General features: G+C 39.1%; 2 protein-coding genes across 4 annotated transcripts in view; both read left to right on the top strand.

Moving 5' to 3' along the window:
• The window catches only part of ZNF831 (zinc finger protein 831), a 15,699-nt gene extending 4,812 nt beyond the window's left edge, over positions 1-10,887 (top strand). For both annotated transcript variants that reach the window (XM_065754568.1, XM_065754569.1), the window contains exons 2-6: positions 2,483-6,731; positions 7,586-7,728; positions 7,854-8,023; positions 8,179-8,330; positions 9,134-10,887. In XM_065754568.1, coding sequence (XP_065610640.1) covers positions 2,514-6,731; positions 7,586-7,728; positions 7,854-8,023; positions 8,179-8,330; positions 9,134-9,982 — 5,532 coding nt within the window. In that variant the 5' untranslated portion in view covers positions 2,483-2,513 and the 3' untranslated portion in view covers positions 9,983-10,887. The remainder of the gene's footprint in view (positions 1-2,482; positions 6,732-7,585; positions 7,729-7,853; positions 8,024-8,178; positions 8,331-9,133) is intronic.
• A 25,264-nt stretch (positions 10,888-36,151) lies between these two features.
• Positions 36,152-51,018, top strand: EDN3 (endothelin 3). 2 transcript variants are annotated; one of them, XM_065754170.1, is made up of 5 exons: positions 36,152-36,528; positions 36,874-37,111; positions 49,770-49,934; positions 50,036-50,136; positions 50,972-51,018. In XM_065754170.1, exons 1-4 carry the CDS (start codon positions 36,477-36,479, stop codon positions 50,106-50,108), a joined length of 528 nt encoding a protein of 175 aa, XP_065610242.1. In that variant the 5' UTR covers positions 36,152-36,476; the 3' UTR covers positions 50,109-50,136; positions 50,972-51,018. The 2 variants fall into 2 exon arrangements, with proteins under 2 accessions (XP_065610242.1, XP_065610241.1); XM_065754169.1 differs by having other exon boundaries at positions 50,021-50,136.
• The last annotated feature ends 7,452 nt before the right edge of the window (positions 51,019-58,470 follow it).

The following is a 58,470-nucleotide window of genomic DNA, read 5'->3' as shown; positions in this document are numbered from 1 at the left end:
GTAGTATGTCTTGTCTCATGTGGTTTATTTGTTAGATCTTCTAGCTACACGGTTCACTTTTCTTTGAGTCCTGTCTTCATTACCTCCTTGGAAGAGCTACTGCAGGCCTCGTTTATGAACTTCAATGACTCATGTCATATTACTTGCTGCTGTTTCTGTTCAGTTCAGTTGTAATTTATCACCACTGGGCAGATAAATCCTACATACTATTACACATATTTTGAAGCAAACATTAGACTTTATACCTGGAATTTCATGTGGTTGTGTCATCATAGCTCCTATCAATCAATCAAATTTACAGCACCTAAGTGGCTACATGTGAAAGCAGCTTAGGAACCTAGAAGGGATGTGAAATGACTACGGCCTCATTTTGCAAATTAGAGCAATCTATGCTGTAGGGTTAACCATAGTGCAGAATATGGATAATAAATTAATTCTGCTAATAAGCTACACCCTTGTAACGTCCGTTATGAATACAGTCAACAGCTTCATCACAAAGCTACCATGTGGGAGTGGACAAGAAAATGCCAGACTTGATAAGTTGAGTTTGATTCACAAAATTCATTACAAAGAAGATTTTTCTAGAAGGAAAGTCAGAAAACACATTCCAGGGACTGCATTGCTGTCTTTCTTACCCAATTCTTGCAGTAAGTAAAGCATATTAGGAAGAAATAGGAAGAAGCCTTGGCTGTGAAGGATAGGTTGCCAGTCAGTGAGGACTTTGCAGATGTGCTGTAGAATTATAAGGCTGTAGTAATGGGCACCACGTATATTGGACTTTCAAGACAAGTACTTACAGATTCATTGTGAGCTACACACGTGGATGACATAATCAAAGGGATGAAAAGTTATATCCTACGACACAAAACTTTTACATTTGCAGAGATTGCTAACTGACAGGGTTGCTTTATCCTTCTGTGTCAATGGTGCATATATTTCACATTCAAAGTATCTGGATTCCTAGTCTATTTATTAAGGTGCTAATTATATGTAGAGCATATAACCCATTGACTTTTATCTGTTCTACTTGATAAATAGAAAGCTTTTTTCCCACTATTTCATGTGATGTGAGGTGCTATCATTTTCAGCGATGAAGTAACAGGACTTCCCTCAGATTTTCATCCAGCTATCAATTTACCAGCTCCATCAAGAGACCAGACAGTAAATGAGGAATACTTGAAAACAATTGTACCGAGTTTCATTTCAACTTTACATGAATCATTTAGAAAATTCCAAGTAACTAGATGCAATGGAGATTCATTTTGAATAATGGTAACATACTGTGAGCTGTATGCCACTAATCCAAACTTCAGAGAACGATTCTGGGGTAAGCACTGTTCACTGTTTCCCAGTAATGTTTAACTATTAGAACTATATAAGGAGGGGACTGCAACACAGCTACAGACCGCACAGTAAGGCAATGTACTGCATATTGCACATTCAACCACGGGTGATGTTATTTTAAGTGTTGATTCTTGTGATTGTTTGCACAAGAGCAGTTATATTCATAACAAGCAATAAATACTAGTTGTGAATATAGCAGAATAATAATTTGAATAAACATGCAAAGATCACTTTCTAATTATTACCCAAACTAAAATGAGAAGAGATTATACTGATGTCTATAATATTTTCCAGAAGTAATTGTTGACTAGCTTGTTTCAAAGAGGGAAAAAAATGGCAAGAAATTTTTTTGTTTTAAGAAAAAAGAAATTAGTCTGGACCAGCACCCACCCCGAATGTATTTAGAGAGATTTTCATCAGAATGGCTTTACTTCATCCTAAAGCTGCGTCCATAAAATGTTTTCAGCTCAAATTGAAAACATCTAAAAATAAACAGTATATCATCATGTTTTCTTTAATTAGTCAAACTGAACGTGGGCTACACAAACAACAGCTTTAATTTCTCCTGCTATTTTGCTGTGATACCATCTTTTCTACTTTGTACATATTTATGTAAATCTCATTCGTATAACAGAACACTGGTTCAATTTTAGCCATATCTGGTTAAACTCAGATCATACAGCCATGCTTCATGTCCCATGTTTGGAACAAGCTGTCCAAAGATGCGCAGTTTTACCCTCAGTGGTTTTCAAATCCAGCCTCTGTAAGACGTGGAGTGACCCCGTTCTACCTCAGAGCTCATCCAATTTTGCTGAGTTTGGACTGGAGCTTACATTTGCAGATCTGAAACTCAGATGTATTTCTAATACTTTGTGTACCCAATGTATGTTTTAAGTGCATACTTTGTATTTCGTTACACCATGCAGAACTCTTTAATTCCTAGCTTAGAAGTGAAAGATGAATCAATTTCATTGGAAAATGAAGTAATTGTAGTCTGTATAGTGCCAATATATGATTTGCTATTTTATTATTTGCTAGCATTCCAAGTCCAAAGGTTGACTGACTTACGTATACTAATCAGAATGTTTTATTTAGCTACCTGAAGACTCCCACTGGTTTTGCTTCCCCTTCCCTACAGATACATGAGTACCTGACAGATAACTTTTGAAATGGAGGCACAGAAACATCCCAGTCTGACAGTTGCACTAGCAGACCAGAATCCTCCAGCCTCTTCTCTTCAGCCTGCGCAAGCTCCTTCAGCTCTCAGCCAAAGCAGTGTGATTCCCCCACAGGAACAAGCACTGTCTCAACCTGTGTATCTAAAAGCCCTCACCATCCCCCTGTACCAGCCTGTCCAGCCAGGATGCTTTCAGCCAAGCAGTCAGCTCGTGACTGGCAGGAGCTGTGGAAATCTAGATAGCAGTAACATACCTCTGATCCTGAATCCACTTGTTCCTTCCGAAGGCACAGATCAGCCCCACTCAGTGTTTCAGAAACAACTTGGGCAAACTCTAACACTGAACATAGTGAGCACTTTACCAGTTTTATCATCGCCAAATTCTTCTGTAAACGCACCTACTGGAAGCCCAGGAAAATCAAAAAACGCTGGGAAATATATCTGTAAACACTGTGGTCGAGACTGTTTGAAGCCAAGTGTCCTTGAGAAACATATTCGCTCTCACACAGGAGAGAGACCCTTCCCATGCACCACCTGTGGTATAGCATTTAAAACTCAAAGTAATTTGTACAAACACAGAAGAACTCAAACACACGTCAACAATACCAAACTACCCTCAGACTCCGACAACAGTGGTGTACTGGAGCAAAATGAGAAAGCAACAGAGAGCATCACATCACAGCAAGGCACCGAAGGACATGGCAGCATCTATGAAGATAGAGGGATACAGAAGAAACAGGGGACTTTGGAGACCAGTGCTGTGACTGACAGTAAGAAACTTAATGACCCCTCAGTGCCAGCAACAAGCAACTCGTCAGTAGTTTCAGAAAATAAAGAAACCACTCAGCCTTTCAGTTCAACGACAGATCAGGAGATTTCTGAAAAAGAACCTCTAAGTTCATCATCTCCAGTAGCTTTGTCACACGGTCAGCATCAGATAAAGAAGACACAGGAACAAAGGACTCCAGCTGCCAATAAACACGTGCAGTTGCAAAGGCAGCAAGCAACTTCTTCAGAAAAGCAGTGGGATTACAAGCCATTTGACTGCAAGCTAAAGAAATGTGAGAGCACCGACTCAGGGTATCTGTCACGCTCTGATAGCACAGAACAACAGATGGCATCCTCCAGCCCACTGCACAGTCTTTGTGAGCACAGTGCTGAACTGGAAAATGAAACTGCCTTCAGCAGCTCAAGGTGCACGGCCGGAAGCAGTGCAAAGTCAGAGCCAGCTGAGAAAGCTACAGCCTTGATGCTAGAGAAAAAGAGGCTGGAGGAACACATTTCAAAACTTATTTCTCATAATAAAATAGTGGTGGATGACACTCAGTTAGACAACGTCCGGCCCAGAAAAACTGTCCTTTCTAAACAGGGAAGCATAGATCTGCCAATGCCTTACACATACAAAGACTCTTTCCATTTTGACATCAGAACTTTTGACACAAACAGGAAAAAGAACCTCCCTCTTTGTTCAGCGAAATCTACCTTAGCACCCCTAGAAAAATGCAAGCCGATGTTTTTTCATTCAGTCCCCACGCAGTTCTCCACAACGATAGATGCTGTGCCTGTCACACGGAGCAACTCTCTGCCGTTTGTGGAAGGCACAAGAACAGGGCATGACAACGCAGGCTGCTCAAAACTGCTTTCTCTTACTAAGCAGTCTGCAAATACAGGTGCTGCTGGTTTGCTGCCTAGCAACAATCTCGTTGCAAATTCGGTGGATTTTCCCAGTAGCCATCCTCGAGCTCTCGTCAGACAGACAGCAGTGGATGATTTGCCTCTAAGTAACGTGGCTGATCATCCTCCATCCTCTGAGGAGCTGCAGGTGAGTCCAAGGCTTGGGGCTGGAGAAACAGTCAGCACTAAAAACAAGAAACACAGTCAAAGGAAGCTAAAGATGTTCTCGCAAGAAAAATGGCAAATGTACGGAGATGAAACCTTTAAGAAAATCTACCAAAAGATGAAAAGCACTCAGAATGCCAGGAAAAGCAAACAAAGGGGGAATAAGATTGCAGATATTACTGGCTCCACTCCTGATTCAAAGGAAGCAGTCAGCAGTACTGACATCACTGAGGAAAAAGATGTCAGGAGCTCTGCAAGCGACAGCCTTCCCTCCCTTGTGACAACAGAATTAAACACTGTTAAATCAGAATCTGGTCTTAATGGCAACCACATTCCACACAATGTGTCCTTAGAGGAAACTGCAGACAGTTTAACCTCTGTAATGGAGACATCACATTCAGTAACTGCTAATGCACATACAGCAATGAGCAAAACTTCCCAAGATCTCCGTGGCAGCGACACAGACAAATTCACAGGTGGCAACAGCATGTTACAAGCTCCAAGCAGTTGTGAGTGCAGGCTGCAAAATACTCAGTGTCAGCTGAGCACTGACAGAAAGAAGGGTGACTGTCTGAGTAGCAAATGGGAAGAATCGAGTCCTGGGAAAGAAGCCAGTACGTTTGAATCAGATAATAAAAGCACCTCAAACAATTACGGAAACCATAACAGGAATCAGGAAACTAGACAGCATGCCCTGATGCCCCTGTGGGTCCACTGCAGCGACAGAGAAGCCTTAGCAAAATCCCAGAATTTACCATCAGAAAGAAAAAAGCTGAAAGTTGAAGTGGAGAAGAAAGAAAACATTATTTCAAAATACGGCCTTAGTCCCTGTAGTGAAAACAGTGCAGAAAATGAAGCAGACACGGTCTGTTGCACTATCACTCCTTGTCTTTCCACGGCACCAGTGAAACTCCCCAGTAAAGCAGAGGAGCAAAAATTAAGCACAAGAATTAATGAATCATCTGGAAGTGCGGAGAACGTGGATTGTGTAAAAACAACCAGACTCCCCACTAAAGCTGTTCATTACGGTGACATTAACCCTCTTTCACATTCAGCAGTGATCTCAAAAGCTTCATCTGTGGGATCTTTTAGGCCTGAATTCAGGGGAAGTGATTGCGATACATTTTCTTTGCACAACACATCAGATAAAGATGTCAAAACATGTCTTGTGAAAACAGGAGTACCGCTTTTCAGTGACAACGCTACTGAAGGATCTTCCAAAATTCATCATCTGCAATCTGGTCAGTTAACTCCAGTCTCATCGAAAAATGCCTTTTCTCCAAAATACATCCTTAAATTGCCACAGGACAAGAGAAACTGTGATCTGTCAATTCTGCTTCGATCAGAACAGATTACACCTTGTACTTCTGTGACCGATCCCTTACCCCACACACCCTGCTCTTCCAGCAGCAGATCACCCTGTTCGAATTCTAGTGATGTGCTCTGGTCCCCTTTAAAATTTGAAGTGAGACAAAAAGGCAGCAAAGGTGAGCTACGATGGAATGTACACACAAACTGGAAAACTCCAGTATTGTGCTCACCAGCCCATTCAGAAGCAACAAATATCTTAACAACAGTAGGTAGCACCATTTATAAGGAGGAAATTACGAGAGGGGCTTGGAAGAACAAACAGAGCAAAAATAAATTAAATCATCAAAAACAAACAGAAGAAAAGTGGATGAGCTTAACTACTACATCTGCACAGATCCCAAAGAAGAAAACGTGCTTTGCTTCTATATATTCGAGTGGTTTTGTCATATCAGCCAACATCAAAGAAGAAAAGGAAGTTTTACAACCAATTCATTCAGATGACTCCTTGATGACAACTTCCAACCAAAGGGAAGCTTCTAGCAAGGAGGCAGAGCCAGCAGCCATGGGATGGGACACAGGTGAAGGTCCACGCGTTCTTAAGGACGTGTCACCAACATCAGAGGGTATGGAGCAGTCTCAGAGTTCAAAAGATAGCTCCACTTATTTGTGCCATTCCTTTGGCATGTTTTATTGCCATGCTGTCACCACTCACTGCAAAGAATTCCCAGCACTATGCAGCAATAGTCTGACTTCCTACTCTGAAAGTTTTACACTATTGAGCACCAAGAGCACCTTCCCATCACTAAATGCTGAAACTCGATTAACTTGGTGCTGTTTAACAAAAAGCCTGCCTCTGCCTGCTGAGCAGAAAGGGAATGCAGACTCTGCTTATTCCTCCATGCACATCCGCAAGGAATCCAGCAGTGAGTGCACACTGTCAAAATATGATATTTCTATTTTCAAAATGAAAAATGTTAGCAAGACTGTTGCCCATGGCTTAACAAACAAGAGCTTAAAAGCATTGCCTTCATCCTTTTCTCAAGGACAACAGATGCAGGAGGTAAGATTAATGATCTTATTCCCTTTCCCAAAAGGGTGTAATTTGCTTGCAAGGGCACCCTTATTAGGAAAAACAAGAAAACTAAGAAACAATATGCTTGTGGACATTCACAGATATTTGTGGATGCAGAATTTATCAGTTATTATCATTACAAGATAAGTCATATATTCATTAGGTGGATAAAATATACTTAATTTTGTGTAAGTATCTTCTTTCACTTGAGAATTTCAGTAGGAATGCTGTCTAGTGAGAAGACTATAATTTCTGTTTCTCAATTTTTCCCCTTGTGGTATTTCCTATATTATTTCATGACAGTATTTGTATTTCACGATTTTCATTTAAATTTAATATTTGAATTAGAGCAGGACTTATGAGATAGTCAGGCTCAAGGCTTCATTTTACTTGGAGATACTTAGATTCAAAGGCAGGCTATGAACTAGATGTTTCCTTATGGTGAGAGACAAACATCAACAAAACTGAATTGCATTAATATCCTGTAAGTGTTTAAGGCCTAAATGCTTTTTATCTTCAGGTAAGTGAAGGTAGACTAGTCCGTACAGATCCTACAATGCTCTAAGACTCAGCTTGCTTTTTATACAGGAAGAAGAACGCAGAAGAACACACACTAACTATACAGGTCCACAAAAGCTATGAGTTGGTTAAACCTTATAAAATCAGATGGACAAAGAGATTAGAAAAGCTAACACAAAAATTCTAGGAAAAATTTCATAATATACTATCAACTGCTGTGCCACTCAGTGCCAGCTGACAAGAGCATAGCTTCCTAGTGTTTCAGTTAATGTAATTCACAATTTTTTTAATGTAATTTCAATTTTCTTCAATATTCCTAATAGTCGTGCTCAGCAGCTCCTGGTGGTGCTTTCAAAAACTCATCAGAGAAAAAGAAGAAACCATCAGTTTGCAAAAAGGAAAAACTAGTAATGAATAAACTCAAGAGGAGCCACAAACAGAAAAAAATTAAAATCCCCCCAAAATGGTAAGGAAACAAATTCCTAAATTCCCAGGAAAACATCCTGATGCTGTGGTACTATTCTTGTCCTACCATGGCCAGTTTTAAATAGCACATATTTGTTCATCCTTTCAATGCCTTTTGCAATGCAGGTACAGAGGAAGGCACATACATGGGCATACTCAGCTGAAAATTAATCGACTGAACAAGAGACACTGTTTTCCAAATAGAACATGGGATGTGTTGAAAAAGGGCTATTCATCACAAGCCTATAAATGCAGTCAGCATAAGAAGTGCCATTCTCCTCAGTCAAAGGTACAAGGTAAAGTATGTTAAATATTTTTGAGTGCATTGAATGTTTGGCTTTGAAAAGGCTGAACATTAGAGGTACTTCTGATATGTACCTGCTTTACTAAGTTCTGGCACATGGGGGAATAATAGTCAAGGTAAAACTTTATCCAAACCTCTTTTCAATAGAAAATTATTTACACCAGCAAAAGGACTCATCTTGTTCTGCTTCAGAGAAGCTGCTTTGTGTAAGGAAGAAAGAAGGAAAAAATAACTCAGGAATATTTTCCCATAACAAAAACCTTAACCATGTTAAGCAGCATGGCAAAGAGGATAAACAAGTAAGTATTGTACATTAAATAACTGTTGATTACAAGAGGAAAAAAACACAGTGGTAATTAAAAGTTGAATTATATTTAGCAGTTTTAAAGTTCAAGTTGAGAGTATTTTATCTCACAGATTCTGATGAAAAATGTATTAAAATCATGTTTGGAGGGTTGAAATATAATGGAAACATACTAATTTTAGATGTTGCATTTGAAAAGAACAATTGAACTTGCATGATTTGGAAAGTATACTTCTCATGCTTGCTGTCAGGATTGTTGGCACTGCTGTTGGAGGTGCCAGCACATGTGGCACAGAGTGCCTGGGGATGCAGCCAGTTATTAGCCTGTCACTGTCATATTTCTTAAAGACTCTTCCTAAAACTTTCCCTCAACGGTGCATGAACATCTTTGAAATACATATTCAAGTATCTTAATGAAAAGAATGTTATTCCCACACAGTACATATGCAGCTAGAAATGTCTGACCCCCATCACCTAAAATTATTAGCATAATTTGTCACCTAACCTTAAGAATTCATCTGTTACTACACCTCCCTCACATACTGGGAGGAAAAAAACAAGCGTTCTCGCCAAAAGAGGGATGAGTAACTTGGTATGCAGTAATAAATGCAAGTATAACCAGAGTTGTATAAGTAAAGGTTGACACTATCCTTAGCTACTCAGTTGATACAAGTAATTGCACAGCTAAATACCTTCTACTGACATCTGTGACACTACTGCTGCACTTTTCTAAAGGATAGCACTGCTATGGATTGAAAATTTTTAATGTAAATATCTTCTCCTCCCTAATTCCTCCAGGACATTTCTGGGCAAATCAGGGAACATACAAGAACAAATTTCTCTTCTCAGAACATCAAACCTCTGGAAGTACCTATGACAGCTCACTGCTTTCCATCCCCAGTTAATACAGCCATGCAGCAAGTCAGCAGTGATGTGGAGCTTTGCTGTTTAGTGACACAACCATGTGGGCTTCAACGATCAGTTCCAGGGGACTCACAGACACACATTCAGACAGGCTCATTGGCATCTTCTTTTTGGACTTGTCCTTTTGGTCTTAAAAATACAATCAAAGGTGACCAGTCTAACAGCACAAACTCAGAGACTACTCGTCCTCTTTCCCTACATCCAGAGGCAAGCCAGGAAAACATACCAAATGTAGAGTTAGAGGTTCAAAGCTTTGGTACATTAGATACAGTGATTCAGGCCTCAGGAAGAGCAAAAAACCTAACTGAAGAAAATACATGCTCATCTTCCAAGGAAAACTCAACTCTCAATTCTCAAGCTGCGTGTTTGCATTCACTGGGCTCAAAAGCAGAATCTTGTCTTGAGTCAGTCTCCATGGCTAAATCATCCCACATGGAATACACAGAGCAGGAGAAGTCACAAAAAATCCTTCACCTTCATGGAGCTACAGACAAGAACGAAGCCCACCAGCAGACACAGACCTATGGAAGGCCACATGCAACAGCTACTTCTACATTTAAAAAGCCCTCAGCAACACTCAGGTCCTCTGAATTCAATAATTACTCAGCAACACCTTCCAAGATAAACAAAAAGAGAGGTTTAGAGATGATGAGGAAGCAAACCAGAGTTGAATACGATGACACCAGTAGTGATGATGAAGATAGGCTTGTTATAGAAATATAAATAGGCTGCTAGTAACGTGTTTGCATGATGGCTCATTACATAAGGAAATACCAGGTATGTTTCTAATTCTGAAGCACTTTAGGATCAGAAAAGCCATTCCTCTGTGCAACTTGCAGCATTCCCTTCTGAAGAGGGTCCTTTATTTCAAGGTCTCAAATCTTTAAAAGTAAAAAATAAAACTTATTTGAAACAAAAAAGGGGGGGGGGGGAGCTGGCATCATATACTTAAGTGCAAACAACAAGCTTGCACCGATGAGGGGTTTCTAGCATTGTTAATGTTATTCCCAGCCTCACACAGTGCCCAGAAGTGCGAGCTGCCAGTGGCTGTATTATTAAAAGCCTGCAGTGTATTTATGTAAATACACGTGCCAACAGTAGCAGCATCTAAGATTTCCTGGAAGGGTAAGGACATACTCCTGTATACTCTTTCTTTGTAGTCACTGCTATTTGCTCCAGGAATGATAAACTGGCATTAAGGGGAAGATACATTCCCTACATATGTGTGATACTGAAAGGGTCTGCAAAAATGCTGATCTTTCTCCATGTTGCACAAATGTCAATGTTTCATTGTGACAAATAACACAAGCACGCTTTGGTTTGTGTTTTGTGCCTTTTATGCCAATATCTACTCAAATATTCTTGATTTCTAGATGGAAAACATGGATGTTTGCTATTAGTATTGCCTTGTGGTTAAACATCTGACAAGCTCTTAGATGTAACTGCAATGATGCTAGTTTCTTCACTGTCAATATAATACATGGCACAGCATTTTTTTTAATTGTGCTACCGACCCCCAGATTTACTGGTTTCTATGTGAATAAATAACTAGATAGTTCAATCTGACAAGGTGTTTTCAATTACTTGATTAAATTGATATGCATTCCCCACTTCTACACTATTGTAAAATTCTAAAACATTTAGCAGTTTTAGTACTGTCAATCATATATAGACTTTTATAGATAAACCCACATGGAATACTTGGAATTGTTTTTACTTTAGTTAGTCACAATTAAGCTTACATAGATCCTATTTACAAATAGATCTAGTATACTATATGGGAAAAATAAATGTATATGTGAAAAAGGATGCCCAACAACCTGTGGCATCAGCTAACAGACAAAATCAAGTGTTAAATTCCAATGCAATTCCTCTATTTTCAGATGTCTTATACATAGGACAGTTCTAGAAAACTTCCATACAGAGCTTAACAGCTAGTCAGAATTTATACTCATAGATGTATTACCATTACAGAAAATAAAAGTAGTGACAAAACATTACACCATTTTTTTTTACACTAGAAGCAGGAATAAGGAAAAAAAACCTACTATTTCAGAACAGAAGATGGGCCATGGAAGTTTTCTCCCCTTTTAGAAATGTTCAAAACAGAATTAAAACAAAATTTTCAATAGATTACATAAATAATTGGTGTCAAAACTGCAAGGAAAATAATCTAGGAATATAAGTTTAAAGAATTATGCATTTTCAGTTTCCTTCTCATTTATTCAGTGCTGAGGTTATAAAACCTCACCATTTGCAGCAGTGAACTATCTGCTCTCTTGCTATCCTTTATTGTAAACTTCTGTAAACATCAGTTGTATTTCCATATGCTACACAACAAGAGGATGAGATGACATCACATCTTGCCTAACTTGGTGAGCCTTGGATTCAGAGCTCAGCAAGCATGTGTGTACATCTGAAGAATGAATGGCATCAGCAGTGGTATGGACCTGTAAATGGTGTTTTGTTGACCGGAGAAACATTCCAAAAATACCACTTTATTTAGGGTGATATGGCTGAACAAGAGTGATACAGCTCTAGATTGTTTTTATATTTATAGAGTGTTGTCTTTATACTGCTAAAATTGTTTTATCTTAATAAAGCGTGAACATCAGAATAACACTAATATTGTGCTAGATACTGAGGGTAATTTATAGAATCAGCTGCAGAGACAGGAGCTCAGGAATGTCACTATTTTCAGAGTATATACTGAACACTATGCTATCCACAGAATTTCACAAGCTAAACTTTTCATAACTACAAACATGGCCATAACTAATGAGCTGCCAGTTTCTCTTTCAAATTGTTAGTAGAAACTCAGATTAGAAGTAGTATACTAGAGAGCCCATAAATACCTATAGATATATAAGATCTAACATTTTTACAAAAATACCATTACTACTAAAGCTCAAGCACATTGAATTTTAACCATTTTTAGTCATAATTCTGTTCAGTTTCTCAGTCTAAAACTTAACAGGAGAACTAATGCGTCACTCTGGAAACCTCTGAGAGAAACAATTAGCAAGAAAATTGATGACAACATCATAATTTGCCAAGTTTCACTATGTTTGGTATTATGAGGACAAGAAAGGTCAAAGAAAAACTTACATTGTTCCCAGTGTTTGTGGAACACTAATACTGAACGGAGCAAGGAGTTTTTTAGTGAATCTTTGGTACAAAGAATGTCATGAGATCAAAGAAATACAATAATGTTCATCTAAACTGGGAGAAGAGAGGGAAAGAGGAAAGAAGGGAGTAGAGGAAGAAGGAAGAGACACCAACATAAACACTGCAGAAAATCTTGTGAGAATATGCAAAACAGAAAAAGTTGCTCAGATACCTCTTCAGTAAATACCAGGGAATAGACTTGAGATTTAGAAGGAGAAAAAACAATCACTCTGACTGACTAAATGTGATGGTTGTTGTCCATAAATCAGAATTTGAATAATAAATTAAGGATGTAATCCCTGTCATTTTCATTTCAGAGAGATTGAAATGGTCTAAAAGTAATCCAGAAAGCTTTATGTGGCAGCAGTAAATATCAACAGGAAAAAAACAACAAAAAAAAAAAGCATGTTCACTATCCAAAAAGGTACTAATTGCAAACATACTGTACCTAAACTGTCAGAATACAAAAATAGTTCTTCGGATGGAATAAACTCAGCTCAAATATAGGGGCTGGAAAACTTCACTGAACTAACAGGCCACCATTATTTCCATATCCCATAAATAGCAGAGGTATGACAAACCTTAATTTATCATATTTAACAGGTTCTGCTTATGACTGACAAGTTGCAGTACATAACTGAGATTCCACTCAGCCAATATCTCTGTTTTAGCTCAAACTGAAGATGAAAGGAAATCGTTCTACTTTTTATGAAGAAGGAACAAGTGTATTTATGGCCACTCCTCACTCAGAAACGTTAAGCATCCTTACTAAGGAAGCAGTTTAAATTCAGAAGAGTCACACTGATGTACATATATAAATTAAGTCAAGAGAAGAGATTCCTTTCACTACTACAGCAGATAGAGTTGCAGAATCAAAATATCATGTTCTTACAGTGGAAAGTATTCTCCAAATCTGTTCCCAGACAGTTTTGAGCTGCTATTTTATTGCAGTGAGGAAAAGTAATACAAACCACTTGAATATTGCATCTCTTTCCTAGAACCATTTGATAGCAGTAGTCTGATATAAATATTTATGAAGTTGCAATGAGGATGTCTATACTTTAAATAAACTGATGGCAATCAAATGTTTTGCATAAAAAATAGCTAAAGAGCAAAGTCTTATATCGAGACGTGAGAAATCACTGAACAATGATAGATTAATAAGATAAAGGAGACTCATGCTTTTCCAGTTAGAGCTACAAGGCCTTAAAGACAGTTGAGTTGGAGCATAGTAAGAGAATCGTTTTGAGATTCTGTTCTGATGGGATCACCCAAAGTCACATCTGGATTCTGAATCTGTAGAGAGAGCAGGAGAAGAAGAAACAATATTCCTGCAGAAATGCTCAAGTCATAAAGCTGTCAGGAGTACAGCCAGGCAGGCCTTAGAAAAGGCTGTTGTCACATAGGTACTTGCACAACTGTTTATTACGTAACCATACTAACAAAAAAGCATTCTTCAGGTGATTTGCTTCAGACCTATTTCCATCTTCGTTTTCAATCTATCTCCATATCTTTGTTAACAATAGCATGGGTGACAAGAATATGGGGTTTTTTTTCAGTTTTTAATCAGAATTTTCAATTCTGTGTCATTCCATCCAGTAACCAAACAAAAGTAAAATTTCTAATTCTTCAAAGCTTTGCAAAATCTCTTAAAAATGTGTAGTCTTTTAGAAAAATCTCTACCTATCAAATCCCACCCAGCTGTAAAGAAAACGTTAGGCAATGACATTTAGAGAGCACAAGACAAGACAACACTTGTATCAGACTAGACCAGCACCCTCCACAGTAGCTCTTACTTTTTTACTCCACCTCTTACTTTTGCAAGAGCTTTTTCATTAAAACAATGTATGTATGTGTAATGAATTTACTGTATAATTTTTTTCTTGCATAATGGCTAAGTGATGTCTTTTCAAGTGGAATTTCTCAGTCAGTAATTTTGAAATATTCTAAAGAAATTCAGAGGTGTTGTGCAAAGGAACTTTTATCCAGTGTAAATTTCACAGCATTAAATATAGAAATGTCTTTGTCATATCACAGCTGCAGCTGGAACAAAAATGGGATAATTTCAAGCTAGATGAGAAAGAATATTTTAAACTCTATTTCTTGACAGCAGCAATCCCTGATAGTTTAGCTCAGTATAAAGTACAACAACTTGATCTAACATTAAAACTAAAAACTGGGGGAAAAAATCTCTTTAAAAGCATTAACAGATCCATTGTGGCACGTTCAACAGCATCACAAAAGGAGATAGTGACTCTAGCACAATCTTTTTGGCCATGACAACCACTGCAGAAGTAGGGTCTAAATAACACACAACAATGTGTGAAAACTGTGAGAAACAGTCTCGGTTTGAGTTACAGAAGTTGAAGAGTTTGCATATCCAAATCCAACTGGCCATATGGCAAACAGCATATTTCAGCTTCCTGTGCAGTACTGCACTTACAGAACTAGGCTATGCGGGAAAATCATTCTCTGCCCCTTAAACATAAGATGTGCCAGTTATGCAGTGATATTTCTAATCAATTTTCAAGAAGCTGAATATAGAAGCCACAGGAGGGCACCAGCACAGAGAAAAATCTCTCTCTTAATCCTTCAAAGTTAGCAGCAGCTCTGATGGATCGTTATTGTGCTACAAAAACATCTGAAATTTCTTCTCACATGAATGATTCTCATCATATTTTTACTTCTGTTGAAGAATGCAAATTAATGGCAAAATCTATCACTGCTAAGATCTATATACAACACCTACATCTACTCAGAGACTGTAAATATGTGGATCTTTCAATTTTTTCCCCTCTTTAGATGCAAACAAAGAAGTTCTCATTGTCTCAAACTTTCCTATAAAGCTCATTAATTACTGATGCTTTATTGATCTGTCTGGAAAATCCTAACTCATGCATGCTGTTCCACTGGACTGGCTGAGAGGTGTGCAAACCAATCAGGATAATCCCAGAGATTACCAAGAGATACGAAGATATGCTTTGAATATACAACCTATAAGAAAAGATAGCATGAACTAGTTAAGCATCAGAAAATTAGGGACATATGAACCAAATGGGAAAACATTATCACATGAGAGGATATGAAACAATGGGCTTAGTTTGCAGCAAATAAATTACAATTACGCAGAGCTCTCTGCTGAAGAGCAATCGAACAAGTAACAAATAGACCAGGGAGGTTACAGACTCTTAAATGGGAACTTCATTAACAGCTTAGATGAGCATTTCTTATTATAATATTATTTATTACTTTTTTTCAGTAGCTTCCTCAAAACATCATGCCGTAAATATTTAGTACTTTCATGGTTGTTTATGCACTACTTGTGTACATACACAGAACAGTAAACACATTGGATTTGCATCATTCAGAATGTACACTGCAATGTATATCTGGTATTATTTATTGCTTGTGTTTTATTTACACAGATGTGTTACATGTGATACAGTTAGGTAAGTAATATGATGGGTGAAAAATAAACACCCTGATGGGTCAAGCTCAGAGGGCTATAGTAAGTGAGATTACATCAGGCTAGCAACCACTCAGTAGCAGGGCTCTGCAGGAGCCTGTTTTAGGTCCAGTTCTCTTTGATGTCGTTATAAATTACGTAGATGCAAGACTCGAATGCATACTAAGTAAATTTGCAGATAATACTTAACTAGAAAAAAGGGCCTGGGGGTTTTGGCTGACAGCAAGTTGAATGTGAGCCCAGCAGCCAAAAGGCCCAACCATGCTGTGGGGCACACCAGGACCAGCACTGCTGCTGGGTGAGGGAAGGGATTGCCCCACTCTTCTCCATCCTGGTGCAGCCACACCTCAAGCAACATGTGCAGTTCTAGATGCTACAACAAGAGGACACAGAACCATTAGAGAGCATTAAAAGGAGGGCTGTGAAGAGTCTAGAAGGCAAAGCATATGAAGACTAGCTGAGGCCCCTTGGTATGCTTGGCCCAGAGCAGAGGAGGCAGAGAGGAGGACTCCATGCAGCTTACAGCTCCTCACAGGGAGCAGAGGGCAGCGCCGAGAAACGCACTCTGTGATGCAACAGTGCCCAAGGAAATGGCACAGAGCTGCATCAGAGGAGGGCCATGTGGAGGTGAGGGGAAGGGTCTGCACCAGAGAGCTATGGGGAATTGAAAAGGCTTCCCAGGGCAGTGGTCATGGCATCACATCTGCCAGAGTTCAAGAAGCTTTTGGACAAAGCTGTCAGACATATGGTTTGATTTTTAGGTGGTCCTGTGTGGAGCCAGGAATTGGAGATAATGATCCTTGTGGGTCCCTTCCAACTTGGGATATACTGTGTTTCTATGATTAATTTTACCTTAAGGATTTGTGTGGAATTAAGGCTGCAGATTAAGTCTCCTGGTCTGTATTTTTCATTTATCATCAGCATTCCATGAAAGTCATGTGGAAAAGGTCAATATTATTTTTTTAAACTATAAAATACTGAGAGATTATAATAGTACATTTAAAGTGTCTTGGTGGAACTGGATAAACATCACGTAGAAGCACACAGTGTAATAGCTGTGACTTCCATAGTTTGATTACAAGCAATTCCCTTAACCTTAAGTAGTACTCAAACATTTTAAAAAACGGTCCTCTTTCTCACAGAAAAGGTCCATGCACCTATTGACTGCTCATGTCAACTGCCTGAGAATGCTCTCTATTTACGTAATGCTTTAGAAGAGTCAGTTAAACAAGGGAGAAACTCTTAAACATTTTTGGACGCTTCTCAAAACGGTCAAAAAGACTCCAGCACCAAGGGACAAAGTACAATTTTATCCTGTCTCATTATTAGTCCCTCATGTTAAGGTGTGTTTTTCTTTTCCAAGAACTTTTATTTATTTATTTTAATAAAAGATGAACAAACATAAAGCAGTGATTCTTATAGACCATCCATAATTTAGTTTCCTTTAGCTTCACAGGTTTTGTTTATATATGTTCCTAGCATGTATTTGTTTTGCTGACTGACAAAACAAGCAATGCTAAGTACAACATGAGATTTATTATTAGGAGTATGTAGTTAATCCAGCAATGATTGGAAGTGTTTCAGAGTCTGAGCAAGTTCAGATATATTAAACTCTGATTCTTCTCAAAGATTATTATCCCATTAACAAAATGAACAGTTGGATGAGAGCCATGGGAGCTGTGTTTCATAACCTACTGTGGTCTTGTTTTCCAGATGTCTTAAACACTACTTAGGCTCAGTAGTGCTGGTGATGAGGTCAATCACTCTACATAAAGGTAGAATGCTAAGCCTTCATGGAGTCAGGCTTCACTGTATCTTCCTGAATTACACAGGGATTCACAGTGCAAAATTAAGGTCCCAGCAATACCTCTCCCATGGTTTTTACACTGATAGATCAATAGCCAGTGTTTATCTCCAAAAATACGATTTATCATTTGTCATTGTGCATATAATAATCCTGTTCTTCTTGAAAACATACCTCTCATTTCCTTGCACATTCCCAAATGAAAGATTTTGTCTTAAATACACAGCAGGGAGTATGACAGGGTCATTCAGACAAGTTGCCTACTCTCCTCTGTAAAAACATGCCATTACTGAAACTTCCCTCCCTCCATCAAAACGCTTTGAGCAAGAAGAAGAGAACAAACCTTACTTCCGTAGCATGTTTTGGCAGCAGCCTAGGTTACCAGCTAAACAGGAGAAGAGGTGCCAGGGCTCTTCCTACCTATGTATGGAACTACAGTGTGAGATGAGGAATTATTTTACTGGGAAGCTGAGCAAGGAGTTTATTAACATGAATCTCAAAACCTGTGTGTACAAATGCAATTACAAGCTTGGCACAACTAGCAGTTTAGATAGTGATGTGCACGCACATGTTTATGCGTGTTGGCTGGAAGGAGGAACAGGGAAAATAACACCTCTTAAAAAGTAATTTGACCATTAACTCCACAATGCTTCTTAATGTTCCCGTTGCTTACAGAGAATGATTTGCATTGAGCTCCTCAAACAAGAGGCAATATAAGCACGTAGGAAAAAAGATTGCCACTGCCTCTGCATACCACAAATGTTTTTATTCCAATTCTATACTCATTCTTCTTATGAAGTTTTGCATAACTTTGTTGATTCTAGCTATGGGTTATGCTAGCTGTAAATTGAGCAAATATTAAAAATTGAAATGATACAAAGGTCTCAGACCTCAGATCACTCACTATCCAGAAACAAGAAAATAAATACAGCCAAACAAAGCACAAAAAGCTGCCTTATCCTGTACAGTATTATAGGGTTTAAGAGGTTACATAAAAAGGATTTGCAAACTTTGATTTAAAATTATGGACAAAAGCAAAACTTTCATTATTTTTACATGTTTGGTATGAAAAACAGCAGGTTTTTTTTCTTATTATTTGTTCCTGATGTGGATATGCAGATGTGAACGGCTGGACAATAGTCAGAGAAGTGGAATTAGGGAAATATCTGTAATTAATAACATGCCTGCGGAAACATGTTCTGTACTTCAAAAAGAACTCAGGTGCTATTAGATCTTGGAGAACCTCCTTACCCTGAAGATGTTGATAAATTTGAAGGAATTCCAAGCAGGAAAAAAGATCGGGGAAATACATTATTTATGCAGAAAGATTAAATGAATCATCCTTCTGCTCTCAGTTACAACAGTGCTGTCCAGTTAAATTGACAAGGTTCCAACATAATAAAGAGAAAAAAAAATGAGTCAACTATATTAAGAGTTTGTTTAAAAGTGCTTAAAGGAAGAACTCCCTTTAGGAATTAAAATAACTGATAAAATATTTTAGGAAAACAGTAGGTTATGCAGTAGGATTAAACTGGAAAAAAAATTAATGAGGTAGAGAGAGAAATACAGTCAGAAAACATTCCACTATAGTTGCATCTACTGAATCCCTCCTTTGGCATATGTAAGTGAGGGAACAGAACTACTCACTGTACAACCATACACAGGAGATCACTAGAGATACGATCAAGCAGTTTTCTAGAATTCCACTAGTGATTCCATCATTCATACAATCTGACAATGTCTACACCCACTTTATCTCACCACCTTAATTCACACAGTAGTTACACTAATGCATTATGAAAACCTCTCCAAGCTGGATTAGTGTCCTAAAATGTAATTGCACTTCATTGTCTATGGTAAGAATTCTGTCTTATCTACCACTTGTATTCATCAAGATGAAAGTGTGTACAGAGACTCAAATAAATAATAATAAAAAAAAGAAATCCCCATATTGGTTTTACTACAATACCACAGCAAAATGCTAGGGCTAGGAGAACAACCTTATCGGTTATCTTTACTTCCTGAACAACACAGTCAAGAGTAAGTCTCTAAAATATTCTTGAAAGCACATGTGTTTGCTGGTATCATATTTGGAAGTGGCAATACCCTTGGCAATGTTTTAGTTTATTGGCTACAAGGCAAAGTGATTCAAAGCTTGTGTATTTCTGTCCCCAAAGCATCAAAATTCTGCTACTGGAAATCCAGAAAGATACTTGTAGAAGTTTGGTTTCATCATAAAAAGTATCCTGGCAGCAGTCAGCTAAACTTGTTAATGAGTAGACAAGTAGACTGAATTATTTGCTTGGACATTATTTAATATAATCCCAGAACTATAAATTTGTTCTTGCAGAACATCATGAAGTTCCAGTGAGTCCATACCATTTTTTCCATCCAGCTAGTATTATTACTGCCTAGGCTAAGATCCTGAATTGGACACAAGGATGCTGTGGGAAACCATGTCACAAGGTTGCTAAAGTTAAGATCAACAATATCCGCTGCTCTCCTCTCACCCACAGATGTGGTCACTTCATCAGAGATGACAATGAATTAATATTGACTATACACAATCACTGCTCTCTTCAAACTCCCATTATTTTCTCCAGGACATAGCTGAGATTCACATACTGAGTGTAACACTATAATGCAATGGAAAACACAGCAGTAATAACAGGGGAGTAAAATCCTAGGCCCAAATGCAGCAGCTGTGGACACACAAAAAAAGGGAGACAAATAAATAAAGAAACAAGAAAAAAAGCTGTTTACCTTTAGAAGGTTTAGAAGGCCCCAGGTAAGGAGGATCTCTAGTGAGATCCTCCAGCTCTTCTGCCTTGCATGCAGCTGAGCTCCCTGGGTTGGCCCTGCCTTCCCACCTGTGCTCCAGGATAGGACTCAGCATTTCCACTACACTGAGCAGGAGACATGCTTTACTTATCTTGAGGAAATAAACCTGGAAAATGTAGATCTGCCATCAAAGAAATGGAGCAAAGAGAATGGTTCTCGAGTTATCTTGATGCTACATATGAGCGTCAGTACTGGATGAGGAGGAACTTCATTAGCACCGTGTTCACTGTACTTTTAATTCACCACTATTATACAGCTGAAATAATGTCAGACTATTACCAAACATTTCTTTTTCTCTCTCTTTTTTTAAATAGTCTTAGTCTACATGTAAAAAGCACATCCTGTACCAAGTTAGTTGAGCATTCAGATGACTGCTGCCCATCCCTATAGCTCTATATAATGTTTCTGACTTCAGAAAGCAATGGAAATATTAATCCAAAAAAAGTAACAAAACCAAATGTGTTCTTTAGAATAACAAATAACCCATCTAAAATTAAGTGGGATTTAATTGGCCTCCCAAGATCTAGCTATCTCAAATTTAACAACAATGAGATATGAAACATGGAGAACTCAGCACTCAAAATAGCATTTCTGATGGCACCTTTCCAGATTGGACTGTAGCAACAGTAACTATGTAGTAGTAAAGCCAAGTCTAAAAAAGCCACAAAAAGATATACAAAGAGAGACAGCCATTTCTTCATGCTTCCTCACATGCATATTTCCACCACCCTTGATCCCATGCTGCGTGACAATAAGAACATGCTGCGTGACAATAAGAAAAAGTGCTTGACTCAACAGAAAACTATTTAGTTGACTATCCTGAAGCTCTTCACATAGCTTGTATCACTTTAAATATCTTTTCTCCTTGAAAAGTTAAATCCATTCCACATTCTTCCAGGAAGACTCAGGGCTAGCATTCCAACAGGCAGTTAACTTGGATGCTGAATTCCCTCTTTTTAAGTGTGTTGGACAATGTTGTTGCAAAAAGAATATGTTTAATGTACCCTTGAATTGATCTCTCAGCTATTTCCCCAAATCTACATGAGCAATAGCACAATAGCAAGCTACATGACTTGCTTCAAATACCTTCTGAAAAGAAAGCCAAGAAAGGTAATTAAGTGCAACTATGACTTTTGCTTAATTGCTTTTCAGTTATAAGAAACAAGTGTCCAATATATTGACACCAATGGCAGGACATGTGTCTAGCATTCTCTTATTCTCTCTTAATAAGTGTATTCTAGTTCTGAGATATTTTAACAAAGAAACTTCATTGGATACAGCCAAAAATTCCTATTATCACTAAAAACAAACACTAATTTAGCAAGTCACATCTTTTGTCACAGAAGATCAGAACAGACACAACTGGCTTGTATTAAACCAAGTCAGACTCTAATCATGATTACGTGGAGTTTCACTCTAGCTAAGTAACATCTCAGGCACGAGTATGTGGCCAGTCTACTCATAGAATATCTAATCCAAGAAGTTCAACTGGTCGAGTTAACAAGACTTACAGATCTGAAGAAAAAGCAGCAAAGGGACTCACAAAAACAGTTTTAATTAATTGTTAGTCCTTTATTTCCAAACTCAAATGGGAGAGGAGGAAAATGGCTAGGCCATGGGTCAATGTGGAAAAAATAATAGAGGAAGGACACTGATAGCTATCTGCCAGAGGATAAGTCTGTTATTCAATCAGCCAAAGAGAGGAAGTGTCATTTTGGAATACAGGAATTCAGAACAGGAAATGAAGCACAAGAATGTGCAACAGAAATGGGATGATGAAGGGAGCTTGAATGTAGCTGTAGAGCAAAATTCAGGTACAAAAACTTCTTGATCAGCTGTAAATATATTCTAGGGAGCTAATCCTGAAGAGCTACATTTTAAGGGCAAGCAGCTTCAAGGAGACTTCTGGTGCTTTTCCTTGCTTTTCCCTGCTCTGAAACCAGAAAGATGGCAGAAGCTCAGGGGATTAGCTGATGAGCAGGTGCTGAAAACAACAGAGATAATGGCCTGAAAAATGACCATGGGAGCAGGATCAGCAGCAAATAAAGGAATGCCACAATCATGAATTAGCCAGAATGTTGCTCAGACACTAGAGGAAGTGTAGGCTCATGATGGCTGTACCTTGGTGGCAGTGCACAGCAGTGTTAGGAAGAGATTTTGAGTGCCACAGCAGTATTGGACCAACATGACAAGAACTTTATCTCCCAGAGATCACAGTAGCATTTATTAGTAGCCATCTGCAGGCAGCACCAATAAGGAATCAGTCACTTTAGCGAAGTGGAACAGGTTTACAAGCACTTTCCTCCAGCAACTCAGAAATCAAAATTATGCAATGCAGGGAAAATTAATAAAAGGCTTCACAGAGTAGCTCAACATAAAACAGACCACAAGACTGCATTAAATACACTTAACTGTGAACAAAAAATACAGAAAGCAGTAAGTAAATTGCTCCAAAGTATCCTAAGCCTACAACCTTTGCTGTTCAGCTAAAAAGCAGATATACAAAGAAGTCTAAATAGCAATAAAATCCTAATAGCCTTTTGTCAGACCAAAAGGATTTAAATTCTTCCACTAAATCAACCGAGTCATAACATTAATTCAGAAAACATTTTACTTCAGTGATGATGGTCCATAGGATTGTGTGACCCTGCAAACAAAGGCTGCAGTCAATGAAATTAAGACCTGTTCTTCCACTCAAAGCCACAGATCAGATAATGTTTCAGTTTGTCAAGTTTACATGTTCTGGTATTTTCTATGTGAAAGTGAGTCAGAATATAGAGTGTAGACATACAACATAGAGGAGATTACTTGAAAATCATGATTTAATGAAAAATTGCTGTTTTCAAGTTTTCTAATAAGAAATGCTTATATTTTGCCAACACGGTGAACTTAGCATAATAGTTTCCTCTAACCATTGTCTGAAGTGGGTAAAGGATGCAAATAAACTTACATGGGAAGATTTTCAGACAAGAATAGGTACTTTTCTGAGTAACCAATAATTACTTTACCAGATTGAACCTCTCTGGGACTGCAGAGTTCTTGCTCCCTGAAAAGATCTCAGTGTGCTGGTAAGGTGTAACGAGTTATTAACTTCACTTTACCAGTGTCACTTAGGCTTCCCCAGTTTACAGTAAATTTAGGCACATTTACAGTAACAAACTGGAAGTAATATTTGTAATTTCTATTAAATTCAGGTTATACAAATAGAATGCTTTTCTATTTCTTTCTTTCCTAATCTCAGGTTAATCAGAACTCTGGCTACAAAGCATTTCAAGGGGAAACATAACTGCCACTGCTTGAGAATATTACTAGCCCATTTTATTCAACAGTGGAACAAGAATACTTGGTGCTTATTGCAGCTAAAATATTTTATAACTGGCCCAGACAAAATTGATAAGAAATCAATCCCTTGTGCCAACTGCATAATTTCATTCATAATTATATTCCAGCTTTTAAGTAATATCAAAAGCCCGCAGGACCTCCCCATATGTAGAAAGGAGGCCCACACTACTTTGTTTTGAGAACTCTCTCAGTTGCTGGCTAAGTTCAACATGTGATGGGTTTCTATATATATCAGTCTTTAGGGTGCCACTGCAAAACAGGTTATTTTATTCTCTGAATAAAACTATCTGTGAGCAGTAGGGGACATCTTAACCAGCACATCAGGCTGTAGACTAGTTTTAAAATACAAAATAAGCATTTATTTACTGTGTGACCTTATATTACAGATAACGTACAGAATGGTTATAGCCAATCACAGATGCAGATTTTTATGCTCTCAGTGAACTACTTCTACTTCACACTAGATCTATGAATAGTTAACATGGCAAGTATCATCTCTTAAGTTTCATCTTTATCACAGACACACAAGCCTTAACACCTTTTATGCATTTTATTACATCTTAATTCTTAATCCCAGAACCATACTCAACATGATAAGGAAGAATGCTCTTTCAGTTTGGGGTAAAGGTTTTAGGTACTTTAAAGGAGAAACAAAAACCAGCAAGACATGATGAATACTGTCCCACAACTCACACAAACCATGTTTTCAACTTTCTTTTGATGCAGAACAGCCGTACACAGTGTTACAAAAGCAGTTTTCCCGTAGGTGCCCTAACAAAGTTTCAAACTATTCAAACACAGAGGCATAAATCAAGAAAACAACACTGGTGCAAGATGTTACATGTAAGTTATACTACAACTTTAAAGAAAACCATCTGGGCGTAAAATGTAAATACAGCCAGAGTGCAAAAATGAAGAGCAAAATAAAATCAGCCACACATTTTAAGTGGCCCAAATACAGAGCCCTTATTCTGTAAGACCACTGAATTTTAACTCCAAACACCCAGCTCAAATAAAACAGCATTCAAAATATCACTGAAACAGAATACAGAGGTTTAAGCAAGATGCATTTATGTTCAAACTTTGGCTTATGTAAAATATAGTTGTTTGAGATTAGGAATAATCAGTACTTAATCAGTGGTGGATATGAATTAAGGATGGAGCTTCCTAGAAGTCCATACTGTTACGTATTTATTTTTTAGTGGTACCTAGAGACAAAGTGCTAACATTGAGACAGTGTTCACACAAAGGATGAGAAAAAATTGCCTCAAACATTGTAACCTAAATAGACCCAAAGAACACCATCTGCCTAAATTGTACAATACTTCCTTTAAGAGAGGATGATTTCCTAAATCATCATGAAAAATGTATATCAGAATTAATAAGTTTGGTTCAGCTTCTTATGTTGCTGTATCTTTAGTTTCCAAAGGGAAAAGCAACCTGGACACACTTTATAGACCCAAGAGATCATATGAGCAGCCCTGAGAAACAAATAAAGAGGAAAAAGCACACTGCTAAATACACACCCCTTAGACAGACAGTTCTGTAACACTGAAGAAGAGGTAGAATATAAACCTCAATATACCACTATATCGATAAAGCAACAACATTTTAGAGATATGTTAGAGGTAAAAGAAAACAAAATTAGGTCTTTTTAAAACCAAAAACTACATCTTAAAGGCATAAAATCACCAGTACTCTGGGTTTTCATGGGGACTTAGTACAGATCATTTGTATAAGCAGTGTACTTGAGATTTGATTACATAGTTAGCTCTTCTGTTTATTTATTTACTTTTAAACAGGATGCTCACTGGGGTTTAACTTAGTTTGGAAAAAGGGAAATAAGGAAGATTTTGAAAACAAACAAATTACTTACAAATAGACAAGTTAAAAAAAAAGAAAAGAGGTCAGAAAAAAGAAGGTCTGCTATGCCAAAGCCCCTCTGCAGGGGCTGGTACACTTGCATTCCCAGCACTCTCCTCTTCCTCCTGAACCAGTGAAGGAACTGGTAGCCACCAGTAGCTGTCATTCTTGACAGAGCCCAGGTCAGAGACGACGAGACTCAGTTTGTCTCTGATTTCTGAGATACTTATTGAGACAGGGAATTCTGGCTTCAGTTCCTGATTCAAGAAGGGAGGATGTGATCCCAATTATAAACCATACCAGGAGCAGCAAATGATGGTTTAACAGCATTTAAAGCTGAAATTTAAAACACTCATGCAGTTTGTATAAAACAGATGTGAATTTTCAAAGTAAACAACAGTTTTACTATGAGTAAAAAAGTTGAAGCAATAGAAGGAAGAGCTGTGTCTTCCTCTGCAACCAAAGAGCTGAAAAGTGAATGATGGTTCTCTGACAGTGAACGTAATACATTTAAGTTTTCCTGCTGATCTGTTTGCATGTACTTTTTCCAAACCTTTTCCCATCCCGCCTTTCTTATTTCAGGGAAGTTTAAGCCATGTGTGACGTTTTTTTTTGACAGCTCTAATCTGTTTATTTAAAAATATATGTGTGCTCACCTCCTCAAGAGAAAGAAAATTAAATATTAGTCTTCTGTGTAGAAGTTAATTTCCAAGATAGTGTACTTAGATTGACCTTGCTCACAGTGAACATGTTCTGTATAAAAAGAGTTCCTATGAGTTATTTATCCCATTTGATGTCAGGCAAGAGGGTTTGACACTGTTTTTCATTTTAGACAATCTTTTTAAAATCATCTGACCTGCAGGGCCTTCAGTTTCCCAACTGTGCAAACCTACTGTCTTGACCGGTAATGAAGGAGGTAGGAATTGCTTCTTATGCACACGCAGCACTTCTAGCAATCACATCCTTCTTCTGTTTGGGCCCTTTAATTTAATGCTACAATCGAAATGTAAAATGAATAAATAAATAAAGCAGCTTCATATAATTTCAAGGGAGGTCTGTGTAGCTGAATGCTCTTACAGTCTGTTTTTTATCACTGAGAATTGTACATTGAAAAACTAATGTTGATTTTTAAGCTGAGAAAGCCATGTCTTGAAGGCAAGAACAACAAAGGAAAATAGTACTTAGAAGAAGTGTTCACCAAAAACTGGCGACTAAATCTGAACCTTAATAGAAAACCACAGAATCTGAGCAGAATTTTCTTTCTGCTTTAGAAATACCATGTATCCTTTAATTAAAGTTTAACATGTTTCTACCAAAGCACTGATGTGAATACATGCAGAAAATACACTTACAGAATTACAATGCATGTTGTGGTACTGCCCTGACTGGTGCTGGATTGGAAAGAAGTGTTTTTTCAGGAACAGTTTAAAGTATGACCTAAGCTTTTCATGAATGACATTTTGAATTGGTTGAGATATTCTGAAATGATAGAAACTGATTGATAAAAAACATACATATATCTTCCCAGAGAAGTAACAATGGCACAGTGCCATGGTAGTGAACTTTGAAGAGTAAGAGTGGAAGAAATCCATGCAATTAATCCAAAATTCAACTTCCTCTCCCCCCTGCCAAAAATGAAAAATGTCTTCTGATGGTTTTAACAAATAATCACATATTCAATTTAAACGATGCTCTGCCCTTTATCCCACTGCAAACTGTGATATCTAAACGTGGCACATAGCTGCTCTGCCTGTATATACTCACAGTTTGCTAACAGGAACCACAAATGTAATATCTCTGACAACTGTAAATCTCTTACGTTATTTGTATTGCTGCCTTATAACTTCTCTCTGATCTTGCTTTCGTTACTTATTTTACTGGCAGTAAAACTCGGTAGATTAATAATGTTATTAATACTTTACTTTCTCTGCCAGATCTTCTTGGGTGGCCAGTTTCCAGAAGCATAACTAACATCACTTGCACAGCCGTCCTTATACTTCATGCCAATCCTTCTTTGCATTTTCATTATATTCTGCAAATCTTAAGGTCCCAGTGAATTTTCAGGATGTCAAATATAAACTATTTGAACTATTGTAAGCAAACACATTAAAGCAATAGTTAGCTATGTTTTATTAATAGCCCATGCATCTCTTTGCCAAGTAACTAAAGTAAATAAAAGTATGTGATAGAAACTATATCTGATCAGATGCCTATTAAACTAGTTGTTGAATGAAAAACTGACAGTCACTACCAATTTCATATTTTATTGTGGTACAGATATTAGATCTATCTTTCTTTTAAAAACTGCAAGCATCAGAAGCAGAAAGTCTGTCTCCTAATTCTCTATTCCAAGTCTGAGAAAACATAAACTAGTGAGAGAGATTTTCAACACAACAATAAGTTATTTCACAGTGATGAACAATGAACAATCACTTTTTTTATGGCCCTAATAACGTGTGAAGCCCTCTTATTCAAAGCTCAAAGACATGGAAACAATTGCACTTCAGAGTGAGAAAAGCTTTACCACAACTCTTTTGTTCCTGTAGCTCAAATGTATATATACACATCTAACCCTTGCTACCAGCTGTGCTGCATTCTGCCTCATCTCACCAAGGTATATCCAGACTTCAGAGGACAGCTTGAAGCATCATTGTTTCTTTGGAAGCAAAAGTCAATAAAAACACTGACAAAAGAACACAGCCAGACAGTTAAAGAGTTGTACAAATCCCAGCCCTTCTTCATTCCCTCCCCCACGACGTTTTTCAATCGATAAAATAACTTTCTGAACTTGCCTTTTGTTCCAGTTTACTCTGACGTTATTTTAATGCTTATCACAGTGCATTGTCTAAAACCATGACAAGTACCACCGCTCAGAAATAATCTCTGATTGACTCTCTTCTCTGTGACCTTAACAACAACACAACCAAGGCCTAAAAATACTTGCGGCTGAAGAATTTTTGCCAGGGAAATAGCATAATACCTAGGAAGCACAAATAGCAATCAACTAACCTAAACAGCCTGGTGCCTGGTTAGCCACTTACTTTACAGAAGCACTTAGAGTCAAAAGTAGAAGGAAAACTGTAGCTATGTTGACTGTTAGAGGGATATACTTGACCCTTGGGAACAGATTAGCATCTCATTTTCTTCCTCCATCCTGTTTCTTTATTCCTTTTCTCTCTTTATGCCATTAATTCTCCTATTATATTATTTTACTTTGTTGTATTTATATAGAAAAAGTACTTATGTGAAAAATCAGTTGATTGACCTTCACTTTCTCCATCCCCTTGTCTCTGGGTTTGCCACATTATCTTTCCTATTTTCCTACTAAACATTGCTATGCTCGCTGTCCTCTTTCAGTTAATTCCCCAGTATTTTTCCCTACTAACTGGAAAAAAACATTCTTTCAGCATCCATCCCTTTCTTACCACTCAGTTTACTGCCACTTGCTTTACCAGCACTGACAAGGCAGGCTATAAATGCAGTTGTGGAAAATGTGAAAAAGGGAAAAGCTTTATCAGTTGCATCCAAAACTTGTACGTGGTTTGTATGGTATGCTTACTCCTCTCCCTAACCTGATGTTTCACCATCAAGAAGACAACTTATGACTTAAATGTACAAAATGTATGGAATTTCTGCAACGTCTGAAGTACGTCATTGTTAGTATTATTAAGCATATGTTATTAAACTGAATGTGAGCTCAAAACCCTTGAGAGTAAGTACAATCATGTCAATGAGAACAGTTAAATACGTTAAGAATTCCCTTGTTACATTAAGCTTATATTCATCTCATGACCGTGTGTGTATTTTGCTGACTTCAACCTCTTCTAGAAGCAGCTGTTTCTTTTGAACCATCAATAAGGATGCTGCCAGTTGCTCTTCCACAAAACCAGACTAAACACTATGTGGCCACTTTATCATTACCTTGGATATCTATGCCATCTCTTTTTTACCAACAGCATTTCACACTTACAGATGTCAGCTTCTGGAAACTGTACAATGACCTTGTAATCTGGCTCTGAATGGCAGACCCTGTGCCAGAACGTGTTCTAGGCCCACAGCACACACCTGAATGGGCATTTTATGATGTACAGAACTAACTGTGCACCATATATGCACCACAGAAAGAGTTAAGAGTATAGCACACTTTGGCAATGCATGAGCTTCCTTAACCTCATTTACTTAGGCTTGCACCAGCCCTAGGCCACATAACCTGCACACATGATCTGCAGCTACACCAGTTTTCATGCAATAGCTCGTTACCCATACACACAGTCTTTCCAGAAATTAGAATGATTTTGCCTACACAGCTTCTGCACCAGTCTTGAATGCTTCTGGGTGACTACATCAGAATCCTCACAACACCAATGCCCAACTTGGCCTTATCTTTGTGTTCAGACATTTGTGTGATTCCATGAATAATCTGAAGAAAATCTGGAGGATTATGATATCATGCCAGTACATAATGTATGTGCAAAGCTAGCTTGAGTTACTAAAGGTTCAGGTTCAACTAAAGCTTATCAACAAAGAAAGCTGATCTCAGAGGGCTAGGTGTGAGCAGTGCTTGCAGTTTGTCATGTCACACTGTTTAAATAATAAAGGTTCATTTATCATTTTATTTTCACTTTACTAGTTCATGCAGGCAGACACTTGTTTATTTCTCTCTGGAAATCTTTTCTTACTGAGAGATAAGTTACTTGGGGAGAGGAAAGGTTATATATTCAAACATGGTGTCAAGATTGTTGCTAGGCTGATGAGTCTCAGCTGTTGATCCTCTAAAATACAAGTACAGGTCTGACCGTTTCTTATTCAAAATCAGTTTTACCAAGAAGTTTCAATAAGAGCACACAAGCTTCTTTAGTAGCTGGCAGTTGCTGCACAACGTCTATTTGTACTATGCTACAAAGCAGCATGAGAAACAGTATCTGACTAATGTTGCTTAGTACAAATATGAAAAGGAGATTTAAATCCCTCAAAAAAAAAAAAAAGTATTTATGATCAGCCTGTTTGGTTTTCATGCAGGTAAATGAATTATTAGCACACAGTTTACTCACTGCTATATACACTTCCACAGTCTTTTCCACCTGGATACATCATATAAAACAAATCAGATTTCTGTTACTGATGTGCACATGTTTCTCTAGTATACATGTTATTGACCTTTATTCCAGACTGCTCTTCCAATGTAACAAGGCTGGCTGCTATAAGACAGCTATCGCAGTGACAGATTTGTAAAAGGATGCTCCCGCATCTGATCACTAAACCACACTAAGAAAAACAAAACAAACCAAAACTGATTAACAAGGCAAATGGGAATTGTTACCACACAAACAGACCAAACATATCCACAAAATCCAATTTCTCAGTTCAAAACCCAGCAGATGTTGTAAAGCTCTGCTCACAGCCAGAAGGACTAGCAACCACATCATTGGTAATACAAGCATTAGGCTGTTATTCCAGCAAAGCCATTTCTCTGAACAAAGGCAACTGTAAAAATCAGCATCGTTGCAGTGCTCAGTACACTTCATGCCATTGCTTCATCTAGTTGCTAGAAGCACTGCAATGGAAATGGCAGACTCCCACCTCTCCAGCAGTCCAGACTGCCCCTGATAGTAGCTTCTGCCTGCAGACTGCTCCACACAGGATGACTGACTCAAGGTTTCTGATCCTTTGGCTTTCCAGCAAAAGCAAAATATGCCTTCATCAAAGGCACTCATACAGGCTTCAGATAAGTGCACTCCAAAAGGGGAGCTCTCTAGGAAGTGCTGTTAGAAAGGCACATAAATTTCACTTTTTGGATAATAACCTGAGGGCTAGCCAGATCTTCAAGGCATACCTAGTCTCTAGCTGCTGTCCTCCATCTTACTTTTACACCTCCCTTTCCTTGTTTTTTTTTTTTTTCTTATCACTCACACCACAAAAAACAGACCACAAATATCCTATCAGGCTGCTGAGGAAGGAAAACCAGGCCAGAACCCAAATCCTTCTAAGGGTACACTGCTCCCTCCTTCTCATTGCGCCTTCTTCCAGCACATCTCCTGGAGCAGAGTGGCCCTCACAGGTGGGCTGCTCCACTGCCATCCTCATTTTGTAAATGTGCCAGGTTCTTTAGGCAAGACAGCCACCCTGGTTTTCAGCCTCCGGCTTCTTGCTGGCAACTCCAGTCACTATTTAAGAACACGGGAGTGTTCAGCTTAATTATATTTTGATAGGGAATCCTCTTTCTTTTGGAACATGCCCACATTTGAATGAATGTGTGTGTAAGTAAGAGATTTGTGTGCAATTTGGTTATATGAAACAGGTAACAAAACAGTAAACTGTATTCTTATAAAGTTATATTATTTCCACAGACAGAGATTGTTTGGGTCCAGGAAGTAAGGTCAGGTTCAGATCCTGGGGAGAGTGGTGGGCATTGATAACAGCACTTAGTGTTTATGCAGCATTCCTTATCCAGAGATCTGAGCTCTGTCTCCAGCATATTACAACAGCAGGATATGTTATCTTATGCAAACTCCTTCCTAAATTTCACAACAGCTGAAACAAGCAGGAATCATTAAATAAGTGTGACACTGCTCCATTGCTACGAGGCTGAAAAAACAGCCATATAGTTCCTTCCTTACTCTGCTTTTATCTAAATACTGTAATGTGGTCAGAGCAGGGACACTTGTCCTCCTCACTGCTTACCAGGTATCTACTTCACTTCTGATAACACTCAAGTATTAAAATTAATAAAAGCAGTGGGAAAAGAGAAATAGGTAACACAACTCCTCCTTTAAACAAGTTACCCAATTGCAAACTATACAACATGATCAGTTGTTTTTTACTACATCTGGTTCAAAGGCCACTAAAATTGGGATTCTTTCCACTGACATCAAAGGGATCTGAATAGGGCTGTCTATAACAGGAGGGAGGCAAGATTACCTTCAGCTTTCTGTCTATAAGACCCAAGTGAAAAGTAACTAAAATAGTATTCAGAAGATAATGTTTTCTTAAGAACCCACTGATTTCAGCACATTTTTTCAATCAGCTACAATCTACTATATTGCTCACTTTGTGTGAATGATGCAGAATGTGCTACTGAACACACAGTGCTTGTATAGTAAAATGATCTTCATTTCATTAACAGAAAATAATATTCTGATTAAGAAGCAAGACAATGGGAAGAGAGATCCGTGTAGTGTACAGGCACAATACATAGGTTGGTTGTCTTATTGTCATATCTGTATTGATCAAGCTTTCCTCTTGGCCAGCTGAGAAGTCGTAAGAATAGAAACCAGTGCCAAAAATGTCTCCCCCACTGCCGACACTTTACCATGTATTTTAAATGTGGGCTTTATTCCTACTGTAAATGCATCCTTGAACGTTAGCTTTTTAAGTGGTTTCTCTCAGTAACCAAACTTCCTTAAAACCATCTGGAACTTCTTTAGAACTCGTAACCGTTTTGTGCAGTCACCTGTGTGATGAAGGTTAAATGCTGTGGAATTACTGCTAGGCTCTGTGACTGCTTCACAGTCACTGGAGTGTATTTATAAAGTGGGGATCACAAGGGACAGAGAAATACTAAACAAAACCAAGATTATGTTCCTAATTGAAAAGGCAGTCCAGGGTTTTCAAATATAAAATCTGGAATCCGAGCTTACTTTTCCTACCGTCATCTGTTACAGCTGTTCCACATTCCAGGACTCCTTCAGCCTTGACCTCATCTCTAAGATACGTTCTCCTTTCAGCCAATTGTAAGTTCTTCTCAAATACACAATATTTACACCCAGCAACAGCACAGGTCTACTGATCGCCTTCCTTTAAGCTGCTTGGGTGGCCTGAGAATGGGAAAGTGTCCGAGCGAAGGGGAATTCCCACTGTGTGTAGAGAACATTTCTGGCTCCTACAGCACTGGTCCTGCACAGGGGCAGGAAGGAATATGTTGGAAATAGGAAGATTAAGAAGTGTGAAGAGGATTAAGTCCATAGGTTTGCCTAGAGCTCCTTTTGAAAGTACCCATCCATCCTAAAGACTTGGAAACTGAAACAGAAAATGGGATCTGGGAAGGTAAAACAATTTTGAAGTAAAAGTTGTAAAATAATATAGATTTGACCAATTTGCTTTCAGACTGTTGGGAATCTGCCTCCATAGCTGCAACCCTGCTGGAAAACAAAACAAAACAAAACTGTGTTGTTGTTGTTGTTGCTGTTTTGTTTTTGTTTTTGTTTCTTTTTCCCAATACATAGAAGCATAATCCTCAAATAGGTTTACAAACCATTACCATTTCATAGGTAATATGCAACACAAATGTGTAACTGAGAACCAGGCCCACAACATCCAGAAGTACCAATTCCTCTGATGAGAGTCCCTTTCTTCCTGTAGATGTCTTACATCTTATCTCCCTTTCAAGCTTACCTACGGTCAACCTTGCCCTTCCTAATTTCTGAACCCTGACAGCTGATTTCAGAATATATTTTATTACTTCTTCTGTTTGCACAGCACTCAGTATCAGTGCTGGTATTGCCTCCCTGGGCTTGTCAGTGCTTAAAAAGCACATGGAAGAAGAAGCGGGGCCGTGTAGATGAGGGCTCCAAAATATTATTTAAAAAAATGAGGATTTTTTTGGAGAATTTGCATGAATCCGTTCACGACACAAAACCTTTTTTGCCCTTTTTGTTAACCTGCAGATACGATGCAGTTATACATAACCTGTTTTAAACTTTTTATCACTGTGTTGGTTTTACATTATTTTAAAATGTCTCACAACATATAAAATTACGTGAATAGATCAGAATTTGGAATAATATATTAAAACGTACTACATCAGCAACATGTAAGCAGTACTTCCTATTGGGTGCAGTGGGGGATTCTGTTAAACAGCAACTGTGCAAAAAATTTTTGTTTTTTCTTTCCTTTCAGAGAAGTCAAAATGCAATGTTTTGTGACTGTATCTTCCAAAATAGCAGCAGCCAACTCTGCTGATGCACTTTTAACACATAAACTCACCATCCAGCAGAACAACGTGCATAAAATTGGAGGTCACTGCAATTAGTCATCCTTAGAGGTAATTAAGCACTTTGCTAGATCAGTGCAACACTACTAACTTCAGCAATCTGCATAGGATCTAATTTTTTTCCTCACTGAGTTTGTTACGAGGACATTAGTGACTTGCAGTGAAGATATTTACAATTATCAGGACTAAAATCACCCAAATACTTTCCCAGCTCTGTTCTGTAGTTGAACGTTATCAATACCTCGGTGAACTGCTTGCACTGCTTCTGATATTTCAGTGCTATTATATTGCAAAGTCTTGTCATTTCAAAGTCATGCAAAACAATCCATTTCATTGTCCACAGAGAAACACAGCGTCAGCAAAACTCGGGAAAAAGGAACTTTTTAACTATGAATGTCTTTAACGAGCATCATGCTTTAGTTATTAGTTGGGAATTTGGGAGACCAAAGTTCCTCCCCAAGGACTCTCAAACTTTAGAAACTGACGAAGGCATGGTTTGACAAACTGATGAGATATGACATCTCAGTGATGTTTTCTGTAAGTGTTACTCAACAGTCCGCAGCAGAAGCTGGAGCTGGGGGCAGGGCTGGAGAAAGAATGTGAGATGGCAGAGAACAGCATCAGGCCTTCGAATAACGTGAGCTGAGTGATTCTGCAATGACTTTTCTACTCGTGAAACAGATTCTAAGGAATGCACTGAACTTGCATGATGCATAAGAAGTAATAAATCAATCAATAAACATTGATTGCGGCTCTTTCTGGTAGTGTTGAAACACACTTAGATGTTTTGATTTAAAATACTGACAATTAAATTTGCTAATCTTTCTCTGTGAGCTATCTTCAACACACGTTCTCTGTAATAGGTGATAAAACACTAACTACTGTAATGAAGGACATGACAGACTCCCTTAGCCCCTGCCTGTTATCACTGAACGGTTTATATTCTGATAACAGGACCACACACAGTAGTCCTGTTCTAGGCACAAGCATCACGTATGCATACTGTACGAAAACCTTACGTTTTGTGCTCTAGGTAAAGAGGTACTCAATTAAGCAGGTAAAGGAAAGTCAAGTCTAGAAGGAAAAAGAAAAAAAGAAAAAAGAAAACCCCAAACAACACTTGCTAAGTCTGTAGCTCAGATTAGAGTCACGAGCTCTTGTTTTTATCACACAAGCCGCCTTCCTGAAACTACAGACCTTTTAAAAGCGATTTTAACGGGACTACGAGCCCCGTTAGCATTGCCGGGAGGGATGCACCTCCCGCTACCGGGGAGGGAAGGAGCGGGGGAGGGAAGGAGGGAGGCTGGCTGCGTGCTGCTGCCGCCTGCCCCTCACCTGCGCGGCCGGGCCGGGCCGGGGCCGGGGGCGGGCGGTGCCAGCAGTGCCCGCCCCGGGGCCGCAGCTGTCCGCTGGCGGGAGGCGGCTGCAGCTGGGAAACAGCAGCTCCGGTTTCTGATCGGCTTTGGGGGTGGGGTGGGAGGTGTGTGTGAGAAAAGCCGAGCGATGGAGCTTCCCTTCTTTTGACAACACTCTCCCCTTCAGGACTAAGTCTGTACTGGAAGTAAAGGAACTACGTGGGAGAAGCGCCGGTCGCACCTTCGCGTGGGAAGCGGCTGAGGAGCAGCGTGTGCCGCCGGCCCGAGGATCCCGCTGCCTGCACGCCGCGGCGAGCCCCCCTGGAACGGCTCCGCCGCCTCTGCAGTTCGCCGTTGCCTGCAGTTAACTAGCGTGCGATTTGGGTTTCATGGAGCTGGGCTTATTGTTCCTTTTTGGACTTACAATTACGTCGACTGCAGGTAACGTGGATTTTAATTCCTTTCTCTGCCATTCCCACGCACGCACACAAAGAAAAGCTGCTTCGTGTCGTTTTGCTTTTTATCTCCTTCTACCGAACGGCAGCAGCAGCCCAGTCCGACGCGCGGTATCTAACCGGGCACCGGAGACATCACTCGGCCGTGCTCGGGTTACGAAGCGAGCAGCTCTCGCCGTGCCCCGCGGGCTGGGGCGCACCGGGCAAGCATCTAACGGTGCTTGTAACAGAGCTGAAAGTTTTCAGGGAGCGGCGCGCTTGGGGTCCCGGCGCGGAGCGGGCTGGAAGGGCTCGGGGGCTGCGGCGGGGTTACTGAGCGCTGCTCTTGCAGGGTCCTCGCTGCCCCGGCCCCGCTCCCTCTCGGCGGGCGGAGATCCGCGCTCGGCGGCGCTGGGGCAGAAGCAGCGGGAGGAGAGCGGAGCGGCGGCGGTGCCGACCGGCGGCAGAGCCAAGGCGGCGGACGGCGGGGTGCTGCGGCGCCGAGCCCGGCGCTGCACTTGCTACACCTACAAAGACAAGGAGTGCGTCTACTACTGCCACCTCGACATCATCTGGATCAACACCCCCGAGTGAGTGAGGGCGGGCGGGCCGCGAAATGGCGGGCCGGGCCGCGAAGGGTGGCGGGCCGCGAAGGGTGCCGAGCCCCGCGCGGATCGCCGGGAGGTGAGGGGGCCGCGGGGCGGGAGCGGGCGGGGGCACCCCCGGGGCGGGCGGGACCCGGCTGGAGGACCGCCGGGGGGAGGCGGTGCCGAGCGCTGCCGAGGTCAGGGCGGGACGAGGGGCGGCCGCCCGGGAGCGGGGTCTCGAGGCGCTGCTGCCCCACGGCCGTGCCCGTCCCGCGGGCACACACAGCACGCACACGCACACGGGGAACGCGGTGTGGGAGCGCCGCGTGCGCTCGGATGGAAAGCGGGCGCGGAGAGCTGCTGTTGTGTAGGAGAAACCTGTTTCTAATAAACCCGTTTGGGAAAGGAACGATAGCGTTTGTGCAATTGTACTGTTTCTGTTGAAAGAAAAACAGCATGGCGGAAAACGCTTTGACATTAAACTAATTTTTGAAAAGCTCGGGGTACCAAAGTGTTACAGAAAGTGTCTTATACAACCACGCTTGTGGCTATGGTCAACGAGCTTTTGTTTCAACTCATAATAAAAACAGTTTCTGAAAACATGACATTTCCCACGAAGTGGAAACTCTGAGTTTCTCACAGGTCAGAGGGGGTGAGGCACACGCAGTAGGGCAGGATCCAACGCAGACAGCGTCTTAGGAAAAGAGATCGGCCAGGAAGAGTGACTCTTTGCCTACATCCCAAAGGTTAGCGTGCTCCTCTTCCTCGGCCATTGTATATATCCTGTCTGAACTAAGCCTCAAGGATCTGTGAATATGTTCATAGGCTATGCAGTCCCATAGAAGCTCAATCAGTTCATTAAAAAATAACCAGGAGATCTAATTGGAAACATGACTGTGAACTTGTGCAATCCACTGACTGCAGTTTGGGAACGTTTCTGTCAGCCTCCTGCTCCTTTGGATCAATTGCAAAGCATTAGATTAAAATAACAAAAAGAGTAGAAAAGGACAGAAAGTAGCAGTAAAAGAGGTTGACTTAAATAGGGTTCACAGCACTAAATTTGTAAATGCTCTTGTGTATCCCAAGTTGAAGCCGTGCCAGGTGACAAGTCCTTTGGAATTCTACCATCCTGAACTTAATACAGTCACAGAAGTCATTGAATTCTTTGTTTTCGTTCCATTAGGAAAATTTGTACACAGTCCTGTAACATTAATGAATTAGTGGTCACTATTAATGTCGAGTGTTTTTCTTACCTAAAAGTTATGTCACAGAATCATAAAGTCATTAAGGTTGGAAAGGCCAATGAGATCATCTAGTCTAGCTATCAACCCATACCTGTGACTGCTCTGACTGTCACTCAGTGTGACATCCACCCTTTTAACAAAGAATTTAAAGTTGAGAATGGAGATATAAAGCATTTTGATGTTACTTTTGGCATTAGCAATGAGGTATTTAAGATAATTCAAATATTAAGCGGTCGGGACTACGATTCACAGCTTTCTTAACTAAAGTCAGTTGTACATAAAATAACAGCATATTCCTCAGGTATGTAAAGTCACTGTACTGCCACCATCCACTATGCAAGTCTTGTTTGTGATGATTCAGCTTGCCTAAAAGATTGTCTTTCATCATTTTATGCCATTTAACTGAATATTTCAATGCAAGACGCAGAATGTATAAATTTGAATATTAAGCATTTTTGGTACATTTTAGCTAATGTACAGGTTAGTTTGGAGAACAAACTATTAACACCGTTAGAACTAGGTTAGAGACTCCGTAAGTTGATAAACAGTGGGTGAATAATGGTGAGAAGTGGGGGAATTAGTTCAGTAGGAATTGAGTTTTTTGGAATCTCAGAGTTGGAGAAAAGAGGTGCTCTCAAAGTTGCCTGGCTGCAGTGCCTGGGGAGGGGCGTGCTTTGGCTGGAAGAGCTAGGAGGCTGAGCTGGACTGCCTCGCTGTCCTGCTCTGGTGGTTGTTTCTTGAGACCTGCCTGCTCTGAGCAATGGAAGGAAAGGCTGTTTACAGGCTAGGGAGGTGAACAAATCTCCCTCTAAGCTGAGAGGGCACCCTTGAGTTGTAGGGTTCTTCCATGGAGGAAAGCTTCTAACTGTGAGGACAGAGAAAGACACCAAATTAAGTATGCATGGAGATATTTCACATTTTTTACCATGTTCAGTGCAACAGAAATAGGTTTAGGATTTCATGTCACGTATCTGAATGACAATGTGCTGCTTCTGGCCTGGTACTCTACCTGGTCTCTCATTCACATTCAGAAATACACTAGGCCTGTCTGTTGGTAGACCAAACAAGCTGTGCAACTTCTTCTAAATGGAAGTAAACTTTCTATCTGGACAGACTGCACATCTGCTTATAAACAGGCTTTATGTTGCTGTGTGCATGCTATAGGAAGTTTTTATGTCTCAAATGTAACTTTGAGGATCAAATACAGAATAGAAAACCAGAAAAATCTGTGAGAAAAATTGGTTTTCACAGAATCATTTAAGGTTGGAAAAGATCTTAGGATCCTCGAGTGTAACCATAACCTGACCAAAAAGTGTAATGGTGTTCTGTGTCCATTGCTGATATCTATATTCCTAAAGGTGTGCTTATATCTTCATGTAGATGTGTCTCTCTTGGTTACAAGTTAGTATACTTTTGAAGCATGTTTCTTAAATAGAAAGAAACGGAAGGGACAAGGATCATCGAGTCCCATTCCTGCCTCCACTGAGGACTTCTGGAGGTTGGTGGTCCTGTTTGTGGCAGGAGGGTTGGATCTCGATGATCCTTGGGGTCCCTCCCAACCCAGGCCATTCTGTGATTCTATGACTTCCTAAAAAATTAAACCCTATGTCTGAGGACATTGTCCAAATGCTTTGTGGGCTCCAGCCATGTGCTGTGACCCTGGGAAGCCTGTTCTGGTGTCTAGCCCCTGTTGATTCTGATCTTGCTGCTCACTTGCTTCTCATGCTCATTTTCCAGTTTTATTTCCTACATCAATCACTACAAATGCTTTTTACAATTATTGTTACTTCACTTTTTGCTTCTTTACTATTTTTTTCCCCTTTCTCATAATTTATATCCTTCATTTATCATTTCTTGGCAAAAAATTCTTTATATTATCTTTATCCAGGTTACTCTTTTCTCCATACTTAACAGATGAATGAAACTCTTCTGGTTTCTTTCCTCTACTCTTCCCAGCTGAAGACACTATTTAAGAGTTGTTGATATATATGCTAAACAAATCACTCTCTCTCCTCCTTCCCTGGAAAAATGGTAAAAGTTTTAATAAAAACAGTGCTAGAGGCAGATGCCTTTCCAAATTCAGGGCCCATTTCTGTCCTCAATGAGAAAGATCAGTGAGTTGACAGTTGAAGAAGAGCACGTGATTGCAGAATGTGGACCGTCTGACTCTGCAGCTATTTCCAATTGAGAGGGAAATCTGTGCACATTTGAGTATTGCTTTAGATCCTTCTGTGAACCGTGGGGGTTAGTCCAGATCACTGAGCACACCAGTGCTATTTTGACCTAGCCTCAAACTTTCATGGTGGGAATAGTGACAGTCTTAAGTCAGAAAGTATTCCTAAAGAAAGTCTGCTAAATCAGAGAAGAATAACACAATTATGTGGCGTAGACAACAGTTAACATATCATAATAAAGATAATTAAAAGCTGGTAAATTGTTCTCACTGATAAGAGTGGTTACTCAGAATTAGTTTGCAATGCATTTTTTATCAAGTTACTAATTATGCTTATCTTGATTCATATCTTGATCTATAGTTACAGACACATTAAGAGAGAATGACTTGTCTTTTAAACAGTACCCTCTGATGTAATACAGCTACAACTTAATGCTTAATTCCACATGTTAAAGAAAGCACTTCTTCAAAGGGGTTCTATATTTAAGCATATGTTGAGCTTGTACACTCACTGCAAAATGCATTTCTGTTAATGACATTAATGTTAATAAGCATGAAACACTATAGATGCTCAGAATAAACAGTAAAAGATTGAAAGTGTTGTAGGAAAGTAATGCTATTACAGGAACACGACATCAGATACTAAAGTGGTCTTTAATTCTGCTATAAAAGTATAATGAGAATTTGTGGCAACAGTCCAGAAACTTTCAAAGGAGAATTAGCATAGATGAATATTTGTCAGGGCACTTCCTTACTCAGACTAAGCACCAGATTTCTTGAGGTGTTTAAATCAAAGCAAAAGATTATGTTCTATTTCTTTATGCTCAGAAGAGGAATGACTGAATGAATTCTGTGGCCGTGTTATAAAAACCACTTTACATAATCTACCAGTTCAATCTGCCAATTATGCACATTTCTGAATCAGTAGAGTTGGACGGACAAAGTGAGAGGATGAACTGGATCTAGTATCTTCACACACTTCTCCAATCCTCTGTACTTAGATAGCATTTCGTTGAAAGGAGGCCTGTATAACGTTACTGAAAGCACTTTTTCATCCTTATTGTTATTATAAAGCATTGCCATTTCCTTATTTTTTGAGAATTATCTCCATCATTGGGTAACTATGCACACCGTTCTCTACTGAAAATAAAGGAACACAGCTAAAGATTTCTTGTTGAGCGAAACAATTAAGCATGTGCTTATAATCTTAATAGATCAGATTGAAAGTTCTGGCTAGCCAAAGGCATCAAGATAAAACGGTGGCTGCAAGCCAGGCAAAGCTGATATCTCTGTTTAATGACACACATGGTTCACCCTCAGAACCAAGTGCCAAAAGAAGTGATGAAGTAATGAATCTTATGTTGAATTGATTTTATTTTTATGGATGGAGTTTGCCTTACATTTGAAGACTACCAAGATTAGACTGCCTACGTGCATTACTTGTCCTAATGTAGCCCAAATGAAAAAACACAAAAAGTAAAATCTCATCAAGCTAGATACAATTAAATAAAAGTACAGAATCTATGGCCATACTGCTAAAAAAAATAAACTAGCCACAAAGCAGATAAAAGGAGTTGAAGCAAATGAGAAATATTAACTACATTTTTCTTTTAAGTTGTAATTACTTTGTTGAAAGATTAAATACAACTGTGAATCTCTGACCCTCGGAAGGTTTTTCTGTTAAAATGCTGCACAGATCTTTACATCGAAGGGAGAGTATTTCAAATCAATTAACTGAAAACAGTAATAAGCTTCTTCTATTATGGTTATACTTCATGATTAACAATCTGTTTTGATAATTAGGCCAATTATACTAACAGTTATTCTTCCTGCATATTTAAATTGCGTTAACTGAAAGCGTGATGCCAGAACATCCTTAACCTCATGGATTCATGGGCAGGCAAGCCTTCTGACATACTCATCATTTGCCATTATTACAAACAGAGCCCAAAGGGTTTCAAATTAAATTTCTTACAGACTTCCGTTTTTGCACTCTGACTTCACATCTCTGTTGATTGCCCTTAGCTTTCATGCATATTCTTAGGCAGACAAGCCAGTTTGCCTGTCGTTTGCCTTTATTAAAATGCATGTACTTTACTAGTGAGAGCACTGCACGTAGTTTTCACAATTAGAATTCTGAAGCCAGCGAGATAAATACTAACCTTAAGGAAAAAGACCTTCCAGGTGTAGTAATGCAATATAATGACACAGTATTTTACTTAAAGATTCTTCCAGGCTAAGAAGTAGCTCAGCCTTCTTTCTGCATGCCTATTATGTTTTAAAACATGGGCCACCACGCTCTCTTGAATGAACTAGGTCCAGTGTTCCCATATCCTAAGTTAAAGACATTGGTATGGCTTTATTTTTAGTGAATGCCTTCTTTCCAACTGAAACAATTCCTATTCCAGCAGCTGCTCTTAAGATCACCTTTTTTTTTTTTTTTTTTTGAGATTTCCTTATCCTGCATTATTCAACAGCATGCATCTAAATCTCTTTCCAACACATGCACAGTTGGAATTAACACCCTCCTCAGTATAAATGCAGAATACATCCTCTCAGTCTTCCTGAAAACCTTATTTGTGGTACTTGCAGTATTGACATCCTAACAGCAGTATCCTCAGAAAGACCTGAAATTACTATTTGGCTCTGAAGATTAAATCCTGTGTTGCTGTGGGACCTGGCCCTACAGAGGATGGGGTCAGGGATGAGGCACACCGATAGCTGATGCCTTGACATTTCCCTACAGCTGCTCATGTTGGTCTAATTCTTAAGAATAAACAAAGAATAAGCATTCTCCAGAGCTGTCAAACCACAGTCACTTTCATCAGCCTTAAGGTTTAACACTCCCTATTTGTTTTCCCCTAGGTTTTTGCTTGCTTTGTTTTTAAACCAGCAGTGGGTTTTAACTATACATACTGTGGGGAATGGTAGAAGCATACACCAGAGAGTGTTTTCTGTGGGGGCTTCAGGAACTAGCAATAAATACTCTGAATTCTGCTTTGAAAAACCTACCATTTGCCACTTGATTTTATTTATCTTATTTTTCAGCCAGTCTTTACATTTGGGATTTACCTCAGTGTATTTGCTTTAGAGCTGGCCCCCTCATTGATGAAATTCCCTGCCAGACAGAGGAAGAAAAAGGAATAACAGGAGCTTGGGCCTCACAAACAGAAAATACTGCACCAGTCATGTATTCTTTTTTTCAAATAGCAATCACCTCACTTGCCACAAGACTGGGAGCAGATTAGAATTGGTATGGGGACTGAAGGATATGGGAACTGCTGATTTGAGAGAGGTATTTATGTTGAACAATAGTCTTAACAAACGCACTCCAAGTTTCACTCAACTCAGATGTTTTTCTGATCATATTTGATACAGGAAACACGTAACATCCTTCTGACAGCTACAAGATAAGGATTTCAAGTGCTGAAATTAAAATTTACATTCTTAAGACTTTTCTTGCAATAAAATAGCATCTGTTTTGATTTGGCTGCTCATTTATGATTTAATTATTCTCCAGATCTGTTTTGATGTAAGTTGTATTGCTGAGTTTTCTTTGGTTACGAAAACTTAAGCAAATACATAATTTCACTCAAGAAAAAAAAAGTCTCACCTTATAATAACTAAATGTGAGTCCTCTCCTACGATCTAGAAACAAAGATTACATTCACTTCAGTATTGATTAATTCATCTGGTCTTGAATTAGAAGTTAATTTTGTAAATAGGACTAAATGGCCACCAGCTCTCGCATTAGAAATAAGGTTTTACTGAAGCCCAGTCCTACCTCTCTGCTGTACTGCTGAACAGAAATCACATTTTCACTCACGCTAGGCCTCCTGTGTTTTGTCAAGAGAAATCCTATGAAGACCCCTGAACTTTCCTGTGACTTCCAACCAAACCCATACTGCAGCTGAGAAGTAACAGATGTAAGAGCTGTGCTTGTCACTTGCTGTGGCTTGACTGGCTGCTCAACAACATTGTGCTGACCAACAAGCATCTTCCACATCATATTTCTCACTTTCTAGAAACACCCTGCATGCAGCCCGTTTATTTTTCTATTGATTGTGACAGCACTGGTTAATTGAACCTCTGAGGCAAGTAGGCAGGTACACGTGTTGCTAACAAGATAGTGGGGCTTTGCTCAAGCCTGTGTCACTGTTGTGGGGCTGCTGGGGTGACATGCTAATGGAAGATGCCCAGGAAAACAATCTGCCTTCAGTTCTTCCACAGCAGTTACTTGCATACCATAGAGTCCCAGTGGGAAGTAAATCAAAGCACTCATCTCATCAGTAAGACTAGATGGTGAAGTAGATACGTGCAATCCTGGCTTATTGCCCAAGTTAGCTGTAATTAATTAACTAATTTGGTGTCCTCCCAAATTAGCAAGTATTAAAGTGTAAGATTGAAAGGAAAAAAAAACAGTGAAGGTAAAACCAAATCCAGCAAGGTCTTGGAGCTACATCCTTCTGCATAACAGTAGCCTATTTAGATGTACAGGAACTCTGAATACTGCTAAAAGGAGGAGGTGGGAAATAGAGGTGTGGCTACAGAGCGTAAAAACTCATTTATCTCATCTAAAATTAAGTTAACTGCAAAAAGATAATCAGAAAAAGGACAGTTTCTTTGAGTAGAGCACGTGGTTAAAATTACACAAGACCAAGATGTCAGAGTCTTCTCTGAAGAACATTCCTATTGTGCTTACCTCTTAAATGAGGAGGAGGAGATACTGTGGGAGGAAATCCTATTGTAAACTACTCACATTTAAAATAAACAATGCCTGTTGCAGACAGACAGAGTGAACTTGGGCAGCCAACTGTCTCTGTGACTCAGTGTCACTGCAGTAGTTTTATGTGAAATTGTACATAGAAGTATCTGTTACTTTCCCCAGCCTCTCTTATTCTGGATACATTTAATGTTTGCTTTCTTTCCAAGTTCTTTGTTCTCAGTGGTCCTTACAGGGATCTCATACACGTTAAGATTGTCTGAGAACACTGGAGACAGTTGGGAGCCTTGCTGGCCTGGATACCTGCCAGAAAATATATTGCTGAATACTGAAATCACAGCATCTAAGATGAATGCTGCAACCCCCTCATCCCTTTGTTTTGGCTGAAACTCTCAAGTGCCCTGGAGGTATCTACTGTGTTTAAGTGGCTGGGAAAGTAGAAAATAATAGCAGCTCATAGGTCAATTATAACATAGCATGAGAAACTCAAACACATGTTATAAGAATTAAACTGATTGGATTTGGCTGCTTGAATTCTGAACATTCACTGTGGTATAAATGAGGGACAGCAGGACATAGGCAAGTTGTACCCCTTCCCAATTAGACTTGAAGGTAACGGTCATTCAATGGGCAGTTCTTTCTGTGGAAACTTGCACCAATGTCTCTGGTTTAGAATGGCTGTTTCTCTGTTACTCAGAACTTGTCTTTTTCAAAAAAAAAATGCTCATCTCTGTTAATTTAGAGGCAATAGCTTGCTCACTTCTAGTAGCAGAACTTTTATGTTGTGTTTTGTGGGTGCAAATGCAGATGCACAGAAATGGTCTAGATTATTTAGCACCTGACAATATGATTTGTAGATCCATGCTTTCCTAGTAGCAACATTGGCTGGCCTAAGGATTGCTGTCCAGTTCTTTTATTGCAGGAATCACAAATATGTTTCTAACGATGGGAACACACTGTGCTTTGATTAGCTTTGTGCAGCTCTATTGTTATACAAGAAATCACATAACAGATGTGTTGCAATAGCTATCTATAATTTCATCACGTGGAATAATTCTAGGCACTGGAGAGTTAGGTTAGCAGCTTATGTTCCACACACAGCCTTATAATGAGAGGAATAAAGAGAGTCATTTATACTGATGAAGACCCTAAGTTCAGGCTTTCTTTAATTTAGAAAGCTCTTAAAAACGCAAACCTATCTACACCCACTCCATGCCTGCAGTAATCATCCCGTGAACGCTTCCAAAGGAGGCTGCCACACAGACAGCAGTTCAAAGAAGTGCCTTGGACAGGCTGAATCAGAATTGCCTAGATTTGCTTGGTCTCCTCGTGGAGATAAGGCGTAAGGGACACAGTACCTATTTGCTCTTTAATACATGGAAACCCATTTTACAGCTTTAGGAGGATTTTGTTCTCTAAAAGGAAGAAGTGATGCGTACTAAGTCAGACCATACTTAGGGAAGCATTTTTTTCTTTGTATCTGCCATATCCTAAATGGCTCTTAACCAGTGCTTTGGCCAGGGAGCTGCTCGTAACTGCAAGGAGCACAGTGCAAGAGGACTGGTTGCTCAGGATCCCCAGAAGCCCCAGCAAGTGGCAGGCCAATAAATATACTGCTGCCTAGTTCAGCTGTCCCTCATCTTCTCTATGGGGAGACAAACTGCCCTGTGTACACTAAAGCCAGCAAAACTTTGACTAAAGAAGACAGATGCCTCACCTGAAAGGGAAAGTGGTGTGACTTCTTGGCTAAGCAAATGCTTGTTTGACAATTAAATGCTAATAATAATTTCCACTGAGTACAGAAATTGTGATTCCGCATCTGTCAGTTTGAACCTGAGCACTGCAGCACCATATAATTTGCTGCACAAGCAGCCTTTTCCTAATCACATGTAACAATCTAAGATTAAGTATGCTGCTAGGCAAATGCTTCTGATACTTGTTCAAATGAATCTCTCTGGCATCTCTTCTCACTTCTGAAGTACTGAGAAAGTGGCATGAACTGACTTGAAATAGTAACATTTTCAGCTGCTGGAATGATAGCCATGCACACACTAGCATTTGCTTAAACGTTGTGATTTATGAGTTGCATCTGAGTACCCGACAGGCAAGAAAGCACCAACTATATTATGAAGCTCTTTCTGAATCCTGCTGAAAAGATTGAGTTGCTATTGAAGTTTATCTGCTTTGGTTTTGAACTTTTGCCTTAGAAATTAAAGACACAGGCACACTGGAGAACAGTTAAATTCCCATCTCTGATTAATTAACGAGCACACAAGCGCACATGAAAATGCTTGCTTGGACATTCTAGTTAAAATTCTTACATTTGAAAATGGCATTTATTTTTGGACCATTGAGAAAGAAGTGCTCTTAAATACGTTTTCAGAGCTTTCAAGCGTACTCTAATAAGCATCGAGCTTGCAAGTTCCATAGAACATAAGGCACTTCATTAGAAAGATCAGAAGCAGGATCTAAAATATCAGTCTACTCCTTTGCTCAGGGCTGTGATTCATGCTTCTTATCACTTGTAATTATACCATATTGCCCACCCCTGTCAGTTGGTTGGGATTTACTGTCTCTTAGGAAAGACAGCTGACATGTAATGGGCCCGGAGTTCCCATACTGAGGTATTAACGTAAAATTGAAGTTGATTATGACTTGCAAACTGCAGCAACAAAGGAAGAAAGCACATGTGCCCTTTTGCCTCTCCAGCTGTGAAGGCAAAACCTCTGACACAGGCCAGGCCACAGCACAGTCCCACAGAGATATGCTTTTCAGTAATTAGAATAAGAAAAAAGGTATCATATGTCGGAAAAGTAGACTTAACAAGGAACTTCTTTAAATAACAATAATAAAATACCACAGTATTTTATTTCTTGTTAATACAGCATGGAAAGACTTCTGTAAGAGTGATAAAAGGTTCCTTATCCCCTTGCAACCTATTTGCCATGAAATAGAGGCTTCATGTTTGGTTAGACCAAGCAGAATTCCTCCTTTCAGTCCAGCCTAAATCTGAGCAAGAAGTCAAATAAAATTTTCTCAGAATTTCCATAGAGAATTCCCCACCCTTAAAAATACAAGAACTTTTCCCTGTTCCTTTCTCTGAAAACCAACCTTAAAAAAAGAATCCAAATCATGGCTACATAATTATGACAGCAGTTATCTACATTAGCCATTTATCTGCCATTACTCTGAACAGTATAGAAGAGACACATAGCAGTATGCAATTAATTCTGTGCAGTTATAAAGAGGGATGTGCCCTTAACACTGAGGACAAGAGACAGCTTCTCAGATGACTGCGTGTGACAAAGGGACAAAATCAACTCAGACTCTTAGGACTAATTTGCATATTCTTGATCTTTTCCAGCACTGAGGCATAGCCATAGAATGAAGAAAGTGCTGGAAGTACACAACAGCTTCTGCACAAATGTTAAGCAGAGCAGCATCTTCTACAGGAAGGCCTTCTCATGGTCGCTAGCACACAAATAACTGCTTCTGGTTTTGTATCTTCCTGTGATTTTTGTGATAAATCCATATGTGATGGGTGTGCTCTGCTTCAGGCTGTGAAAGATGAGGTGCACTGTTACAAACTAGTACATACTAGCAGAGCAGAGGTTTGAATAACTGATTTGCATCAACAGTACTGATGTTACATCAGAAATTACAGCAGAGATTACAAAAATAATGCTTCTAAACCTTCCAGCCCACCATGAGTGTGGGAAAATGGAAAATTTGCAGCTCCTCAATTAATAGCCTAATGATATTTTTATGAAAGCAAATGAAATAAGTCCAAGTACATGAAGTTAGTGCGTCCACACTGATTATGCAGACTCTGCCCTATAACCTCTCTCTAACCCTTCTGTAACCACTCTTATTTCCTCTCCCCAATTCTTTTTCCTCCCACCTCCACTCCTCTTTCTCTCCCTTTGGAGCCATACGAATGTGAGGTTTGCACAGCCCAGCCCTCGAGTGTGCTGAAACTTTGGTGGGTGTCCAGCAGTTCTGTGTGGTGTAAATCTGCTGTTGATTGAGATACTTTAAAGTCATTTAGGAGAATAACTTTTGAGACATGAGCACGGAGTAATAAAGCACGTGCTTTCCTGATACTACTGGCTATAACCCACAAATGAACAAAGCATGCCAGACTCCAGGGAAACAAAGCAAATTAATCCTTACTATATTTTGGTGTGCTGCTGTAGAGAATATGTATCTGCTAATACTTTCCAATGGAAGATCACACGTGGAAGATTATCTAGCTTATTCTCACCATTGTGACTCCATGGAGCACATTCTCAAACACTAGCTGTTTGTTTGGGGTTTTTTTTTAATTTTTTAAACTACTTCCTAAAAGCTCGACTTGATCGAGAAGTTGTAATCAGAGAACTTCTTACATAAGCACAGTCTCTTGGGTTTTTTTTTGCTGTTATTTAGTGGTTTGCATCACTAGCTCTGTTTTTTAAAACAGAAAGAACAACATCTTAATTGACTCCTAAAATACACAGTGTTTTGTGGTTCTCCCAACAGGAGGACTGTGCCATATGGGCTGTCTAACTACAGAGGCAGCTTTAGAGGCAAAAGATCTGCAGGCCAGAATCAAAGCACTTCTCAGTCCTCACTTCGGTGCTCCTGTTTGGATATTCACGACAAACAGTGTATGCAGTTCTGCAGAAGAACACAAGACAGAAGAAGGTGAGTGTCTCTTCTTCATCACCCACATGATTTGATTATTTCATGCAAGATAATTATTGACAAGAACACTAAGGGAAATGTAACAGCTCTCTCTTACTCAGAAATCATGGAGCAGTGAAAACAACAGAGGAGAAAGACCAACGCAGGGAAGAGGAGCACGCTTTCGTTCAGTAGCAGTGTTTGGAGGATTCTGACCAGTCAGGTACAGCTCAGGTGGTCATATATTTCTATTCAGGAGTAAACAGAACTTCTCCAAGATTTTCTTTTTATTTTCGTGAACCTGAATTCTTTCAGATGAACACTATGAACAGAATTCGGCCCAGTAGGTCTCGTTTTTATTTTACTTTTAAAATACGTTTTATTACACACAGAATTACTGCAGCCTTCCTCTTGCTGATCTAGCTCCTTCAGAATTTGGATTCTCTGGCTGCAAGCCAACACGTTTTGGAAATGGTCCTATTGTTTATGGTTTTGTGTTTGTTTTTTTTTTTAAGGGCAAGAGCTGTTCCTGCCTATCATCTTTTTACTCAATCAGCACTGTAACAACTTAAGCTACACGTGACAGTGCACTGCTTCAGTAAAACTAAAATTGTCAAGATGATGCAGCAACCAAACAAACTGTGGAAAAAATGGTTGGAGAGGAAGTAAATCTTCTGTAAGTTTCAGATACAAAGAGGTTATGGTGACCTTGCAGCAAGTTCCAAGAGATACCAGTTCCAAATCTATGCTTACTGCCCTTAGTACTATTGCTACGTAAGAAATGAAAATGATGTCAGAAACATTTCCAGTTCAGGATGAAATGAAGCAGCCATTAGAAACAGAAAGCTTTAAAAACAAAAATCACCTAATTACCCCCAACATTTCAGCCACAGAGGGAAGTACCTAGAATTTTTTTTGTTACAATTATGCAACCAGAGCTGGTTAGGCATCTGAGCAGGATTTACTCTGTGTGTATAATCAAAGAGATGAAGCAGAGTTCTATCAGGTCATGGGGAGTTCTGACTAATCCAGCAGGTTTTGTTTGTTTGATTGTTTAGCTTTAATGTTCGCTTGCTGAAGCTCAGAAGTGAGAACTTAAGCTACAACTCTCCCTTGAGATGGACAAAATTGATGCTTCAGTCTGATGCCAGTGGAGACATCAGCAATATTCAACACTTTCATGTCATCAATGCCACTCTGAGGGCACATGAATCTGTATGAAGAAGCTTTCTCCATGCTCCCCTCCTGAGAAACTCAGTAAAGGATAATCTTTATCACCTAACCTGGCAAGGAACGTATCATCATTGAAGAATTTAAAGGTGGATCCAAACTTCAGCAATTTCAGTTTCAGGAAACATTTTTCTGCATGATCTAAACAGTATAACAGAAACATAGTATTTCACTTACTGCTTGCTATATATCTGAAGAATCCATCCAGTACCGTGTGGGCAATGGTAATTGGACAAGGTGATGAGTTAGAGGTCACCTATACATGGGTGCTCAATAAGAATAAACAGATGCAAAGTGTTACTCTTGTTAATGTATGCAAGCCTGAATCATCATATTGTAACTCTGTGGCAGATGTTTAAATAACAGTATCTATGCAGAATAAATATGAACATCTAATATAAACATTACTATAAACTATAGCAAGTTAAGAGTATACATTGAGTATTCAATAGATTACCGAATTTATGCACAAATTAATCCTGCACTACAAAGATCCGTTCAGAGACATTTACAGTGATTATTTAGGGATTCCCTGTAATTTACAAGCAGAATTCCAGTAATTAATCCCAAAGAATTTCCTAGAAATGAAAGGGCAGGACTGTGGAACTTCAAATGAAACTTCACACAAAAGAATTTGCTGTACTGGACCACGTGCTGCTCAAAGCCCCTTCATACATCATCGTCCGTAGTACATACATTCATCTTTGGTAGTACTTTAAATCACATTTTTATCTCTGCTGAAACATCATCATTGAACAACTTGGAAACTCAGCAATAAGATTATATCCACCCCAGACACTTCACAGTGTAAATGATTTCTGAAGAAATTATGGAATTCTTTTATTTTTTATTTTCATGGGAGGATGCAAGGGTAAGCTAAAAATAAAAAAAAAAGACCTTTAGCAAATCTTGTCCAGTAATATAATTTAAAAAGAGAGAAAACCCCTTACTCATGAAATTATAGATTTTTTGTTTGACTGAACTTCATGCAGACTTTCCCCAGGGTGCATAAGTTAAACTGTAATCAGATGACATTAAATTATATTTTATCAGAAGATAGATGGAGACTAAGACACAAACTGCAAAATAAAAAGAACTTAATGGTAAAAATGGTTATATGGACTTAAAACAGCAGTAATAGGCTTTGTTTGAACAAAGAAAGGGAGATCTTTGCCAAAATATATGATATATTTTATATATATGTGGATATATTTCATAAATAAATTATTACAGTTATAAAAGTAAATGTCTGTTTTTGCATTTGTTTCAGTGTCTTATTTACTGTACAAATGATTCTGTACATTTATAGAAAATTGATTACTGTATGGAAACTCTTCATATCATTTTCCCACTTTCTTCCAATAATCGAGTGTTGTTACAACTCTCAGGGACTCAGTCTGCCTATTTCTAACCGTACATATGTTAGGCTAGTTTCTTTAGAAGTTACACACAAAATTAATTCAATATAAAACTGATGCATGTTTTAAGTGAGAGAACTCCTACAGTGTGATAAATCAAAGTGATTATTTGCAGAAGTTAGAAATAAATGCATTTCCACATAAGACATTAGCATCGTTAGGTGTACTACAGACCTACTCTGGGATATCATTTTGAGGACACTACTGTATACTTTTGTAGCAGATTCCAGTTTTTACTCCATTCCATGTACAGCATTTGCATTTAACTCTGTTCCAGTTCTGTCAGTGTCATAGATCTCATTGTAGTTCTCAATAATAAAAGCATAATTTTCAGTTGTTAATAGCATTAAGAACGATAAATATCAGAAGTCTGGAAAACAATGTAGGAGGGAGGCTTCAATGAAGGAAGGAGGCTTGGAAGAATCTTCTTTTCCCCACAAAGTCTTTTTATTTATTTTTTTTTTTTAAGAAAAGAGAAGGAAGAACAGTGTGTGTGAAAACAGAACATGCAAAGTTCTGCAGCAGAGAGCAAAGCAGCACATCATGCTGTGTCCCTGCAGCATAAAGAATAAATATGGGGACTTATGGTACAGTAAAGCCCATTCAAGTTAAATGCATCAGTAAGAATAATTAAGGGCCACTGGGATAACTGTCTCCATCATCACCCCCACTTCCTGCTCCTCTGCTGTGCCCTATTAAAGTTAGACCTTGGTGCCCAAGACAGAGAGGGGTCAAAGCTGTGAGCACACTGCTTTCCTGCAGCTAGGGAACTATTCCCTGAGCAGAGTTCACGTTTCCTGTACATCAGTATTCCTTGCTTGCTGTACTAGCTTTTGAGGATACTGCTCTTTCACTTCTAATCTTCCCAAAGATTACACAATGGATTACACAATGATCATAAAATCCAAGAGCTGAGCTCTTCAGTAGATCCTTCTCCTGTTAAGTCAACACAGAGATGACAAGACACGTAGGAGGAAAGAGAGTTTCAGTCAACTTTATGAGGAAAGATACTTAATCTTTATAAATAAATCTAGACAAATTAAAATATGCCATTGATTTATTAATTTCCCTCAATAAGGGTTGTTTGTAATCCACTGAAGCTTATCAGATACATGGGGGGGGAGAAGATGGTACACTTTAGGGTTATTTTGTCATGCACACAAATAATTTTCTCTTGGCTAGATTGTGACAAATTATTCCTCATCTGCTTTATGAATGTGCTAAAAGGAATTTACTATGTCCTCCAACTTGTCATTAAACACAGCGGAAATGAATTGGTTTTCCTCTGTAATGAAAACCAAAACTGTTGGCATGATGTGCCAGCAAAGTCTGAATGAAACTATGAAATGTTTCTGATGACTTTCAAATCCTGACACTTGACATCTAAGCCCTTCTCTTACAAAACACAGCTGAAGAAAAAGGAGTTCGTAACAATTTCCTTTGCTACAAGAAAAGAATGCAAATACGTTGCATGCGCTGCAATATGAATATTCTCTTCCTAATGACCAAAAGAAATAGTGCCCAACAGTTCTGGTACTTATTCTTACCAGACCCACCCTAGAATACCTCCAGTCTTGTGACACTCAAGCCTGAATGATGTTCCTATTGGCAACACCTAGCAACTTCCACACATGAGAACTGGTGCCTTTAATATATAACAGCTAAGCAAGAGTAACACTGATGTGAAAACCTGCAGAGAACCACCATGAAAATTTGGTTCAAAGTGATTTAAGATGACAAAACTGTGCATCTTATAAAAACTAAAATGCAGGCAAACAAGTACAGCTGAAAAATGTAACCAAAAGTTATTGTTTGAAGTGGAACAGATTCCAGCTTTATGAACATTAAATCTGTAAATCCATAGCTTGACATCTACTGGAATAGAAATCAAGCAAAATTGCAAACAGATGAGATTGTTTCCAATCTGTTTTCACTACTGGAGTTTTGCAAAGGAAAAGATAGAACCTGGAAAGCTATGATACAAAGAAATGTCAGCATTGAGACTTAAAATGTATCACGTTAAAACACATTAAGCTTTCTGTTTACCTTACAATGGTATCTTGCCAAGCTTCACTTAAAAGCAAATTTTAAAGTATTTTAACAACTTCCAAAGATTCTCAGTAAGTGTTCTGGAAGACAGGTGTGCCTTGGTTTGCAATCCGAAGTTACCTTTGTAGCTGAGTGACCCACACTGATAGCTTTGATAGATTTGCATAACTTGAGATGCAAAAAGGTTCTGGAATGAGGTTCAAGCCCTGCCATGGGAAATAAATCATGGAATTCTTGGGCTCTTAGTGAGTCTTGCTTAACATCACAGTACTATCCACGTTGAACACACACCCCAGAAGTTATAGCTTAGCTCTCATTTTATTTCAATTGTGTTCTTGGCACCTACCAATCTAGCTGAGATGTGGATTTCTCTAGATGGACTTGAGATTCCTTCTGTGAGCATTTGGCATATTGAAGCAAGCTATCAAAAGCAAGCATGAGTTCACTGTGCAGTAACAGCCATATGTATTAACACAGAAATCAGTACACAAGCTGAGCCTGTGGCAGCTGAGTAGCTGGAGCACTGTGCCAGCATTTCATGGGACAGGAAGGTCTCAAAAGGAGGGATAGATGACAAAATACAAAGTATATGACAATCTGAGCTTGAGAACAATAGTGAAAATGGTATTTAGGTAGTGTTATGCCATTACCCTACTTGTGTGATGAAGCAGATTGTTATGCTATGAGGTGATGTCTGTACCACATTAAAAGAAACTATGCTCCTGTCCATTTGGAATTAGTTTTCCCAGTTCAAAAGCACAAGGGTATGCAGAGAAAGAAACATCTAATTCATTAACCCATTAGTAAGAAAATGGGTATGCTGATAAAGAAAACCCAGTTTATGAAGATGCCTCTAAAAATGGATGCACAGAATTTAAAAATGTTCCAGAATTTAATCCCAAGTAACTCAAAATGACTTTTTCATCTGCGTCTCCATAGATCACCATAGCTGCAATAGGAGTCTCCTTCAAAGATTATTTTTGTGTTCTGTAATAAACTGTATAATTAACAGTTTACATATGATAGATGGCTCATTTAGATTGTCCCACATTGGATTTTGTGCATAGGGAATCAGTATTTCTAATTTACATGAGCTAACAAATATAACTCCAAACATATAGTAGATATGTTAAACTGTTTTTCTCTCTTCAGCCAAAACTGTCCCATAAACATGAATTCAGAAAGTTTAGGGCTACTAACAAAGACAAGGTTGGTAGAGACAGAGCCCTGCAGAAAACAACAACCCAGTCCCTTTGCCAACATTCTCCAGGTTGATAAAGTGAACTACATAACCAGTGTAAAGAAAGTGTTGAAATCAAAGCCCAGATGCTCTTTTAGAAGATTCCTGGAACTGTGCATGTTTTCATTCAGTTCTGATACTGCTAAGATGCAATTTCCCAGAGAGATGTTTCTTTAATCTGTGCTTTGGTTCCTTATATCTCAGAAGAGAATTCCATTAGTTTCACAAGAATGAAGCGAGTTCACAGCTCTTCCTGGTGCCAGTTTGGACAGTTGTGGGTCAGTTAAGGGTCATGTTGTGCAGTGATTTTAAGACACTATAATTAAGTACCGGATTGAATCTGAGTCTTGGAATTCTCAGATGTGAAACCTTTAATACAAATCTGATCATGAATTAAAAAATTCAAAACACTTGTGCCAGACCCTGAGGTTTGCCTTTGATTAACATTCTTTAAGCAGAATTCCAAAGAGATTGGATAATTTAGCTCTGTATTTGGGGGAACATAGAAGAAGAAGAAAAGCTTGAAGAGAAGAATTCTTGTATAAGAGTTCCATAACCATAGAACCACAATTCTGATCCTGCTATCCCATTATGGGATTTTAGGCAAATTACTTAGGCTCTAATCATACACACTGACACGCATACTAGGCCAAATACAAAGTCCACATTAAGACCCCCCACAGGCCTTAGCCACACTTCTTTCCATAGAATAGTTTTAGGTGGTTCTGGTTGTGTCAGAATATTCAAAGGATCAGTGTTGTCCAGAGGAGTATTTTCAAAGAACTCATTGCCTTAGCAGAATTATTATTTTTACAAAGCACAACAGTGCCTGGAGTAGCACACACACAAGTTTAAACATTTGGTTCTGGTGGTGATTCAGAGAAGAACTGAGACAAAGCATGCTTGAGTAGTTGCTCCCTTTGGTCTGGGCTGGCTGCATGTTGAAGCTCATACTGTTCATCACGAAACAATTTTTATTGCTCTACCTGATTGGTTCCGGTTTCCCTGGCAACCCCTCACTGACCCCTTTCAACCAAACAGGTTAGAAACATGTTAAAATGAAAGCTGATACATCATTACTGTTAGGTAGCATTAGTAAAAGCTGAAAGAAAATTAAGCAAGAGACAACTTGATTATTAGCTCACAAGCAGTGTAACTCTCATGCAACTGACGCACATAGGGTTCACTATGTCAATATGCTGCAGTATGGAAACATTTCTGAATGTTTCATTACCAGCAGCAGAAATCAGGACATCCAACCCAATCTACAACACACGCAGCACTACCTATACGAGCTTCCATAAGGAAGCTCATTTCCAACCTGATTCTGCCTTGCTGGTCTCACTGCAACGAAGATGATATATCAAGTTCAAAATAAACACCATCTATTGGAAGAAACTTAAAAGTTCCAATCTCCTCTTTCCTAATTGAGAAGAAACACTGCTAAAGAAAGATCATAGCGTAGATATGGTATCTGAAAGAGAGGCCTCCAGCATCTGTTACCTCCACTGCAGCAAGAGAAAATTCAGCACAGTCTTTCAACAGCTTTATTTGAAAACAGCTGCCAGCATTTTTGGTAAGTGTTCTTGTCATCTGGGCTGAATAAGGCATGACTTCTTTTAAAAACACATTTTTAATATTGCTTTTATAGAAGGGTTGTCTAACAGCATGAGCTGGAACATCAGCAGTCCAGAAAATTCCTTGGTTAGTCAACATCACAAGTTTTCTTCTTCAGCCTCTACAGAACAGTTCTCACCCTAGCTTTCCTGCATCATTTGTTTCTCCTACTTCAGATTCCAATGCAGATCTCATTCATGGAAAACAGTCTCACAATGTTTATGGAGACTAAAAGCCACAGGAACATTGCACAAAACATCACAACTTCGCTTCCTTAAATATTCCTCGGGAAATTGGTATGTTTGACAGAGAAATGACATGTCTGTTCATCCACCAGTGGCTCCTCTTAAAATACTGTCCCCTTCCTCATTGATTCTTACCACCCACCTTGCACCACTTCACATTTGAAGCATGTTGCTTGCTCCTTTACAATTACACAATTACCCTGCTGAGGAGTCTTACTTCAGCATCAGAACTTGACATGTATTTTTTTTTTTAAATAATCTACTGCTGTAGGTATAGATCTATTAAAAAGAGATTATTCATATTGTTTATTCATATTTCCTGTTACCAGCATCATAGGAATAGCACTACTGATCAGTTATTGTTCCAATTACTCAACTATCAGTTTTTTTCTGACCTATACAAACAAAAATAATTCTCCTAACTCTGTAGCACTGTATCATCACTATTTCTATACAAGCAAAGAGAGACCTTGTCCAAATGCAGGCTGATCTTCAGAAAGAAATGCTTTTCATGTGATTGGGAGGGTGAAAATCCAAACTTCTAGACATATCAGATTATCAAGTTAAGTCATCCAGCCACATGACACACTGGTTGCAAGCAGCAAGAAGTCTGAAAGGTGTACACTCAGACCATTTCCCTAAGAGGCAAAAGCTTGGTTTCTATAGGAAGGAAACTAAAATGCTTGGAATTGCAGGATGTGACAAAGTAAAGATTACCATGTACTAAACTATTACATTTTCATGCAGTCCTTCCCTCT

The sequence above is a fragment of the Cyrtonyx montezumae genome, unplaced genomic scaffold (assembly GCF_038088225.1).
Source record: "Cyrtonyx montezumae isolate F1298 unplaced genomic scaffold, pur_monq_1.0 scaffold_9, whole genome shotgun sequence".
Lineage (NCBI taxonomy): Eukaryota > Metazoa > Chordata > Aves > Galliformes > Odontophoridae > Cyrtonyx > Cyrtonyx montezumae.
Note: the sequence above shows the minus strand (reverse complement) of the source record. Positions and strands in the feature narration are given on the sequence as shown.

What these genes read in the sequence shown, in the direction of transcription:
- EDN3 (XM_065754169.1), top strand. Translation starts at nt 36,477, where the DNA reads ATGGAGCTGGGCTTATTGTTCCTTTTTGGACTTACAATTACGTCGACT. An exon ending in TACAATTACGTCGACTGCAG is followed by an intron (nt 36,529 to 36,873) that starts GTAACGTGGATT and finishes CTGCTCTTGCAG; the next exon opens with GGTCCTCGCTGCCCCGGCCC. An exon ending in ATCTGGATCAACACCCCCGA is followed by an intron (nt 37,112 to 49,769) that starts GTGAGTGAGGGC and finishes TTCTCCCAACAG; the next exon opens with GAGGACTGTGCCATATGGGC.